Source organism: Salvelinus alpinus, chromosome 15 (assembly GCF_045679555.1).
Source record: "Salvelinus alpinus chromosome 15, SLU_Salpinus.1, whole genome shotgun sequence".
Lineage (NCBI taxonomy): Eukaryota > Metazoa > Chordata > Actinopteri > Salmoniformes > Salmonidae > Salvelinus > Salvelinus alpinus.
This window is the reverse complement of record NC_092100.1, coordinates 25,426,824-25,494,527: the sequence shown is the minus strand read 5'-3', so window position 1 is coordinate 25,494,527 and position 67,704 is coordinate 25,426,824. Positions and strand designations below refer to the sequence as shown.

General features: G+C 42.7%; 2 protein-coding genes and 1 pseudogene across 8 annotated transcripts; 1 reads left to right on the top strand and 2 right to left on the bottom strand.

The window, feature by feature from the left end:
• Nucleotides 1–20,486: 20,486 nt before the first annotated feature.
• LOC139539787 (noelin-like) lies at nt 20,487–21,414 on the bottom strand (annotated as a pseudogene).
• Nucleotides 21,415–27,314: 5,900 nt separating this feature from the next.
• LOC139539784 (olfactomedin-4-like) lies at nt 27,315–29,887 on the top strand. Its single transcript, XM_071343069.1, has 5 exons — nt 27,315–27,473; nt 27,622–27,741; nt 28,174–28,392; nt 28,626–28,779; nt 28,903–29,887. The coding sequence occupies exons 1-5, from the start codon at nt 27,414–27,416 to the stop codon at nt 29,733–29,735; spliced, it is 1,386 nt and encodes a 461-aa protein (XP_071199170.1). The 5' UTR covers nt 27,315–27,413; the 3' UTR covers nt 29,736–29,887.
• Nucleotides 29,876–60,864, bottom strand: LOC139539786 (protein NDRG4). Of its 7 annotated transcripts, XM_071343071.1 has the most exons (19): nt 60,727–60,864; nt 59,206–59,279; nt 52,787–52,877; nt 46,454–46,492; nt 41,280–41,385; nt 37,989–38,109; nt 37,676–37,738; nt 37,305–37,365; nt 37,106–37,192; nt 36,862–36,918; nt 36,593–36,696; nt 36,423–36,479; nt 36,205–36,256; nt 35,017–35,064; nt 34,804–34,839; nt 34,393–34,444; nt 34,017–34,055; nt 32,759–32,877; nt 29,876–31,026 (listed from the first exon to the last, which is right to left on the bottom strand). In XM_071343071.1, the coding sequence occupies exons 2-19, from the start codon at nt 59,277–59,279 to the stop codon at nt 31,021–31,023; spliced, it is 1,212 nt and encodes a 403-aa protein (XP_071199172.1). In that variant the 5' UTR covers nt 60,727–60,864; the 3' UTR covers nt 29,876–31,020. The 7 variants fall into 7 exon arrangements, with proteins under 7 accessions (XP_071199172.1, XP_071199174.1, XP_071199171.1 ...); XM_071343073.1 differs by lacking the exon at nt 34,017–34,055 and having other exon boundaries at nt 30,889–31,026; XM_071343070.1 differs by lacking the exon at nt 29,876–31,026 and having other exon boundaries at nt 32,527–32,877.
• Nucleotides 60,865–67,704: the final 6,840 nt, after the last annotated feature.

Here is a 67,704-nt window from a genome sequence, read left to right as displayed (position 1 = left end):
GTCAGGTATACTTGATTTTCTACAGAATGGTTATTATTCACATGGTTAAAGTGGCCTTCTTTGGATATAGACATCAGAATTCTCTGTTCTATTAATGTCCTGCTCCATTTCTCTGTCTCACCAACTCTCTCTCCCCCTGCTTCCCTCTCTCTCTCTTTCTACCCCTACTCCCCGTTCTCTCTCTCCCACTGCTTCCCTCGCTCTCTCTACCCCTGCTCCCCCCTCTCTCTCCCTGCTCCTCTCTCAATTTCAATTCAATTCAATTCACGGGACTTTATTGGCATGGGAAACATATATTAACATTGCCAAAGCAAGTGAAGAAGATAGTAAACCAAAGTGAAATAAACAATACAAATGAACAGTAAACATTACACTCACAGAAGTTCCAAAAGATAAAGACATTTCAAATGTCATATTACAGTTGAAGTCGGAAGTTTACATACACTTAGGTTGGAGTCATTAAAACTCGTTTTTCAACCACTCCACAATTTTCTTGTTAACAAACTATAGTTTTGGCAAGTCGGTTAGGACATCTACTTCGTGCATGACACATGTAATTTTTCCAACAATTGTTTACAGACAGATTATTTCACTTATAATTCACTGTATCACAATTCCAGTGGGTCAGAATGTCACGTTCCTGACCTTATTTCCTTTGTTCTGTATTGTTTAGTTGGTCAGGACGTGAGCTGGGTGGGCATTCTATGTTATGTGTTTCTATGTTGGGTTCATTGTCAACTAGCCTGATATGGTTCTCAATCAGGGGCAGGTGTTTTACGTTTCCTCTGATTGAGAACCATATTAAGGTAGGCTGTTCTCACTGTTTGTTTGTGGGTGATTGTTGCTGTGTCTGTGTTTGTTTGCCACACGGTACTGTTTCATTTCGTTCGTTCGTGTGTTCATGTTTTATGTTCTCAAGTTCAGGTCTGTTCACGTCGTTTTTTTGTTATTTTGTATTTTGTTTAAGTGTTCTTCATTACGTCACTTAAAGAAATAAAATATGGATACATACCACGCTGCATATTGGTCCGATCCTTGCTCCTCCTCAGACGAGGAGGAGGACGAACGTTACACAGAAGTTTACATACACTAAGTTGACTGTGCCTTTTAACAGCTTGGAAAATTCCCGAAAATGATGTCATGGCTTTAGAAGCTTCTGATAGGCTAATTGACATCATTTGAGTCAATTGGAGGTGTACCTGTGGATGTATTTCAAGGCCTACCTTCAAACTCAGTGCCTCTTAGCTTGACATCATGGGAAAATCAAAAGAAATCAGCCAAGACCTCCACAAGTCTTGTTCATCCTTGGGAGCAATTTCCAAATGCTTGAACGTACCACGTTCATCTGTACAAACATTAGTACGCAAGTATAAATACCATGGGACCATGCAGCCGTCATACCGACCAGGAAGGAGACGCGTTCTGTCTCCTAGAGATGAATGTACTTTGGTGCAAAAAGTGCAAATCAATCCCAGAACAACAGCAAAGGACCTTGTGAAGATGCTGGAGGAAACAGGTACAAAAGTATCTATATCCACAGTAAAACAAGTCCTATATCGACATAACCTGAAAGGCCGCTCAGCAAGGAAGAAGCCGCTACTCCAAAACCGCCATAAAAAAGCCAGACTACGGTTTGCAACTGCACAACTGAGAAATGTCCTCTGGTCTGATGTAACAAAAATAGAACTGTTTGGCCTTAATGACCATCGTTATGTTTGGAGGAAAAAGGGGGATGCTTGCAAGCCGAAGAACACCATCCCAACCGTGAAGCACAGGGGTGGCAGCATCATGTTGTGGGGGTGCTTTGCTGCAGGGGGGACGGTGCACTTCACAAAATAGATGGCATCATGAGGGAGGAAAATGATGTGGATATATTGAAGCAACATCTCAAGACATCAGTCAGGAAGTTAAAGCTTGGTCGCAAATGGGTCTTCCAAATGGACAATGACCTCAAGCATACTTCCAAAGTTGTGACAAAATGGCTGAAGGACAACAAAGTCAAGGTATTGGAGTGGCCATCACAAAGCCCTGACCTCAATCCCATAGAAAATTTGTGGGCAGAACTGAAAAAGCTTGTGGAAGGCTACCCGAAACGTTTGACCCAAGTTAAACAGTTTAAAGGCAATGCTACCAAATACTAATTGAGTGTATGTAAACTTCTGACCCACTGGGAATGTGATGAAAGAAATAAAAGCTGAAATAAATCATTCTCTCTACTATTATTCTGACATTTCACATTCTTAAAATAAAGTGGTGATCCTAACTGACCTAAGAGAGGGAATTCTTTAAAGTATTAAATGTCAGGAATTGTGAAAAACTGAGATGAAATGTATTTGGCTAAGGTGTATGTATACTTCCGACTTCAACTGTATATACAGTGTTATAACGATTTGCAAATGATTAAAGTACAAAAGGGAAAATAAATAACATAAATATGGGTTGTATTTACAATGGTGTTTGTTCTTCACTGGTTGCCCTTTTCTTGTGGCAACAGGTCACACATCTTGCTGCTGTGATGGCACACTGGTTTTTCACCCAGTAGATAAGGGGGTTATCAAAATTGGGTTTGTTTTCAAATTCTTTGTGGAGCTGTGTAATCTGAGGGAAATATGTATCTCTAATAGGGTCATACATTTGGCAGGAGGTTAGGAAAGATGTTCCAAGATGGCTTAGCAGTTCAGACGTCATTTTTGTCCTCGTACTGTCTTGTCCTGTATATATATATATTTACACCTTCTTCGCATATCTTTTATATATTTTATTATCCAAGAACTCAACTACAAAAGCTTTCCTGCAAAAGCTTTCCTGCAACCCGCCTCACCAATTACAAAAAAAAAATATATTATTTACCTCAAATCTGAAAATCCACAGTGGAAGCTAGCCAGGGGCTAATCATAAGCTAGCCAGAAAGCTAACCAGAAGCTAGCCGAAAGCTAATCTGAAGCTGCCCAGAAGTTAGCCGGTTTGCTGGCTAGCGTTGGTGTTTCAGCTGCCCACGTTTTGTGGTCATCAGCTATTCCTTTAGCTCGATAATCTACCGGCACTTTTGAGCAACGCGACTCGGACCGGAGCATACCGGGCCTTTTTTTTCTCTCAGTTTCCCCGGATTTCAGCCGCAGGCTCTGGACATTTGCACCTTGATTTCGCAGCTAGCTAGCTGCAAACCGTGTGACTATTGGCTTACGTCGATCCCGGAGCAAATTTAAATTATTCCGGAGCTAGCCAGCTGAGGAGTTCCATCAGCCATTCCTGGGCAAACAGTCACCTATCCGGACCCGTTTTTTTTTTTTTTTGCTGCAGATACGGAGCCCCACCGGGCCTTCACGACTGACTGCCGACGTTATCTGCCCGAGGGAGTTATCCAACTGGCACCTCCGTCGCGACGTTACCTGAACGCTCATCTGGGGCCCGCTAATCGTTAGCTGTCTTATCGGCTGCTATCTGAATAAGTATATCGGACACTTTTTTTTCTTGGGTCACTATATCTATTTTGCCAATTGGATTGATCCCCTCTACCACACGAAACCCCACTAATCTACCGACGGAAACGCACGAGGTGTCTAAAAATAGACCTCCATCCTATGCTATCTTGCTACCGATAGCCATCTACCCGGCCAGCTGTCTGGATCGCCGTGACCCCAACCAACCTCTACTCACTGGACCCTTATTGATCACTCGATTAAGCATGCCTCTCCTTAATGTAAATATGCCTTGTCCATTGCTGTTCTGGTTAGTGTTTATTGGCTTATTTCACTGTAGGGCCTCTAGCCCTGCTCACTATACCATATCCAACCTTTCAGTTCCACCACCCACATATGCGATGACATCACCTGGTTTCAATGATGTTTCTAGAGACAATATCTCTCTCATCATCACTCAATACCTAGGTTTACCTCCACTGTACTCACATCCTACCATACCTTTGTCTGTACATTATTCCTTGAAGCTATTTTATCGCCCCCAGAAACGTCCTTTTACTCTCTGTTCTAGACGTTCTAGACGACCAATTCTCATAGCTTTTAGCCGTACCCTTATCCTACTCCTCCTCTGTTCCTCTGGTGATGTAGAGGTGAATCCAGGCCCTGCAGTACCTAGCTCCACTCCTATTCCCCAGGCGCTCTCTTTTGATGACTTCTGTAACCGTAATAGCCTTGGTTTCATGCATGTTAACATTAGAAGCCTCCTCCCTAAGTTTGTTTTGTTCACTGCTTTAGCACACTCTGCCAACCCGGATGTTTTAGCCGTGTCTGAATCCTGGCTTAGAAAGACCACCAAAAATTCTGATATTTTCATCCCCAACTACAAGATTTTCAGACAAGATAGAACGGCCAAAGGGGGCGGTGTTGCAATCTACTGCAAAGATTGCCTGCAGAGTTCTGTTTTACTATCCAGGTCTGTTCCCAAACAATTTGAACTTCTACTTTTAAAAATCCACCTCTCTAAAAACAAGTCTCTCACCGTTGCCGCCTGCTATAGACCACCCTCTGCCCCCAGCTGTGCTCTGGACACCATATGTGAACTGATTGCCCCCCATCTATCTTCAGAGCTCGTGCTGCTAGGCGACCTAAATTGGAACATGCTTAACACCCCAGCCATCCTACAATCTAAGCTTGATGCCCTCAATCTCACACAAATTATCAATGAACCTACCAGGTACCACCCCAATTCCGTAAACACGGGTACCCTCATAGATATCATCCTAACCAACTTGCCCTCCAAATACACCTCTGCTGTTTTCAACCAAGATCTCAGCGATCACTGCCTCACTGCCTGCATCCGTAATGGGTCAGCGGTCAAACGACCTCCACTCATCACTATCAAACGCTCCCTGAAACACTTCAGCGAGCAGGCCTTTCTAATCGACCTGGCCGAGGTATCCTGGAAGGATATTGATCTCATCCCGTCAGTAGAGGATGCCTGGATATTTAAAAAAAATGCCTTCCTCACCATCTTGAATAAGCATGCCCCATTCAAGAAATTTAGAACCAGGAACAGATATAGCCCTTGGTTCTCTCTTGACCTGACTGCCCTTAACCAACAGAAAAACATCCTATGGCGTTCTGCATTAGCATCGAACAGCCCCCGTGATATGCAACTTTTCAGGGAAGCTAGAAACCAATATACACAGGCAGTTAGAAAAGCCAAGGCTAGCTTTTTCAAGCAGAAATTTGCTTCCTGCAACACAAATTCAAAAAAGTTCTGGGACACTGTAAAGTCCATGGAGAATAAGAACACCTCCTCCCAGCTTCCAACTGCACTGAAGATAGGAAACACTGTCACCACCGACAAATCCACTATAATTGAGAATTTCAATAAGCATTTTTCTACGGCTGGCCATGCTTACTACCTGGCTACCCCTACCCCGGTCAACAGCACTGCCCTCCCCTCTAGTACTCGCCCAAGCCTTCCCCATTTCTCTTTCTCCCAAATACAGTCAGCTGATGTTCTGAAAGAGCTGCAAAACCTGGACCCTTACAAATCAGCCGGGCTAGATAATCTGGACCCTTTCTTTCTAAAACTATCTGCTGAAATTGTTGCCACCCCTATTACTAGCCTTTTCAACCTCTCTTTCGTGTCGTCTGAGATTCCCAAAGATTGGAAAGCAGCTGCGGTTATCCCCCTCTTCAAAGTGGGGGACACTCTTGACCCTAACAGCTACAGACCTATATCTATCCTACCCTGCCTTTCTAAGGTCTTCGAAAGCCAAGTCAACAAACAGATTACCGACCATTTCGAATCCCACCATACCTTCTCCGCTATGCAATCTGGTTTCAGAGCTGGTCATGGGTGCACCTCAGCCACGCTCAAGGTCATAAACGATATCTTAACCGCCATCGATAGGAAACAATACTGTGCAGCCGTATTCATTGACCTGGCCAAGGCTTTTGACTCTGTCAATCACCACATCCTCATCGGCAGACTCGACAGCCTTGGTACACTCTCGTTGGCTGGCCCTCGCTTCATACTCGTCGCCAAACCCACTGGCTCCAGGTCATCTACAAGACCCTGCTAGGTAAAGTCCCCCCTTATCTCAGCTCGCTGGTCACCATAGCAGCACCTACCTGTAGCACGCGCTCCAGCAGGTATATCTCTCTGGTCACCCCCAAAACCAATTCTTCCTTTGGCCGCCTCTCCTTCCAGTTCTCTGCTGCCAATGACTGGAACGAACTACAAAAATCTCTGAAACTGGAAACACTTATCTCCCTCACTAGCTTTAAGCACCAGCTGTCAGAGCAGCTCATAGATTACTGCACCTGTACATAGCCCATCTATAATTTAGCCCAAACAACTACCTCTTTACCTACTGTATTTATTTATTTATTTTGCTCCTTTGCACCCCATTATTTCTATCTCTACTTTTTCTATCTCTACTATCTCTACTCTATTTTCTTTTTTAACTTGCTATATTGTATTTACTTCGCCACCATGGCCTTTTTATATTTTTATTTATTTATATATTTTGTTTGCCTTCACCTCCCTTATCTCACCTCACTTGCTCATATTGTATATAGACTTATTTTTCACTGTATTATTGACTGTATGTTTGTTTTACTCCATGTGTAACTATGTGTTGTTGTATGTGTCGAACTGCTTTGCTTTATCTTGGCCAGGTCGCAATTGTAAATGAGAACGTGTTCTCAATTTGCCTACCTGGTTAAATAAAGGTGAAATAAATAAATAAAAATAAATAAATAAAGGAAGTGCAGCTCAGTTTCCATCTCATTTTCTGGGCTGTGTGCACATAGCCTGTCTTCTCTTGAGATCCAGGTCTGCCTACGGCGGCCTTTATCAATAGCAAGGCTATGCTCACTGAGTCTGTACATAGTCAAAGCCTTCCTTAAGTTTTGATCAGTCAGAGTGGTCAGGTATTCTAACACGGTGTACTCTCTGTTTAGGCCAAATAGCATTCTAGTTTGCTCTGTTTTTTGGGGAATTCATTCCAATGTGTCAAGCAATTGTCTTTTTGTTTTCTCATGATTTGGTTGGGTCTAATTGTGTTGCTGTCCTGGGGCTCTGTGGGGTCTGTTTGTGTTTGTGAACAGAGCCCCAGGACCAGCTTGCTTAGGGGACTCTTCTCCAGGTTCATCTCTCTGTAGGTGATGGCTTTGTTATGGAAGGTTTGGGAATCGCTTCCTTTTAGGTGGTTGTAGAATTTAACGTCTCTTTTCTGGATTTTGATAATTAGTGGGAATCGGCCTAATTCTATTCTGCATGCATTATTTGGTGTTTTACGTTGTACACGGAGGATAGTTTTGCAGAATTCTGCATACAGAGTCTCAATTTGGGGTTTGTCCCATTTTGTAAATTCTTGGTTGGTGAGCGGACCCCAGACCTTACAACCATTAAGGGTAGTGGGTTCTATAACTGATTCAAGTATGTTTAGCCAGATCCTAATTGGTATGTTGAATTTTATGTTCCTTTTGATGGCATAGAAGTCCCTTCATGCCTTGTCTCTCAGATCGTTCACAGCTTTGTGGAAGTTACCTGTGGCGCTGATGTTTAGACAAATCTGCCCGATTCCAGCCTTGCTGAAGCACACCCAGATCATCACCGATCCTCCACCAAATTTCACAGTGGGTGCGAGACCTGGAGAGACCTACAAGCCTCAGTGTCTCGCACCCACTGTGACATTTGTTGGAGGATCGGTGATGATCTGGGGGTGCTTCAGCAAGGCTGGAATTGGGATGCATGAATCAAGCCACGTACAAGGTTGTCCTGGAAGAAAACTTGCTTCCTTCTGCTCTGACAATGTTCCCCAACTCTGAGGATTGTTTTTTCCAGCAGGACAATGCTCCATGCCACACAGCCAGGTCAATCAGGGTGTGGATGGAGGACCACCAGATCAAGACCCTGTCATGGCCAGCCCAATCTCAAGACCTGAACCCCATTGAAAACCTCTGGAATGTGATCAAGAGGAAGATGAATGGTCACAAGCCATCAAACAAAACCGAGCTGCTTGAATTTTTGCACCAGGGCATAAAGTCACCCAACATCAATGTGAAAGACTGGTGAATAGGATACCAAGACGCATGAAAGCTGTGATTGAAAATCAGGGTTATTCCACCAAATATTGATTTCTGAACTCTTCCTAAGTTAAAACATTAGTATTGTGTGAATATGAACTTATTTTCTTTGCATTATTCGAGGTCTGACAACACTGCATTTTTTTTGTTATTTTGACCAGTTATCATTTTCTGCAAATGAATGCTCTAAATGACAGTTTTTTTATTTGAAATTTTGGAGAAATGTTGTCAGTAGTTTATAGAACAAAACAAAAATGTTAATTTTACCCAAACACATACTATAAATAGTAAAACCAGAGAAACTGATAATTTTGCAGTTGTCTCTTAATTTTTTCCAGAGCTATATATGTTGAAGAGGGTGGGGCTTAAGCTGCATCCCTGTCTCACCCCACGGCCCTGTGGAAAGAAATGTGTGTGTTTTTTGCCATTTTTAACCGCAGACTTGTTGTTTGTGTACATGTATTTTATAATGTCGTATGTTTTTCCCCCAACACCACTTTCCATCAATTTGTATAGCAGACCCTCATGCCAAATTGAGTCGAAGGCTTTTTTGAAATCAACAAAGCTTAAGAAGACTTTGCCTTTGTTTTGGTTTGTTTGTTTGTCAATTAGGGTGTGTAGGGTGAATATGTGGTCTGTGATATGATAATTTGGTAAAAAGCCAATTTGCCATTTGCTGAGTACATTGTTTTCAGTGAGGAAATATACAAATCTGCTGTTAATAATAATACAGAGGATTATCCCAAGGTTGCTGTTGACGCATATCCCACGTTAGTTATTGGGGTCAAATTTATCTCCACTTTTGTGGATTGGGGTGATCAGTCATTGGTTCCAAATATTGGGGAAGATGCCAAAGCTAAGGATGCTGTTAAAGAGTATAGCCAATTGAAATTTGTTGTCTGTATATTTTATCATTTCATTGAGGATCCCATCAACACCACAGGCCTTTTTGGGTTGGAGGGATTTTATTTTGTCCTGTAGTTCATTCAAGGTAATTGGAGAATCTGGTAGTCTTTAATAGGTGATTCTAAGATTTGCATTTGATCATGTATATGTTTTGCTGTTTGTTCTTTGTTATAGAGCCAAACAGATTGGAGAAGTGGTTTACACATACATCTCCATTTTGGATAGATAACTCTTCGTGTTGTTGTTTGTTTAGTGTTTTCCAATTTTCCCAAAAGTGGTTAGAGTCTATGGATTCGTCAATTACATTGAGCTGATTTCTTACGTGCTGTTCCTTCTTTTTCCGTAGAGTATTTCTGTATTGTTTTTGTGATTCACCATAGTGAAGGCATAGACTCAGGTTTTCTGGGTCTCTATGTTTTTGGTTGGACAGGTTTCTCAATTTCTTTCTTAGGTTTTTGCATTCTTCATCAAACCATTTGTCATTGTTGTTAATTTTCTTCGGTTTTTTGTTTGAATTTTTTTGATTTGATAGGGAAGCCGAGAGGTCAAATATACTGTTGAGATTTTCTACTGCCAAGTTTACACCTTCACTATTACAGTGGAACGTTTTGTCCAGGCTGTTGTCTAAAAGGGATTGAATTTGTTGTTGCCTAATTGTTTTTTGGTACATTCCTTCCATCTATAGCTTTTCTTAATATTACTCAGTTCCTTTGGCTTTGATGCCTCATGGTTGAATATTGCTTTGTTCAAGTAGACTGTGATTTTGCTGTGATCTGATAGGGGTGTCAGTGGGCTGACTGTGAACGCTCTGGGAGACTCTGGGTTGAGGTCAGTGATAAAGTAGTCTACAGTACTACTGCCAAGAGATGAGCTATAGGTGTACCTAACATAGGAGTCCCCTCAAAGCCTACCATTGACTATGTACATACCCAGCGTGCGACAGAGATGCAGGAGTTGTGACCCGTTTTTGTTGATTATGTTGTCATAGTTGTGCCTAGGGGGGCAAATGGGGGAGGAAATGCTGTCACCTCCAGGCAGGTGTTTGTCCCCCTGTGTGCTGAGGGTGGCAGGTTCTTGTCTGATTCTGGCATTTAGGTCACCACAGACTAGTACTGGACATGTCCCTGGGCCTGGAAATGATTGATTTTCCCCTCCAGGATGGAGAAGCTGTCTTCATTAAAATATGGGGATTCTAGTTGGGGGATATAGGTAGCACACAGGAGGACATTTTTCTTGTTGAGATCATTTGCTTATTAATTTCTAGCCAGATGTAAAATGTTCCTGTTTTGATTAATTTAATAGAGTGAGTTAGGTCTGCTTTATACCAAATTAGAATACCCCCTAAGTCCCTTCCCTGTTTCAGACCTGGTTGTTTGGTGGATGGGACTACCAGCTCTCTGTAACCTAGAGGGCAACCAGTGGGTCCGTCTCCTCTATACCATGTTTCTTGTACGATGACAATGTCTGTATTTCCGATTTCTTTGGTGAAGTCCAGGTTCCTGCTCTTTAGGCCAAAGCCAGATGACCTCAGGCCTTGGATATTCCAGGATGAGATAGTGATAGCTTTGTGTTCTTTAAAGTGTCCAATGTTGTTGGTCGTGTGGTTTGGCCTCAGGCCAGTAAGTGTGAGCAGAGCCTGTTGAGCATCTGGTACATTAAATTGGCTTGGACTAGTGTAAGAGTGGGGGTTGGGCCTGTTTGCCTGCTCATGGCTTGGGCGTAAGTGTGACTTCCATGTTGAGGCCCTCTTTGCGGGGGTGGGGGGCATGGGGTGGGCAGGAGGGGCAAAGGTCTGATCTGAGGGAGCCTAAATGGGGTGTGGGCATGGTTGACTTGGGGGGGTGTTGATTGATTGTGGTTGGTGTGTGGATGTGGCTGTTGGTGTTGTGGTCTGGATGTAGGTCCAGGCCACAATTCTGCAATTCTGTCGCGGAGCTCACAATCCTGTCTTGGAGCTCTACTGACAATTCCTTCAACCTCATGGCTTATTTTTTGCACTGACATGCATTGTCAACTATGGGACCTTATATAGACAGGTACCTTTACAAATCATGTCCAATCAATTGAATTTACCACAGATGGACTATGTGGAAAAATAATTTCATCAATTTTAAAATAAGGCTGTAACGTAACAAAATTAGTCTGAATACTTTCCAAATGCACTGTACTTCGGTTTTCATTATGATATTACATATTTTCTCCTTGTCTTTTCCGCCGATTTTTTGCATATTTGTCATATCATCGTCAGTAATATTCCTCCTGCCTCTGGCCTTTACTTGTCTCTCATTCTTAATGGTCCTATATGTGTGCGTCCTCTATGTATAGGGAGAGACACTCTCTTGCTGGTCTGGGCGGGGTGTCTTTTGAGCTGTTGCTGCTGTGTGAAGTGTTGGGGTTGCGTTGGAGAGCGATGTCCTTTAGGGTCCGGGCGAAGGTGGGCACTGCTGCCTTGTATAGGTGGACCTGGTCATAAAGGCTGTTCAAGTCCAGGGTGGAGTGGTGGGCCAGGTAAACATTTGGTTTCGAGGCACAGTCATGGGAAATAGTTGCGTTTACTATTTACTATAATACTGTTTACTATAAGTATTTTTGTGGGAGCAGGGTGGAGATAACCACTTGTGCGTTGGGGAAAGTTGAATAGGTTTTTTCTATCATTTTTTTTCTATCACTGTGCTCTCAGATCGTTTGTGCCTGTGTGTATTATTATGTGGCTGGGTGACCCTAGTTGGTCCTCAGACAGAAGGTCTAGGATGCGCTGGGTGTTTGGAGACCAGAATTTAGACACTGTGTTCGGGAAAAAGTGTTTTTCTTGTATATATTTCCCATTTGAGTCCATAAGGAGTGTAATCTGTGTGTCTCTCTCTCCTCCTGCTCCCGTCTCTCTTGACACTGCTCCTCTCTCTCTCTCTCTCTCCCCCTGCTCCTCTCTCTCTCTCTCCCTCTGCTCCCCTCTCTCTTTACACTGCTCCTACACTCTTTCCACTGCTCCTCTCTCTCTTTCCCCCTGCTCCTCTCTCTCTCTCTATCCCTGTTCCTCTCTCGCTCCCCCTGCTCCTCTCTCTCTCCCCCTGCCCCCCTCTCTCTCCCCTTGCCCCTCTCTCTGTCTCCCCCTGCTCGTCTCTCTCCAGATGTTTTAGGAGAGTACAGAAGCAGAACACCGTCCAGTTTTCAAGCGGAACCTGTGAGCTCCCCTGTCCCTGCAGTGGTAAATGGGCATAGAGAATCAAAGGGGCGATACCTCCAAGTGTTCAGTGAATCAGAAGACAGTTCAGACAGCTCGGATGACCATGAAGAAGGCATGGAGGGCCCAGAGCCCAGGTACAATACTACAGTAGCTCATGCATCACATTGCACTGCTGCTGACCCACTGTTACATTGGCTTATAGTACTGTAGTACTGCTGAATTCTCAAAGCTCTTCTTGTTATTGGCAGATGTACTGCTTTTTCAAGGATGCTGATGCATGAGTTCACACTAATACATGATGGATCCATATAGCACTGACTTAGAATGCCAACGTCAGTCTCACTAATCCAGGGTGCACGTTTTGTTTTTTGCCGTAACACTACACAGCTGATTCAAATGATCAAAGCTTAATGATTAGTTGATTATTTGAATCAGCTGTGTAATGCTAGGGCCAAAATCAAAACGTGCCCCACTTGGAGTCACAAGGACCGAGTTTGGGAAACGTTGCACTAATCCTGTCACGGCCGTCGTCTAGGTGGAAATGACCGGACCAAGGTGCAGCGTGGTGAGCGTACATTTTCCTTTATTTATGTAAATGTCGCCAACAAAACAAGAAACAAAGAAACGACGTGAAGCTTACCAGGGCTATAGTGTCACTAACAAAGATAACTACCCACACCATACAAAGGAAAAGGGCTGCCTAAGTATGATTCCCAATCAGAGACAACGATAGACAGCTGTCCCTGATTGAGAACCATACCCAGTCAAAAACAAAGAAATATAACACATAGAATGCCCACCCTAATCCCACCCTGGCCTACCCAAAATAGAGACTAAAACCCTCTCTATGGGCAGGGCGTGACAAATCCATTAACAATTTTAGCATTTAAGACAAACGAATGAATGAATTAACAAAAGGGTAAATTAACAAATTAATTAATTAATTAAGTAAAGGATTTACTCAAAATGCAGTCATTTACAAATGCATTTCTGCAGTGAGTACCATAGCAATTATATTTATTGGTCTCAATACAGGGTTGAAGTGACCACCAAGTCTATTAATAAATAATGCTCTGTGGCATCCATTTCCAAACAACTCAATTAGTTGATCAGTCCCACAGATAGATGAATACTGTATAAAGGTGGATCCTCAGGGGAACCCTACAGCTAAGAGAATGGGATGGTGCCTTGATGGGGATGGTCTGAAAGACACTTACAAACAGAAGGGGACCCCTGCTCTGGAATAGCAGGGCATGGCAGACATACCCTTTTTGCTTAAAGATAGTAATTTAAATGTGTTTAGATGTTACCCACTGAGCACAAACTGGTTGAATTAACATTGTTTCCACGTCAATGAAACAAAAAATCTATATTATATGGTTGAATCAACGTGAAAAACGAGTTGGATTTGCAAAAAGTCATCAACCTAAAGGAATTTCTGGAATTTGTATAATTTTTGGGGTTGATTTCACTTTGAATTCACATTAGTTGACAACTCAATCAAATGTAAATCAAAATTAGACATTGAACTGATGTCTGTGCCCGGTGGGTAGCATCGTACTGTTAGAGTATATTACGTAAGTTGTAGAATGGTCTCAGTGTGTTCTTAGGACTGTGAGTTGTCAGCTCGCGTGTCAATATGCTGTGCATGTATGTGTCCCTGTGCGCATATACACTACCGTTCAAAAGTTTGGGGTCGCTTAGAAATGTCCTTGTTTTTGAAAGAAAAGCTATTTTTTTCCATTAAAATAACATTAAATTGATCAGAAATACAGTGTAGACATTGTTAATGTAGTAAATGACTATTGTAGCTGGAAACGGCTTATTTTTTTAATGGAATATCTACATAGGCGTACAGAGGCCCATTACCAGCAAACATCGCTCCTGTGTTCCAATGGCACGTTGTGTATGCTAATCCAAGTTTATCATTTTAAAAGGCAAATTGATCATTAGAAAACCCTTTTGCAATTATGTTAGCACAGCTGAAAACTGTTGTCCTGATTGAAGAAGCAATAGAACTGGCCTTCTTTAGACTAGTTGTGTATCTTGAGCATCAGCATTTGTGGGTTCGATTACAGGCTCAAAAAAGATCTCATACAACGCTGTGTACTACTCCCTTCACAGAACAGCGCAAACTGTCTCTAACGAGAATAGAAAGAGGAGATGGAGGCCCCGGTGCACAACTGAGCAAGAGGACAAGTACATTAGTGTCTAGTTTGAGAAACAGATGCCTCACAAGTCCTCAACTGGCAGCGTCATTAAATAGTACCCGCAAAACACCAGACTCAACGTCAACAGTGAAGAGGTGACTCCGGGATGCTGGCCTTCTAGGACACTTTGTCCAGTGTCTGTTCTTTGGCCCATCTTAATCTTTTCTTTTTATGGGCCAGTCTGAGATATGGCTTTTTCTTTGCAACTCTGCCTAAGAAAGAAAGTGCTTTGTTTCTGGCCATTTTGAGCCTGTAATCGAACCCACAAATGCTGATGCTCCAGATACTCAACTAGTCTAAAGAAGGCCAGTTTTATTGCTTCTTAAATCAGGGACAAAAGTTTTCAGCTGTGCTAACATAATTGCAAAAGGGTTTTCTAATGATCAATTAGTATTTTAAAATTATAAACTTGAATTAGCTAACACAACGTGCCATTGGAATACATTAGCGATGGTTGCTGATAATGGGCCTCTGTACGCCTATGTAGATATTCCATAAAAAATCTGCCGTTTCCAGCTACAATAGTCATTTACAACATTAACATTGTCTACATTGTATTTCGGATCAATTTTATGTTATTTTAATGGACAAAAAATTTGCTTTTCTTTCAAAAACAAGGACATTTCTAAGTGACTCCAAACATTTGAACGCTAGTGTATGTATGTGTGTGTGAGAGTGCATGTGTGAGTGTGTTGGTAGCTGTAAGGTTGTGTCACTGCCTTTTGATGTGATTCTAATTGACATGAATGACAAATTAGGTCAAAGTAAACCCAAGGCTAGACCTGGCTAACAAGAGCTACTCTATTAAAGATAATGAGATTACAGGGCTGTGAGGACACTGCTGTCAGCCAAGTGCTCTCACTTGTCCGCCTAGAACTTAGCCCACCCCTGCAGTAGAGCAGACCAGACCCTACTACCAAAGACAGTATAGTATGAAGATTGGCTAAAACTGCTTCTCCAATAGAAATCCCCGATCACACTTGTAGGCGATGTCATGGCGACGTTGGCTAGCTAAGCTCCTGCATAGAAACACGTCATCGGGTCTAATGGTCATCTCGCACCAAACTGCGCATTTGCAGGCTGTCAAATCAAAGGAACTCCTTCAATATAAAGTTGTTTTTGACGAAAATGAAAATGTGTCAGTTTGTCACTTTCACGAGGTAGGAGTAATAACATGTTCAACTACTTAAGACATTGGCTCAGATCTAGGTTGTGCCTTTAGATTTCAAGAAAATTAACAACTAATGAATTCTCTCATTGACTTCTCAAACTCCAAACCCCGGCTTGGTCTGTATGGTCTGTTTCCGCAAGCTTTCCCGGAAGTCTTGCGATGTTGCGCCTCTGGGTTTAGAAACTCTGTGCCACTACCATCAGCACTGATGATTTGGAGATGACATTTCCTGGAAGGGAGAGCCCATATAAAAACACCCACTGCCCAGTTCTTGCCTGCAGTACGGCATTATCATAGGCAGAAACAAACCCATACCGATCATTATGAAGTTACTCTATTTCTGAGCACTGAAATACCATTGAGTAAAAGGTGATGTCCCAGAGAGCTGAAGTACTACTGCTCAGAGCTCCCAGAGCATGAAAGCATTATAGTATAGAACCCTGACATTCAATGCAGTGTGTGTAGACACTATTTTGCTGATTAATTATCAGTCCGCAGACATGTAAGAGACATGGCTTCACATCGGGTTGTGTTTTGTAGTGAAAAGCCTTATAGTTTTGTTTACTCTCTTGTGTGCCTCGGTGTGTCTCATTAGCGTGTATAATAGTTTCATAGTGTCAGTTGTCTTCATTGTGTCAGTTCTCTTAGGCCTAGCTTCTAAGAGTGTCTTATAAGCATCTCATTACCTAGCTATACCATTATTCCTCTTATGGTAGAAGGATTATTTGGCAGAGTCAGCCCATCTCTGTGAGTCTAAACTGTGCAGTGTTCCATCCCTGCAGGTCTGCGTCTGCGTGGGAGACCTTCTGTACGGGGCTGGAGGAGTTCCTTGCCAGGGCACGGGAGAGGAGGGCACAGAGAAAGGCTCCAGGAGACGACCAACAGATCTTGCCCACAGCCGTGGGAGCTGAGTCACTCATTGTAGGGGCTGTAGCGTACAAATGAAAGACATTGTGAGTAGCAGTATGAAATGAAGGCAGGTGCAATATATCAGATACAAAGGGACATACAGTACTGGGCTAAAATGAAAATGATTACAGTCAAAATGTAATGGAGGAAAATGATCAACTATGAAGTGATAGGGTTTTTGGACAGGTTACACCTCAAACTTAGAGATACTAAACTTTTTGCTGAGGTTTTGTCAAAGAAACATAATTTCCTTGTGTGTCTTCATCTACATTTCTCTCCCCAATTCTGTTATTTCTCCTTTTTCAGTCTTATGTCAACATCGTAGCAATTCCAGAGAACCTGTCTCTGTTTTTACATATTAAAAAAAGGCATTTACATCAGGGTACTATATAAACAATTTTTTTAACATTCTATTTGAACCCACATTTTTATGACTCAGGCAGGACATAATAAACTGAATGTTTTAGCCTCAAGGCCATACGGGAAATGGCCTTAAACACAATTACCCAGTTAGGATAGGGAACAGACTGGGTACAGTGTCTAGCTAGCAGGCATTCACATTTCCATCCATCCTCTCCTCTTGGACTGAGTGGATTCCCTCCAGGTTTTTTAAATCGTTTTTTTATTTATATCTTCAAAATGAAAGAGGCCTTGTTATTATAAGTCCCCTTCTGTAAATCAGGTCTGGGTCCCACCCTTTGTGGCCTGCATCCCTCCCACACCCTCTCTCAGCTCGCCTGTGTCTATTTTCAGAGGATGTCTGAACTGAATGCTGCGCTGTGAGGGAGGTAGTGTGTAATTACCTCCCAATGAAAGAGCAGCAGCAGTGGCATACTGCTTCCCTTTCCACTGCTGCCCCCCACCCTCCCATCTTATCTCCGTGCCAATGGCTTCAACATGGCAGCCAGGCTCACCCCACCTCCCCCCTCTGCCATTCTGATCCCAGCCTCCACACGTTCACAGTTTGTCCAGTAAAGTGAATGCTGAGGACAGAGAGAAAAAGAGAGTTTGCAGCTTAGGAGTGGTTCAGCTCTGCTGCTTTAGCTCCTCACCAGTCCATTGCGTGTGCTCCTAAAATAGAAACAGGAATATTAATCCAATGTGGACGTATTAAGCTTTTAACCTGGTATTACCCCAGTGGTTACTTATGGACATAACAATCAGTATTAACCGAGACATTAATGGCCATAAAGAGAGTGATCAACTCAGGCATAGATGCTAGCTAGCTAATGACCATAACTGGTGGGGGTCATCACTAATGCATACGATACAGAGAATAAGACCATTACTGGTAATGGGGATGATAGTAGTGGTCATCATGTGCATTACTGCTATAGTAATGGCTATTGGCAGAAATAGGGACATGAGTCAGGAAGACAACATTGAGTGAAAGCAACAAATAACACGAACTGAAAAACTAAAAACGACTGACCTCCTTTACCTTTCAGGTCAACAGGAGAGAAGGGGCTACAGTTATCTCTAATGGCTACCAGGAAGCGCTATCGGAACTGTGGAGTGGGTCGCCACATCATAGAGGTAGGGTGGGGCTGGGGCATGTGTTTCTCAGCTCAGTGGGATATATCATTTCCCAGTAGCTATGTAAACCCTGCTTTAGTGAGAACCTGAAATTAGAATAAATTATCTCTGTAATGTTGGGCTATGGTTTGAAAAATAGGAAGGAGCAAGATGAAAGAATAGTAGGCAAATCCAGTTAAAAATAATATTACTAACTAAAAGTGATACATAATGAAAGGTCAGTTTACTGTAACCATAGAGAGTTAACTATACAGAATGCACATTTTCTTTAACTATGGACCAGCAGTCTGTTATTATGTCAGGAGCTAGGGTGTGTCAGCCAAATCAGGGCAGCGCACTGGCTGCTGCCACAGTCCCTCAGCATCTTTGATCTGCTCTGTCTCTGTGTGTGGTTAGAGCTCCCCTGCTGGCCATGAGAGGGCTTACAGCTTTTCACACTGCAATATTTCACATGGTTGTAAATGTCAATCCCAGTTCTACCATCAGCATCTGTTTGCGATGATGGTGCAGTATTTCAAAAGCTTACCTCTGTTCTCTGTGTCCCTCTGTGGTGGTCAGCTACTAAAGACCCAGTCTGTGTGTGGGGCCTACGATGCGTTCCTCGCTCACGCTGACACAGACGCGGTGGACTTCTTCTCATGCTGTGGACTCACTGACGATGCCCTGCTCAACGACAAGTTCCGGTACTGAAACACATCACCACCACCAGTCCATGGTGTTGCAGGTGTTGTTTACATCTACCTCTTTCTGTCTTTCATCAGAGAAGTGAGGGATGAATGGACCAACACCACGCTAATGAGTTACCTACCTCCCTCCACCACCGGTGAGTTACCTCCCTCCCTCCATCACCGGTGAGCCACCTCACATGAACCACACAGGGAGCTCAGTACAGGCCATATCAATGAAGCCGTAACATGTCCTCTCTCCTCTTGTTCTTCAGAGTCAGAGAGCCGTAGCCCAGGGTTTTCCTTGATGCTGCTGGAGCTGGAGGTGGAGATGGCGTGAGTTGAGCACACAGCATGGTGCTCTCCCGCTGTGCTCATACAGACCACCCCTGGTTAACATTGTTTATTAGAGCAGAGAGTATGTAAAGTAACACATAGGTTACACAGAAATGTCTCAGTATTATTACTGGCTTTTTTTTGCCTCGTGCCAGGCCGTACTTTGTTCTTAATTGACCTGCCTCGTAAAATAAAAGTAAAATAAAAAAGAAAAATGTTTCTCTACGTACACTGAGAAAGTGGCATCATAACATAAGACCACACATTACGATGTGCCATGCTTGTCAGGGTTGTGCCCAGTCAGATGCTAATTGTTGTGTCTTTATCTCTGTCAGGAGCACCAAGGCCCTGGCAGCCTACCAGCAGCAGGCAGTGTGTGTGACAAGGCTGGTCAGAGAGGTCAAGACCCTTAGAGAACAGGTGAGACTAACCAGCCATAAGAGGATATTTTATGGAATATAAAGCCCTGCTAGATAACTGTACATTCAATACATTTGTGTTAACACATTCAGTTGGAGCTACAGAGGAGAGAAGTGGAAACCCTAAACAATGAGTTGGACAAGGATAGAGAGTGACGGCACAGAGTAGGTCTGTTTCACATTGGTTTCTTGGCCACAGTAGTGTGTGTCTGTCAATGTCAGGCCCTATTTACGGTAGTTGTGATCAGACTTATCCACAATACTGTATAGAATTCTAAGGTATTCATTCATGTGTTCTGTTTATGTGTATAGAACAGCAGTTCTTGGAGTATAAACTAAGGAAGACACGACAGCTCCTAGAGAGGCAGGTGATTTGCGACTCAGGTCAGTGTTTATAGCTTTGAATACATGTTCTAATGTGTGTTCTTTTGTTCCCTGTTATTAGTTCTCCCAGCACCCTCTGCTGACCATACTAGCTTACTGATATCGGTTACTGAGAAGCAGTTTTTATACATTACTGTATAACTATGTTTGAATGTGACATTAAACAGTATTACTTTGCTATAAGGGTGTTCTGTTTTTCGATGATTCCGACCAGAATGACCCAGAATCTCCCTGTGAACCTATCAGCTCACCTCCCAGTCCTTTAGACCTGTCATTGGATGCAGAGACGTATGAGATGGAAGATGAAAATGGAGTCAAGCCTAAGAAGATTCTGGTACAATATTTACAGAACAAGAGTATTGAAATATTACTTTCTATTTTGGACAAAGGGCTCATATCTAGTGGCTTTTAAAAATTATTTGTTTAAATATTTTTTTGCAGGAAACAAGAGTGCTATTATGGATACTTCAAGGCTACACAGGGCGCTTGTGTGTACGTATGTGTGTGTGTGTGTGTGTGCGCGCCTGTGTGTAATTTAACCATATTTCATTCAGACTATTGTGCTGCACTGTATGTCTACCTCAGTAGCTTTGAGGAAATAAAAGTGAATGCCTGACTGAATGAAATAATTTAGAGCCCATTTCAGTGTGTTTATCATGTTTATAGCACTTCAAGACATTTCAAATCTAATTCTAGCCAACCCTTATTTAACATCGCTGTGATTTAATTTCTTTAGGAAGAAGTCAACATTATAAAGATAAGCAGAAAAACAGCAAAATTAGGAATTCTCACACAGTACACACTGTTTCTACACTGAGTGTACAATATATTAGGAACTGTCTAGCGGGCTCAGCACCATGGTTACCCCGGTGCTGTAGATAACCCAGTCTCATCAGCAGCAAAGTCGATGTCGGTCCAGTCTTTACAGTTGTAGTAGCAGTAGGGGAACTAGTTGTTGTAGCCGACGTCAGGTATCTTCAGACGACTTGTGACCTTGGTCTGTAGGTCATAGCGGGCCAGCTCAGCGGAGTCGCAGCAGTTATAGAACACTGCCTCACCATACCACGGTGCCGGAGCCCTAGATGGCATTAGCAAGGCTGTGGGACGGTGCCACGGACACATCCTCGTGGTTCTTGGAGGTCATGAAGTTGTCATAGGGGCTGTAACGGCGAACGATGTTCCCCAGTCTGTGGCCGTTCACAAGGGGCTGAATACAGTAGAAGTCCTCACTGCCCTCCTGGTCTTCGGGGTGTGGACCGAGTTTGAGAAATGCTGGCCTAAGGTATCTGAGCTGTCTCTCAAAAACACACATTTACACTCATTTATGAACTGATCTGGGATTGTCCTACAGGACTCCATGCCATTCTTCAGAAAGCTGCACTTTTCTTTCACCATCTTCATGTTAAAGGTGTTTGACAAATGCATCCTACAGTATCTACCTCCTTACGCACCGTATCGATCTGGGAGACACACAGTGAAGAGACATTATTAGCACATGACACATTAGAGTACCCAGAGAAAGGCCTTTGCAAGCTCTCATTTCTTACCCATCTGAGATGCATTGATAACCGCTTCGGCTAGATTGTATTACATGTTGTAATTATGTTGTTATGTGTTAGATTGGGCCAAGATCTTTAAAAAATGTATACTTAAAAAACTGGAAAACAACCAATCCTCCGTTGTTAATGCAATAGAAAGGTCAAATGCTTTATTGTGTAAAAATGTAAAGTGCTGGGCGACGGAGAGAAAAACAAAATGGTGCAGTTTGAGGCTATGTGGCGGAGAGTGATGCGGAGAGTGATGCGGGAGCTGGAGATGGGGGTGTGGTCTAGTGGGCCTGGGCAGGTGTGATGTAGTTGATGTTTGTATGATGTGAATGTTTTGTATTGTTTATAAAAGATCAAATAAAATCGTACAAAAAAAGATCGGCCAAGATGACATGTAATAAAGTGAACTATACTGTATGTACCTCTTTGGTCCATTTTTGAGTCTGATCACTTGGCATGTCTTGGTGTATGAAGCCTCCAGCTCCCTCAGTTCATTGGCTAGCTGACGCAGGTGCAGGGAGGTGTACAGACCCTGGTCGTTAAGGTACTGGTACGGCTCCTGGCTAGCAGTCATGTTCTCAGTAGTGGCCTGGATCTGAGGAAGCCTCTCGCTGGAAAGCATCACCTAACAATCAGTTGAGAAATAAAAATATCAATCAACTTAAAATGCACACTGATTACCGCAAAACATCGTTTTGATTTTGATCATATGTCCATGGTTATGTTGTTTATGGAACAGGAAACCATGTCAGAACATAATCATAGCCCACTTGTAACGATCGTCGTAATGTGGAAGAGAGGAGGACCAAAGCGCAGCGTGGTAAGTGTTCATGTCTTTAATATAAATCCAAAAAACTGAACACAGGAACAAAAACAATAAACGATGATCAAACGAAACAGTACCGTGTGGCGACAAACACTGACACGGAAACAAACACCCACAAACCAAAAGTGAAACCCAGGCTACCTAAGTATGATTCTCAATCAGGGACAACGATTGACAGCTGCCTCTGATTGAGAATCATACCAGGCCGAACACAAAACCCCAACATAGAAAAACACACATAGACTGCCCACCCCAACTCACGCCCTGACCATACTAAATAAAGACAAAACAAAGGAAATAAAGGTCAGAACGTGACACCACTGTAAAACACCTAGCCCACTGTGACACACCTAACCCACCGTTACATGTTTTTGCAGGAATACTCCACAGTCCTGCACCAACTGCATAACCCCCTCGAACTTCAGGCCAGGGAACGCCTAGACCAGGGGACCTTTTCTAGCATGAGAGCTACTTAAAAAAAAAAAAGAAATACACGTCGCAAGCTACTTAAAAAAAATATTTCAAATATGCACATTCTTCGACCCAGCAACTCTTCCCCGGGTCCTTGGTGTACAAGATATGTGTTTTCTGTTAATATGCATATCAAAACAATGGTTCATGAACAACTATAAGGGGCCCCATAAAATTATAATTTGTATTTTCTAGAATTCTGTTTTCTGTGTTTTATTTTTCCTGTCCTATTTCTTTTTTAAATTGAGTTTTTTACTCTCAATATTACGATTATTAATAGATAAATAGTCCATGTCAATGCTTAAATCACATCAGAATACCAATTTTGAGGTAAGAAATAATAATAATGTTTTAGATTTTTTTTGTGTAATTCCCCTTTAGTTTAACATTTAGAAAGAGAGGAATTGGTCTAGCAATGTATCTGTTAGGCCTACTGCTGCAGAGTGGGATCAGTGGCTTTGATTGGATAGTATCAATCAATCAAATTTATTTATAAAGCCTTCTTACATTAGCTGATGTCACAACGTGACAGCCTAAAACCCCAAAACAGCAAGCAATGCAGGTGTAGAAGCACGGTGGCTAGGAAAAACTCCCCAGAAAGGCCAGAACCTAGGAAGAAACCTAGAGAGGAACCAGGCTATGAGGGGTGGCCAGTCCTCTTCTGGCTGTGCCAGGTGGAGATTATAACAGAACATGGCCAAGATGTTCAAATGTTCATAGATGACCAGCAGGGTCAAATAATAATAATCACAGTGGTTGTCGAGGGTGCAACAGGTCAGCACCTCAGAAGTAAATGTCAGTTGGCTTTTCATAGCCGATCATTCAGAGTATCTCTACCACTCCTGCTATCTCTAGAGAGTTGAAAACAGCAGGTCTGGGACAGGTAGCACGTCTGATGAACAGGTCAGTGTTCCATAGCCGCAGGCAGAACAGTTAAACTGGAGCAGCAACATGGCCAGGTAGTCCTGAGGCATGGTTCTAGGGCTCAGGTCCTCCGAGAGAGAGAAAGAAAGAAAGAGAGAAAGAGAAACAAGAGAGCGAGAGTTAGAGAGAGCATACTTAAATTCACACAGGACACCGGATAAGACAGGAGAAATACTCCAGATATAACAGACTGACCCTAGCCCCCCGACACATAAACTATTGCAGCATAAATACTGGAGGCTGAGACAGGAGGGGTCGGGAGACACTGTGGCCCTGTCCGACGATACCCCCGGACAGGGCCAAACAGGCAGGATATAACCCCACCCACTTTGCCAAAGCACAGCCCCCACACCACTACAGGGATATCTTCAACCACCAACTTACCATCCTGAGACAAGGCCGAGTATAGCCCACGAAGATCTTCCCCACGGCACAACCCAAGGGGGGTTGACTCAACCCACTCAAGTGACGCACCCCTCCTAGGGACGGCATGGAAGAGCACCAGTAAGCCAGTGACTCAGCCCCTGTAATAGGGTTAGAGGCAGAGAATCCCAGTGGAGAGAGGGGAATCGGCCAGGCAGAGACAGCAAGGACGGTTCGTTGCTCCAGTGCCTTTCCTTTCACCTTCACACTCCTGGGCAAGACTACACTCAATCACAGGACCTACTGAAGAGATGAGTCTTCAATAAAGACTTAAAGGTTGAGACCGAGTCTGCGTCTCTCACATGGATTGGCAGACCATTCCATAAAAATGGGGCTCTATAGGAGAAAGCCCTGCCTCCAGCTGTTTGCTAAGAAATTCTAGGGACAGTAAGGATTCCTGCGTCTTGTGACCGTAGCGTACGTGTAGGTATATACGGCAGGACGAAATCGGAAAAATAGGTAGGAGCAAGCCCATGTAATGCTTTGTAGGTTAGCAGTAAAACCTTGAAATAAGCCCTTGCCTTCACAGGAAGCCAGTGTAGAGAGGCTTGCACTAGTAGCCGAGAGCTTTATGTTTATGACAGTTTGCAATGGAACACATGCAAAAATTGCATGTACTTTCAGAATTGCTTGGGTCCTGTTGGAGATCCTGGGCCTAGATACTGTTCACCTGGCATGAATACAAGTCATCCTGTTTGAGGCCAGGGATGTGCTGGTCATCACCATTACCCTTTGTGTACACATGCACAGTATGCAGAGAAAAGCATGCTATTCTATCTACATACACCCAAATAAAAACATCTACATCAACAAAAAACACTTTCAATCCTTTAGAAATAAGTAATACATGGCACGTAACAATAAGAACATTTGAGGTTTGCTTTAGTAACAATGAGCATAAACCTGTGGAAGTTTAAAAAATGTATTAGATGAGATAGGAAACATAAAACAGTAGACAGGCAGTGTGGACAAAGAGTAGAACTGCAGCATTAGAGTACCCATGGCAGACTGAAATTAAAAGGAACAACATTGTATTTTAAGCACACACACATTCACAGATGCACAAAAGCCACAGATGTTAATACTTTTGCTGTAGAAGGCAGTTCCGTCTATGTAAATTCAGAGGTTATGAAACCATCAAACCAAAATATGGACATGTGCTGGGTTTGTGGTGGAATCAGTGACGGGAACAATGTTCCATATTTTTACCTCTGTGCAACTCACATTTCCCTTACTGCACAACCCACTTTGCTGAGGTCCACATTTCACCAAAATTATGGTATGAAACATCTTGTGCATTGTGGATACATTTACACACCAGCATATCTACACTGATTCTGAGCTGGAGGCAGAGTTTGATGAAACATTCTCAAATAATGCAACCACCCAAGCATTATGTGTCTTGTGTAGTGGGAAATGCCTTAGCCCCAGATGGTCTCCAGATAAGCTAACCCCACTACTACCTCATATTTTAAAAGTGATACTCCTTTAAAAACTTCTTGAGGCTAGCGGAACCCCTCGACAACATCCGCTGAAAAGGCAGAGCGCAAAATTCAAAAATATATTTTTTAAATATTTAACTTTCATACATTCACAAGTGCAATACACCAGATTAAAGCTTAACTTCTTGTTAATCTACCCATCGTGTCCGATTTCAAAAAGGCTTTACAGCGAAAGCACACCATATGATTATGTTAGGTCAGAGCCTAGTCACAAAAAACATACAGCCATTTTCCAGCCAAAGAGGGGAGTCACAAAAAGCAGAAATAGAGATAAAATTAATCACTAACCTTTGATGATCTTCATCAGATGGCACTCATAGGACTTCATGTTACACAATACATGTATGTTTTGTTCGATAAAGTTCATATTTATATCCAAAAATCTCAGTTTACATTGGCGCGTTATGTTCAGTAATGATAAAAGATACAAGTGTTATGCACAGAATTGAAGATATACTTCTCCTTAATGCAACCGCGGTGTCATATTTCAAAAAAGCTTTACGAAAAAAGCACACCATGCAATAATCTGAGTACGGCGCTCAGACACAAAAACAAGCCATACAGATACCCGCCATGTTGTGGAGTCAACAGAAGTCAGAAATAACATTATAAATATTCACTTACCTTTGATGATCTTCATCAGAATGCACTCCCAGGAATCCCAGTTCCACAATACATTTTGGTTTTGTTCGCTAAAGTCCATCATTTATGTCCAAATACCTCCTTTTTGTTAGCGCGTTTAGTTCACAAATCCAAACTTACGAGGCGCGGGCAAGTCCAGGCGAAAGTTCAGACGAAAAGTACAAAAAGTTATATGATAGTTCGTAGAAACATGTCAAACGATGTATAGAATCAATCTTTAGGATGTTATTAACATAAATCTTCAATAATGTTTCAACCGGACAGTTCCTTTGTCTTTAGAAATGCAATGGAACACAGGTCGCTCTCACGGCTACGCGCGTGACCAGCTCATGGCATTCTGCCAGACACCTGGTTGAAACAGCTCTCATTCTCTCCCCCTTCACAGTAGAAGCCTCAAACAAGGTTCTAAAGACTGTTGACATCTAGTGGAAGCCTTAGGAAGTGCAATATGACCCCATTTACACTGTATATTAGAAAGGCAATGAGTTGAAAAACTACAAACCTCAGATTTCCCACTTCCTGGTTGGATTTTTCTCAGGTTTTCGCCTGCCATATAAGTTCTGTTATATTCACAGACATCATTCAAACAGTTTTAGAAACTTCAGATTGTTTTTTATCCAAATCTACTAATAATATGCATATATTAGCTTCTGGGCCTGAGTAGCAGGAAGTTTACTCTGGGCACGCTTTTCATCCGAACGTGAAAATGCTGCCAAACTCTTATGGCCTCACATCTCTACTGAACATAGACATAAAGCTACTCACTAAAGTGTATAGCGAGAATCTGTCATCTTCAAAGATCAGATGGGATTGATAAAGAACAGGTATTCTTTATTTTATGGAAGGCAAAGTATGTGGACACCCCGTTGCTGACAGGTGCTGACAGGTGCATACAATCGAGCACACAGCCATCCAATCTCCGTAGACGAACACTGGCAGTAGAACGGCCCGCACTGAAGAGCCCATAATTTAATTGCACAAACCAAGTGTGGCAAACAGTGGAACTGAGAGTAAGTTATGTTAAGCTCTTGAGTAATCAGGTTTATGTTATCATCTCTCCTGTTGTCTTCTTGAACAGAAGTAGCTGTCATGTCACACAAACATGTTTAGTTTCCGTTCCTGATTTCTTCCTTACCACACGCAAGACATACTCCAAAAATGAAATTCTCATCATTTTTTCTTCCCTATTTTTCTTCTCTTACCGCTATTCTCCTCAGCACCACCCACCACATGCCTAGTGGCGAATTGCACAAGAGAGAGTCACAGATCCCCTTGCATATTTACATGGTTCTTAGAGCAACTGGTCTCACATCCACACTGTCCTCTGGCCAAACATGAAGTCCTCTCTGGTGTTCGCATTGATGTTCACTGGGCTTGTCTCCATCCTCCCTCAGGTAAGGACACTGTCCTGCTCAGCCCAGAATACATGTTTTCTATATGACATGTAGGAACAATAAGCAACAGCAAAATCTTTACAAAAATAAATGTCAATAATGTTCTGCAGATGTGTACTATAATATTGTTAGCTCTCATTTCTCCCAGTCTTCGCCCAGTGACTGTGTGTGTGACCTGAAGAACTCTGAGCACCCCTTCCCTCATGACAAGCTGCAGACTGTAGAGAACAGTGCCTCAAAGTGCACTAAAAACATCACTCCACAGCAGGTAAGAGACATGCTTCGAAAATCCTGTTTCTAAATTCCCACTTTCTCTAAAACAATTACTACAAATAGTGAGAAACAGATCTCTGATATTTCACATTTCATTGTGTATAAAAGTAAATAAAGTAATAGTGGATGTTCCCTATAAAAGGGTCATTCTGCTGTCCCCAACTGAGAAGCCTTTTTGGTTCCAGGTAAAACCGTTTTTGGTTCCAGGTAGAACTATTTTTGGTTCCAGGTAGAACCATTGTGGGTTCCATGCTGTGGAAAGGGTTCTACATGGAACCCCAAACAGTTCTACTTGGAACCAAAAGGGTTCTATCTGGAACTAACAAGGGTTCTTCAAAGGGTTCTCCTGTGGGGACAGCCAAAGAACCCTTTTAGATTCTACATAGTACCTTTTTTTCCAAAGAGTGTATCTCCTGTTCACCTGTAGACTATGGAGGTGGAGGGTCTGTTGCTGGGTCTGAAGAGGCGTCTACCCCAGCTGGAGGCTGATGTGTCAGTGCTGGAGCAGGATGACGATGGGGATCTGTATGGGACGGTGTCTCTTCAGGTCATAGAGAACGAACTGTCTGAGATCCAGAACCTCATCGCCAAACTCAACAGTACCACTCACAGCCACCAACGCCTCAACACAGATACTGCTGAACAGGTAAGGAGCCTTACTGGAGATCAAACAAAATTTTACTCAAGAAGTTGCCTAAAATACTTTACCTTAGCAATGGTCATGCCACATCTGATTAAAAATGCATTATAGTTACATTATATACTGTATGAACATGTATGACGACCATATACAGTATGAGTTTAGAGGTGTTGTAGAGAAGCGTCGATGCTCAGTTTGATTATATGTGTTGAGGAATGATCAGGTGCTCTTCTTCCCAGCTGCAGGAGCTCAAAGAAGAGATGGGGAAGCTGGAGACATTTGACAACATGCAGGTGGTCAGGGGAAAGGAGGTTAACAAACGTCTGAGGAGGGACTTGGACCAGTGCCAGAACGGCCACCATCCTACTGCCCCACCCCCTGAACCTGCACCTGGTTCGTCTTCTCATGCCTTCTCCCACAGCAACGCCTGTATTGAAATCTAAAACTTTCTGCATTTGAAGAGTTTTTTGATATTCTGGTGTCACTGTCATCATGTTCATTCTGTGTCTCATGTAGGAAACTGTCCCCTGGGACACCTCCGGAGCGTGACTGGTCCCAACACATATTCAGTCACTGAGTATGGTGCCTCATATACTTATGGCTCCTGGGGTCGCGACCCCAAACCTGCTGCAGGGAAGGAGAGCTGGTTTTGGATAGTGCCTTTGACTTCAAGCAATGTCTTCTCTAACTTTGTGAGACTTTATAGCAGTCTGAGCTCTCTGGTTGTGGGGGTCAGTGTTCCAGGCAGTGTGGCGATTCACTCCTCCAACCCCACCACCAACACCATCCAGGGGCCTAACGTTGTAATGTATGGGGACGCCCTCTACTACAACTGCTACAACAAGGACGCTGTCTGCCGCTTCAACATCACAGCAAAAACAGTCACCACCATGGGCCTGCCCAAAGGTACTGGGTTCAACAGCAAGTTCAACTTCTGCCATCTGGATGCTTGTTATGGTTACACTGACATGGACCTGGCTACTGATGAGTCTGGTGTCTGGGTGATCTACAGCACCCCTGATAACTTTGGTAACCTGATCCTCGCTGAGGTGATCCCTGACAGTCCTCCCACCCTGGGCCGGACCTGGACCACTTCAGCTCACAAGCGGGCTGTGACCAACACATTTATGGCGTGCGGTGTGCTCTACGCCACGCGGTACCTGAGTAAGGAAGCAGAGGAGATCTTCTACTCCTTTGATACTGTGAGCGGCCGGGAGCGTTATGACATCGGTATGGAGATCAAGAAAATGTCCACCAACATCCAGTCCCTCAACTACAGCCCTGTTGACCAAATGCTGTATGCCTACAGTGATTCGATGGTTGTTTCCTACAAGGTTCATTTTGGGTAAACGTTATACAACTTGACAGTGTGTATTTTGTTGTGTGCAGATCTTTACCACCTCCAGCATCAGTGGAAGCAAGAGAAAAACACATTGTCAATCATTTTTTATAAAACCAGTGTTGCAAAGAAATGCATTGATTAAACATGTGACTATATTGACATTTTTTATTTGTTTTCATTACATGTTCAATACATGGACAAAGACCACTTACAGTACATATATTTCAACTTTACATTTCACATTTTATGACGAAGCAGGTAAGATTCAACCCTACTATCTCTGTGAACAGAAACAATGCTGGGAGATTCCTGTGAAACCAAACAGTCAGAAAACAACTTTTTCCTCAATATAAATCAATCAATAATACTGTAGTAATGATAATACACGAGGACCAATAATACCACAGATAACTCCATTCTATTGTTATATAAAAAGAGGAACTCAAGTAAAGAGGAACCAAAATGCGGAATGTGTCACAATACAATAGTGTTGGAGTGCTCTTTCAGTTAACCTGCTCTAAAAACAGTGAGTATGTACAGCGCAAGGAAGACGTGGAAGGATTTGGGGTGTAGGGTGGTCAGGATAGCAGGTACAAGCCCTCGGGGGTAATGGCGGTGGGTGGATGGAAGGGGGCACTTTGACTATACTGTACAGCATTTCAAAGGGACAAATTACACTCAGGGCCCCCTAGGCAGTATGTTTGAGACTGAGGAAGGGGGCAAAATCAGGTCCGCACAGAGCTGACAGCAACAGTAGTCTTACAGAGAGAAAATTCATGGCAACAACGTTGAATATCACACTCCGGTGCATGCAAACAGATTGGAGGAGTAGAAAGGAGTGTTTGTTGTTCTGACTAGTCCCAATATCCTCTCACCGAAGCCCATTTGACATGTTTTATCACCCCTCTATTATCCCCCTTTCAGAACATTTTGTAGACCCATCGCTCTCACACTCTGCATCTTCACAAATGAAAATACCTCATTCATCCAGATAGAATCTCTCCTCATCCCTCGCTCTTTCCTACAATCTTCGCTGCAGCCCCCCTGGGGTCCCTTGCACATTGGTACACTGTTGCTAGGCAGCACTATGAACAGAAAAGTGACCTCAGCTGATAGCCCTTTTGGGGCGACTGGATGTGTCTGTGAGGGGCGGGGAAGCTTGTGGTTTTGGTTGGAGGTGGTTGGGGGTGGGTGTTGCCCTACATTCCGAGCTTGGAGCAATGGGCTCCAAAAAAGCCCTGCCCCTTACAGACAGTCCCAGGAAGCACCCCTGCGGTAGTAGTTATCCCACTTCACCCCTGTTGGGGGAAACAGAGAGATTGACATTCAAATAGATGACAGGGAGCAGTTGTTACTGAAAATAACGAATGCAAATAAAATGTAGAAAATTATTACTATGCAAATTGTCAGGGACCCCAGTTACTCAAAGGACTAGCCTGAGTCAATGGGTAGTCCATCTCAGCAGCTAGCAGCACACACCTAGCCTCTCCAGTCACAACGGCCAGTATTCCAGCTCAATATCATTGGGGAAAAAGAGGTCTGTGGGATGTTAGGATATTGATTCTCTATGTAAGTTATGTATGGGTATGGATGTAAATACAATAACATTTGTTTTGTGATGACACATTGACAGTGTGTTTGCGTGTATGCGTACGTTTGTGTGGGCACGCGTGTGTTTTGTGCTACTGTGTCAAGAAGTGCCGATATACTTTGGCTCGGTTCCCTTACAGAGCCCAGCCCTCATAGGTAAGTGTGTGTGTGTAGCTTTGGTATATTCTTTGTGTAGGGCTGAGTGCTGTAGAAGGAGAGGCCAGCTGTAGTCCCGTCCTGTGGTGCTGACATGAGAGAAGAACATCTCAGATGTAACGGGTTCTGCCTTGGCTCCGAGGTCTGGTTTGGTTTGGGTCAAAATGTGATTGTCATTTGGGAGACCACCTAGAACCGATCCTCAGCAGAACCACTTCCATGTTGGGGAGGTGGAGATGACCGTGGCCACACTAACTATATAGGAATGGATGCTCCTACTAGTGGCTATATGGGTATATAGAATCACACCACGTTAATTTATGCTTCTGTATGACAATCCATGGGGAAACCACATGGCATGGGATGTGGAGTGGGAATACTAGTGCCTGTGACACAGATGCATCCTTCAGGTAGAGAGGCATATCCACTGTGTGATGTAAAACTCTCTAAAATATAATAGGTTGTGTGCTGCTTTCTGTCAAATCTGGGACCTCCCAGACAAAGGCCCATAATCTCTGCTGTCTTATTGTTCAAGACAAATAGCATGAATAGTACCAACTACAACAAAATGTCCTCTTGCTAGCATGTCTTTTCTCCAATGACCAACTACCTTCACTGACTACATACAACCCACTTAACTACCATCATTGATCACGTCACAGAGATTGTCAGCAGACAAGCGGAGTGTGGGAGGGACCTGAGTGGAGGGGTGCCAGGGGGCAGATGGGGCTCATGGTCTGAGTGGAGGGAGGAGGGGGTAGGTTTAGGGCAAGAGGAGCAGGGAAAAGGCAAAGGCAAAGGGGGGAGAAGACACTGAGCAAAACACAAATGACACACAAAAGCAAAACTGCTTACGAAGTTTAAGGGAAATAGTAATACGTTGGTGTCAGTTTTTACAATGAGGGGAGGAGGTGACAGAAGTTGTCAAATACTGAGGGATTTGGGGTAATACTACAACAAAGACATAGAGAGATAGATAGAGAAGACATTCTCCACCAACCATTTAAAAGTAGATACTCCTATCTTTCTCTCTCTCTCTCTCTCTCTCTCTCTCTCTCTCTCTCTCTCTCTCTCTCTCTCTCTCTCTCTCTCTCTCTCTCTCTCTCTCTCTCTCTCTCTCTCTCTCTCTCTCTCTCTCTCTCTCTCTCTCTCTCACTCTCTCCCACTCTCTCCCACTCTCTCCCACTCTCTCCCACTCTCTCTCTCTATCCGTCCCTATCTCCAACCCACGTCTGTATGTGTGTGTGTGGGGGTTCAGCAAGACACCTCCATGGTATGGCTGACCTGGCCCTCGTTGCTGTCAGAGTGTGTAAAACCCCGAATACGAGAGCTCTCAATGGAGCTGCCACTGGTCAGGGAGGCCGTCCGGGAGCGGGCCAGACGGGTCATACTGGCAGAGGGCACTGAGAGAAAGAGAGAGAGAGAGAGAGAGAGAGAGAGAGAGAGAGAGAGAGAGAGAGAGAGAGAGAGAGAGAGAGAGAGAGAGAGAGAGAGAGAGAGAGAGAGAGAGGGATGGATGGATGATGTAGGGAGAGAAAGAAAGAAAGAACAAAAGAGGGGAAGACAATATTTGCATTTAAACAATGGCAAAGCTAAGTCAATATGAGCTAACCACTGGGAGAAATGGAACAACATGCCAATGTGTAAACTGAAAAGTAACACCCAAGCCGCTAGTGCGGCAAGGCAGCTAGCTGTAACAAACATTCCTGCTAGCTATGGTTGCTTGAGAGTTTCTGTAAAGCCATCAACATGTGCCTGCAACTCTGCATGCAGACACATTCCCCCTGCTACAGTACAGCAGGACCATGCAGTGGGACTGTGAGGAAAGTCTGAACGCTGCAGAGGAGTTGATCTCCGTCAGCTCCCCCTCCTGCAAGCGTTATCCTGCTCCTGAACTTATCTGTGAAGATTTTGCAATTGTCTTAGAGTAGAGCTATGACCATTTTATTGTATGGAAAACATGAACCTTGCGTAACAATTACCAAAAATCTTCAACTTGGGAAGTAGCAGTTCTAACACTTTGGGAGCTCTGTCTGAAGGTATGTTTTCCATTGAGGCACATCATCACAGTGCACATGCTCATCCATTTAGCTGCAGTAAAGGCAGGTACTTCAAAACATGCCTATTGGCTATAATTTTCCATTTAAAATATGACAAGTTCTATCCTAGTCGTTTCCATGCAAATATTTCTCAAAAAGTTGCTTCACTTGGACACTACAATGTGTCAATGAGTGTTCAACATTGGATCATAATTAACTGTATGCCATGCAAAGAGCAAGATAGGGAATGCAATGGCAGGGATGGGAAAAAAGTAGCAATAGCATATTTTTCCTTAGGCTGAGGAAAAACGCATTTAGAAAATAAATACAAAATGTAATAAAATCTTTAATAAGATTGCCAAAGACCAGAAATCAAGCGCTAAAACAAAGAACATTTTATAATAATTCAAAAGGCAGATATGTGATCAGAGCATCATCACTGCACATGTAGGGGAAAAAGAGAGGAGATCAGAGGTCAGAGGTGAACAGCAAACAGGAAGTACCTGGCCCTCCACTCAACCTCCGATCCTTCACATACGCAACTGAGAGAAGGCAGGAAAACAGAGGGCAAGATTAACACAACAGGTCCCTGCAATAGACATCACACCAAACCAAAGAACATACTGTATTCACAACATATTCACAACACAGTCAGAACACAATCTCATATTCAGAACAACGCAACATAAAGACAGTGTCTAAACAGAGGATTAAAACACACAAGGGGGAATAACAATGTATTTCTAAGGTACAGTATGGAGAGATAAACTCAATCAAGGTAGTGATGCATTGTTTCTGAGAGACCACAAACCCCCACACACAGTCTCATACACTCACTCATATGTGACAAATGATTGTAATCTGGTTCTAGATACTTACTGTAGCCCATCCCCTGGAGGAAGTACTTGAATGCTTCGGACAGTTTTCCAGGCTATAAAACAACAAGGAGAATATGGTAAGAAACTTGACCTGCTTAGACTCTGTGTAACCCTGACCCCAGATGAGGTCAATGACCTCTGAGGAGTGCTGTGGTGAGTCCTATATAGAAAACCATCTCATGGTGGCAGGACGTTTTATAAGAAAGGAACTTGAGGGTCGGTAGAGGGTTATAGGGAGGCACCATGTAGAGGTTGAGGGGCATTTTAAAGAGGAAGTTAGGGGTCATCTGAGAGTTGTGTCAGAAGAGAAACTAGAGAAAGTAAAGGGGAAATGGAGGTGGGGCAGAGAGGAAGAAGTATTTTAATGTTAAATGAGAAGATGCAAAGAGCCATCTGAAGGCAGTGTTCTGACCTGTGTGAGCTGAGGGAGTCCACCAGAGTCAGCCATCTGAAGAGGAGAACAGGAACAAAACCATAGTTAGTAATATACAATATCTTTATTTCAAATGGTTTAACAAACTACAGCATGTACAATCTAATTAATTAACTAATTAATGAATTATTTGAATCAATAAAGACAATCCAATAAAGATGAATAATCTTCAACATTACTTTGCACTCATACCTTTAAGAAGGTGGTGTTGGTTGGGTCAAGTTTGGAATTGCATTCGACCTTGAGAAAAACAACACCATATTAAACGATGAGGTCCAAGGTGCTTGGATATTAATATTCTCAGATTTAAAAAAAAACATGAAATCAATAGGATTTCAGGGATGTAGATATTGTGAATGGAAGAGACGCTTGGAGGGAGGCGGGGGAGTGGGGAGGGAGGGATGACCCAGATAATGCAGTCTGCTGCATTGATGAGTCATTTCAACACACATTTGAGGCTGCGAAGTCACAGCCAGGGGTGTGTACAGATGTGTGCTGGCACACACCCATCTCTCAGAACAATAACAAAGAAATGGAGAGATGGCTTTCTAGGTCAAAACAGGTCCCTGACCCTCTATCCTCTTTCTCCCTCTCTCTCTCTCAAGATGAAATGAGCAGTAGGGTTCTTCACATCAAATAGCATGAAATATTAAAGTGACCTCCATCTGTTTTTAATCTCATTCTCTGTGTCGCTCTCTCTCTGTGTGTGTGTGTCTCTCTCTCTGTGTCGCTCTCTCTCTGTGTGTGTGTGTCTCTCTCTCTGTGTCTCTCTCTCTCTCTCTCTCTCTCTCTCTCTCTCTCTCTCTCTCTCTCTCTCTCTCTCTCTCTCTCTCTCTCTCTCTCTCTCTCTCTCTCTCTCTCTCTCTCTCTCTGTGTCTCTGTGTCTCTCTCTCTCTCTCTCTCTCTCTCTCTCTCTCTCTCTCTCTCTCTCTCTCTCTCTCTCTCTCTCTCTCTCTCTCTCTCTCTCTCTGTTTTTCATCTCTGTCTTCATATCTCACTCTCCCTCTCCCTCACCCCAACTCCTCCGTCTGTTTTTGATATCCCTCCCGCTCTTTCGCTCTCCCTCCCTAACTAGGTTGTATAACCTCTCATTCTACTCTCCCCTTCCCATCCCCTCCCCCCATCATTAAATATTTCCTCAATTTACTGACCTACTTCTGTTTCTCTCAGTGAGGGCAAACATCAGTGAGGGCAAACATCAGTGAGGGCAAACATCAGTGAGGGCAAAAACAGCAGGGGTGGGGGGGGGTGCAGGAGGGCAGGTAGGCAGGGAGGGAGGTGAGACAGGGAGTGAGGGAGATAAGACAGGGAGTGAGGGAGTAGGTGGTAGAGAAGGAAGAGATAGAAATGGAGAGAAGGTGTAGAAGGAAGAGGACTCACCACTCCCTCCTCAGCTGGAGCATTGTCACCAACAACCAGCATCACGGGGCACCTAGAAACACAGAGCACAGATCAGCAAACAACACCAACACACATACACAAACAGTAAACATGGCAAATCCCAAGTAACCTGTTATGAATGATAAGGGTAGTTAAACACTATTCGCCAATGACATGAAGGACCATGGAGAATTGTCTAGTGTAGTAGAGAGACTCACTTCAGGGTCTTGGCATTGATGATGGTCCCGGTGCGGTTCATCTCCAGATCCCTACGGCTGAGAAGGAGAAGAAAACTGTGAGACACACTGCTTACATTCTCTCACAGAATATAGAACTCTTCCCATCTGCCACACACAGTCTGAAGTTTGTGTTTGTGTGTGTGTGTTACCTGTTGTACATGTTCCAGAAGAGCTGCAGGTTGACCTGGTTGACAGTGTTGTTGATCTGTTGACGGTAACTCTGGACCAGCTCTGTGTTGTTCATCAGCTCCTCCTGTACACCAATCAACTATTAGCACAGGTAGACTGAGAGACTGGTGTCTCTGAAAGGTTTATGAGCATAAAAACCCCGTAGGCTAGTGTTGTTGTTGTATGTAGTACCATGTGTTGCCACAAAATGTTGTAGGTGGGTAATGATTTATCTGGACTGAGAGCTCACCTGGCTAAAGAGGTGGGGCAGGACAGTGTCTGGAAGAGCACTGGTGAGACCAGACAGCTGGAGAGGGAGAGGGAGAGGGAGAGGGAGAGGGAGAGGGAGAGGGAGAGGGAGAGGGAGGATGAAAGAGATATTATTTCCTTGCACCCATTGCAACAAGAGCAGCCATTTTGATAGTTGGGATAAAATGGCTGTTTTAAAGGTAACTATGTTCACGTGTTTGCCACATAGGTGCAGTGTCTGCTACCTTGCCGGTGGCCCAGTCGATCCAGCCCTTCCCGTTGGGGTCGATGTTGAGCAGCACCAGGCCCTCCACCAGGTCAGGGAAGATCAGCTGAGGACAGAGCAGAACAGGGGTCTGTTATGTTAGATACACCTGGGTTCATCAGGCAACACAAATATGAAATATATGGACAAGCAAAGAACAATAACAGGGAATAACTTACAGCAAATTTGGCCAGGATGTAGGCGCCTGCTCCAACTCCAATGCCCAAAATGCTCTTGAATCTGGAATATTAGAATGGTTTGAATTACTTTAAAGGTTTATCAGTAGTATTAATTCATTCAAAGTTCAACTATACACTCTTAGAAAAAAAAGGTGCAATCTAGAACCTAAAAGGGTTCTTCGGCTGTCCCCATAGGAGAACCCTCTGAATAACACTTTTTGGTTCCAGGTGGAACCCTTTTGGTTCCAGGTAGAACCCTTTTGAGTTCCAAACCAAAAAGGGTTCTCCTATGGGGACAGCAGAATAACCCTTTTGGATGGATGATGAATGTACTGTTTACTAGGAGAGAAAGGAAGGGGAGGCCCACTCACCCAAAGTGCTGCACTACGCTGGGCAGCATGCCTGCCAGCTGGTCCATGGTGGGGTACTGGTACCTGTGGAGAGGTGAGGTGAAGACCTTTAGTTAAACAGTGACATGGCAGAGAGAGACATCACTGTAGAAATTACTGTCTATGTGCATATTCCAGTCAATGCAATACAACAACAGAGGTGTAAGGAAACATGCATACTTGCGTATACGTGTGTGTGTGCAAGGATTCTCATGTGTGTGTGTACACGCTTGTGTGTGTGTGTGTCTGTGTGTCTAACGTGTGTGCATGTGAAGGTGGAGGTACTATATATTACCCCTGTGGCATCTGAGAGGCTCCAATCTGCTGTCCAGGAGCATCCACATGACACACCACAAAGTGCTTGGTGATCTCCTGCATGTCCTCATTGTGGAAGAAGCTGTTGAAGCACAGCTTGTCTGTGGAGGGCAGAGACAGAGGGAGAGACAGAGAGGCGAAACACATGAAATATGCATTAAAGAGAGAGAACCTTGAAGGTGGCCATCTGTGCCATTGCTACCCTGTCAGCAGGGAGAATAGATGTGACAGGTATGAAAGAATGGGCAATCAGGTTTCACTGGGACTCATTCCATCAGCATCATCTGGATGCTTGAGCGGTCTTCCAGTAAGTCAGAGTAAATATAAACCAATCTATTTTGATATACTGCACTTAAACTGAGACATTTAACATTTATATAGTACCTCTCAAAATCTGCAACCGTATCAACAACTCTGATATCAACAACTCTGATATCAACAACTCTGATATCAACAACTCTGATATCAACAACTCTTATATCAACAACTCTTATATCAACAACTCTTATATCAACAACTCTTATATCAACAACTCTTATATCAACAACTCTTATATCAACAACTCTGATATCAACAACTCTAATATCAACAACTCTTATATCAACAACTCTGATATCAACAACTCTGATATCAACAACTCTGATATCAACAACTCTTATATCAACAACTCTGATATCAACAACTCTGATATCAACAACTCTGATATCAACAACTCTGATATCAACAACTCTGATATCAACAACTCTGATATCAACAACTCTGATATCAACAACTCTGATATCAACAACTCTTATATCAACAACTCTTATATCAACAACTCTGATATCAACAACTCTAATATCAACAACTCTTATATCAACAACTCTGATATCAACAACTCTGATATCAACAACTCTGATATCAACAAATCTGATATCAACAACTCTTATATCAACAACTCTGATATCAACAACTCTTATATCAACAACTCTGATATCAACAATTCTTATATCAACAACTCTGATATCAACAACTCTGATATCAACAACTCTTATATCAACAACTCTTATATCAACAACTCCGATATCAACAACTCTTATATCAACAACTCTGATATCAACAAATCTGATATCAACAACTCTTATATCAACAACTCTGATATCAACAACTCTTATATCAACGACTCTGATATCAACAATTCTTATATCAACAACTCTGATATCAACAACTCTGATATCAACAACTCTTATATCAACAACTCTTATATCAACAACTCTTATATCAACAACTCTGATATCAACAACTCTGTTTCCCCCCTCCCACCACCACTGATGTCCTTCTTGTCTTCTGTTTGTGGTGAGTCAGTCAAAAACACCACTGTTCTACTCCATTGAGCTAAGAAGGTGATAAAAACACTGAGACATTAATGCCATCTCATCAAAAACCAACAAACATCATTACACAGGCTAATTAACCAATAACCGGACAGAAATTAAAAAGCTTAAATGTGATGAAGCTGGTGTGTTCTGTGCTATTGAATTTATCTGGCAGCAATGGCAGTGAGGTGATTCTGATTCGCCCACACACAGTCAGCAATAGGGCAATAGAAGACCATTAATTTTCATCCTCCACAGGCGTATTGTCTCCCTGTGGAAACTTGACCCATCTCCTCCCCAGCACAGCAGAAGGACACAGTACAGGAGTAACAGAGCCATATATAGGCCAGGGTCTCCTCTATTCTATCTCCTTCTCTCCTCTGTTCTCTCCCCTGTTCTCTCCCCTCTCCTCTCCCCTCACCCTTCCTCCTATGTCTGTGTAGACTGAGTCAGGCTGCAGAGCTGTGGTTCCTGGCAGTGCATACTAATAGCCCCAGCTGCAGCTGCAGAGGGAAGGAGGGAGGCAGGCAGAAGAGCAGCTGATCTACAGCGCCGCAATGCTGACCATCCCCCAACAACAACCCCACCCTGCCTGCCTTCCTGCCCTCCCTCCATCCCCTCGCTTTAACACTGCATGATAGGGATGTTTTTCTGACCTACATTTCTCCCTCTCCCTCCCTTTCTGTTGCTCTTTCTCTTTTTCTCTCTCCATCATCATTAAATGATCCACTCCTTTATTGAATTATTGACCACTCTGACCGACAGTGTTATCTTGTGGAATGCAGGTTATGTTGGCAATTTCAATAGACACACTGGATCTTTTGTGGGAACGTATTTCAAATTGCAGTTAACTGGTAATGTAAATTTGTTGTAATGCAGAAGAAATATTGTGTTTTGTATCTATGAGTCATTCTGACCCCTGACAAGACACCCTGCAAACTGCAGCAACATTGAAAAGTCGTCCCCATCCACCAATTAGAGGAGCTAACGAGCAGGCTCTGTGGGGTGGTAGTAACAGACATTCTGGGTAAAGCGTCTGGCGTCCGATTGTAACATACTGTAGCTACATGCTCTGAGACCACCATCTGCGGGAGACGTACAGCACGAACATGCACCTCCCTACAATTCCAAACCAACGCGTCTCTGATACGTGTCCTCTATTCATTTGAATGTGTTGATTGTTGGAGAAATTGCTTGAGCTTTTCACTTTGAAAAGTAAGAATGCCAATGGTCCAATATTCTAGAACACTGCTGTGCGTACGCATACTTGTTTGGTACAGTACTCTAATAGACCCTTAAAGGTAGAGAGAGATTCATACTGTCTGTCTGCACTCTGCAGTGGGATGGCTGTCAGGGAATGATATAGCTCCCAGAATGGAGTCCCATTATCACCTCAGATAACAGGCTGACAGCTCCACAGATATCTCTGCCAGGTCACACCATGAACAACACTCTGAGGAAGTGTGGAGAGATGCTTCCTGGAACCAGCTGCAGGTCACTGTTGTGTGACTGATGATGGTGCAACACAGATATGATCACGCACACATGGAGCACACCCACAAAACACGCATGCACACACACACACACACACACACACACACACACACACACACACACACACACACACACACACACACACACACACACACACACACACACACACACACACACACACACACACACACACACACACACAAACACACAAACACACACACACACACACACACACACACACACACACACACACACACACACACACACACACACACACACACACACACACACACACACACACACACACACACACACACACACACACACACACACACACACACACACTCACACACACACACACACACACACACACACACACACACACACACACACACACAGGTAGAGGGACAATGTGTACTCACGGTTAAGCCCAACATCGTGGTAGGTGAGGATGGCAGGCTTGTTTCCTTTGGGTGCACCACGGATCACCACATGAAGCATCCCATAAGGAGTCTCAATGTCATGTTCCTGAAACATACAAATGCTTATTTCTAATGGGAATGCATAGATTTACACTCACAGAGACATACTGTACCTTCAGACAGACAATCTTGGGTTCACTGATGACCATAGAGAGTTACTATCACCCAATAACTATGACTGATATAATAGGCTGCATACTCAACTGTCTGCCTCTGATCAACATAAAAGCTTTAAGGATTCACATGGGAATGCTGATAGAGATGACTGACAACACGGTGTATATAGAGTACTGCAAAGACATGTCTGGCCCACACTATGTGTATAATATTCTTCTCTGGTGATGGGGAAAAAAACATTCTGTGCAGCATACACCCACACACACACACACACACACACTCACTCACACAAAACACACACACAAGCTCACACGCCTCATACACACGCAGACTCCTGTACTCACATATACAGTCAGACACCCATATGCCCATACTCACAAACACACACGCATACTGTACAAACAAACTCCCACAGCCAATGCTCCTGTCCCATGTATATAGAGACATTAAACACTGGACACTTCCTGTTTCTTTTATACTGTTTTTCACACTGGATTTATATACTGGATTCTCCACATAGCTCATTCTAATATGTCTGTACATTGCATTTTGTTCCACTGTTTATACACACCGTGTATTTATATACTGGATTCTTGACATAGTGAATATATCTACTGCTGTACATATCATTCTTAGTATATATTTTCGGTGTATATACTCATACACTGCGTGTGGATGACTGATACAGTGTTATTCAGGGTGTTAACTGCATTTGTTCTGACATTTCTTGAGAGCAGTGCAGTGCAGTGAAACGTCCAAAATGGCATCCTATTCCCTATATACTTTTGACAAGAGCTCTATGGGCCCTGGTCAGAAGTAGTGCACTAAATAAGGAATAGGGTGCCATTAAGGATGCAGCCATAGTCTGTCACGGAAAGTGCACCCTAACCACGCAACATTCTGGCACCAAATATATCTGACAGTATTCTGCAGTGAAGCTATACATTTGCAGGTACTGCAGTACAGTTAATCACCTGTAATATCTGTTGTCTCTTTTGTCTTTGTGTAACATGAATTGCTTGCGTGAACGATTGACAGATACAATGTAGGTCAACAAGGTCATATCGGGCGCTAAAGATTAGGCGATACACGATTGCAGTATGATAGGGGTTGATAGTAAAATACTAAAAATGATTTAGTATTTTCTGTATGGCTGCCTGTCTGAAATATCATAGACAAAGACAAAGACCACCTCGGTGGAGCACAATAGACTGCAGGTAAAAACAGCGCCTGTATCACATACTGCAAACACTCCCTCTATCCCTTCCTCTCTCAGTCCCTTCCATGCTCCCTTTCTCTCTCACTCATCTTCCTCTCTCGCTCACTTCTTCTCTCAGTCCCTCCCTCTCATCTTCCTCTCTCACTCCCTTCCTTCTGGCTCCCAAGGTCAGAGAGACGTTTGTTCTAGTACGGAATAATTAGGCAACTTACAAGACTCACATACACACTCACTCTCAGGTCTATTTCCCTGTTTAGACATGCATGTGTGGCAGAATGCATTATTGTTTGTCGCAGCATTAGTGTGTCAGCTTGTCTCCACGAAGACTCATACATTAAATGACTGATCATTAGAGGAACACAATAACAGTACAACAACCATTTCAGTATGCATGATTAACCCATACATTCAATTAGTTAATAAAACATTCAATATAAACATAACTAGAGAATCTTTTACAGATGATCTTATCCAATGCACATTTATTCCAGAGTATTACAACAGCACGGTACATCATAGATAGCTAGTTATTTTGATAAGGTATAAACATGATATGAGAACATGAATAAGGTAAGAGGTGGGTGTGTATGTGCATGACATACATATCCATGAACAAAGGTGTTTATTAATGAAGACATACTATAGTAGTGGATTCACTTCCCCTTCATCAAAATATCCTCACTCTATCAACCAAAATATGCAGAGTCATCCACGCACCAGCAGAAACACTGTACACACTCAAGCAGTCACTCATTATAAAGCTGTAGATACATTATACTGTCACTCACCCCATCCCAGCATTCAGGCATGGTGCCTCAGTAAGCGTGCTCAGCGGTGGAGGAGAAAGAGGAGGAAGAATGGCAGGAGGAAGAGGAGGAGGAGCAGCCAGTGGAGACGAGACAGACAGACAAACAGACAGACAGAGCCAGTCCTCTCCTGTAGTGGGACTAGGTCCTGGCTTTAGAGCAGAGCCTGCTGGGGGATTCTGCTGGTGGTCTCTTTGTCTCGTCTTGTCTTGTCTCGCCTAGCCTCGTCCTGCTCTGGGGCTGAGCGCTGCAGTGCTGTGCCCCCTCTCTTCCCCCGACACCTTATAAACCCCACCATAAGGGCGTGCCGAACTCAAGCCTATTCGCTGCCAGTGCTGCCTCTCTGCACATGATTGGTTGGCTGCTCTGTCAGTCACAGCAGGTTCTCTGCTGTGCTCTTGTTTTGCTCCCTCATCAGCACCAGTGCTCTGTTTCAGGAGAAGATGGCTTATCTCCCTCTCTCTTTCGCTCCCTCTCTCTCTCATTGACCCTGTCCTACCTGTCTCCTCTCCTTTCCCATCCCTCTTATTGCTCCTTAACAGTCATGGACGGTGATGCATAAACAAATGCTTAGCATGCAGTGAGATGTATTTTTACAAATAAAAATTAAACAGAGAACAGTGACGTCTCTTTCTGTCTCTGTGCAGCAGCAGCAGCAGCCAGTAGGCTCCTCCATGCCTCTGTGTAATGGGACATTGATGGGACAGTAACTGGCCATAGGTCACCAGTAGAGCGGAGCAGAGTACTGTATGTGCGTACGTCTACTCAGAGAGCAGGAGATGATGGAACAGTGCTGACTACAGATCAATATGGCAGTAGTGGCTCTCTCTGCTGTAGGTTACATTTATTCACACCAGCAGCCATTGTCCATATTCTCCACAACATCATTTTTTTATTTCTCTCGTCGGTATCCGCCTTTCCTGTGTACAGAGAACTTAGCAAGCTGACTCAACTGTAAACTCTCCATGTCTCTTTCTCTCTAGCTCGGTCTCCCTTTTCTGCGGAAGAGAGGGATTAACCCACTCCCCGGCTGACTCAACATTTCCAGTCTTCATTAAATACACAACCTCGTTCTCTCACCCATAATCATATGCACTGTCATCACACACACACACGCAAGGACACCCTCAGAAAAACACACATACAAACATTTACATTTTTAGCTTTTATACATTTTCGTAATGGTCCCCAGTGGGAATCGTATCCACAACCCTTGCGTTACAAGAGCAACACTCTACCAACTGAGCTACATGGCACCATACAATCAACCACTTTGTGATACAACTTGAGGCCTGCTGATTTGTGCAAAGCATTTAACAGATAGAGAGAGAAGGGGTGGGGGGGGCCTACAACAGCACCTAGATCTTCTGCACAGATTATGTCAGACTTGGGCCCTGACAGGAAATGGTGTTCCAAAAAAAGTCCAGTTGCCAGGAACACAAATAAAATTTCCATCTAGACAACCGTTGCCCAAGAGCACACAAAAAACTATACCTCCCTTGGCCTGAACATCAGCACCACAGCTAACTTCACCAAACTGGTCCTGGGGCTCTGTTCACAAACACACCCCACAGAGCCCCAGGACAGCAACACAACTACACCCGACCAAATCACGAGAAAACTAAAAGATAATTACTTGACACATTGGAAAGAATTAACCAAAAAAACAGAACAAACTGGAATGCTGTTTGGCCCTAAACAGAGAGTACACGGTGGCAGAATAACTGACCACTGTGACTGACCCAAAATTAAAGAAAGCTTTGACTATTTACAGACTCAGTGAGCATAGCCAGACTCAGTGAGCATAGCCTTGCCGTAGGCAGACCTGGCTCTCAAGAGAAGACAGAGCTGCACTTCCTAACCTTCTGCCAAATGTATGACCATATTAGAGACATATTTCCTTCAGATTACACAGACCCACAAAGAATTTGAAAAAAACATCTAAATTTGACAAACTCCCATATCTATTAGGTGAAATACCATAGTGTGCCATCACAGCAGCAATATTTGTGACCTGTTGCCACACGGAAACGGCAATCGGTGAAGAACAAACCACAAGAAAAGGGCGCCCATTGAAGAACAAACTCATATTCATGTTTATTTATTTTCCCTTTTGTACTTTAACTATATCCACATAGTTACAACACTGTACATAGCCATAATATGACATTTGAAATGTCTTTATTCCTTTGAAACTTTTGTGAGTGTAATGTTTACTGTTCATTTTCAATTGTATATTTCACTTTTGTTTATTATCGATTTCACTTGCTTTCTCAATGTAACATATGTTTCCCATGCCAATAAAGCCCTTTGAAATGAGTTGAGTTGAGAGGGTGATAGAGGGGGGAAGAGGGAGGCAGAGGGGGGCGGAGGGGGAGGTGAGAGAGGGGGGAGGTGACACTGGAGGTGTCAGACAGAGGGGAGAAAGGAGGTGTCTAGACGATTAGTCATATCTCTGATCTCATCGCTACGTGGATTCATGTTAAAATAGACTCTGAACATCACGGTACAGAAATCAACTTCTAAGGACTTCAAAACTACTGTGGTTCTGCACTGTGTGAGAGCTGCTGTGTGATAGTGAATGATTCCATCAGTATGTAGTGGTCCCAACTCATATTAGGCTGTGCCATGACCAAACAGTCACTTCTCCTTCTCCCCATCTTCTTCCCTCTTCTCCTCCCAACGAGTCACCATGGTTACGTGGGTGAGTGTACAGCACAGGAGGTTGGTGGCACCTTAATTGGGGAGGACGGGCTAGTGGTAAGGAGCGGAAGATGTGCAATGGTATCAAATAGGTCAAACACATGGTTTCCAGGTGTTTGATGCCATTTTATTTGCTCAATTCTGGTCATTATTATGAGCCGTTTCCCCTCAGCAGCCTCCTGGGATGTACAGTAATAACAACAACCAGAGAAGGATAGAGAGAGAAAGAGAGTACGGTACATTGAAAATATAGAAAACAGTTTCAGTACCTTCCAGTCTCCAATGGGCATCAGGGTCTCACAGTTCTCCTAGAGAGAGAGAGAGAGCGAGAGAGAGAGAGCAAGAGAGCGAGAGAGAGAGAGAGAGAGAGAGAGAGAGAGAGAGAGAGAGAGAGAGAGAGAGAGAGAGAGAGAGAGAGAGAGAGAGAGAGAGAACAGAAACACAATGTCAATTGACGCTCATTATGACACAGTCACTCTGGTTAAACCTATGAGACGCCACAGGGCTGAGAAGGCTGTTCGAGATGAAGGGATGGATCCAGAGAGTAACATAGATAGATGCTGTGTGGGTCCAAACAAACAGACCGTAGGAGAGAGGAGAAAGGAGAGACAGAAAGATGCCTTTCCCTGCCCGAAGAGTCAAACCAGAACCCAAGCATTCCCCTAGACGTCAGTGCAACAAGGAGGACATGCTCTATAGAGGTTAAATACTGTATATAGAGGTTATATGAAGAGGTTATATCTATAGAGGTTAAATACTGTATATAGAGGTTATATTAAGAGGTTATATATAGAGAGGTTATATCTACAAGGTTATATCTCTAGAGGTTATATATATAGAGAGGTTATATCTATTGAGATAATATATAGAGGTTATGTATATATAGAGGTTATATTTATAGAGGTTATATACAGAGATTCTGTATATAGAGGTTATATATAGAGGTTTTGTATATAGAGGTTATATCTATAGAGGTTGTATATAGAGAGGTTATCTATAGAGGTTATGTATATAGAGATTATACATATCGTTTATATCTTTGAGGGTATATATAGAGGGTATATCTATAGAGGTTATATCTATAGAGGTTATATATATAGAGGTTATATATAGAGAGGTTATATCTATAGAGGTTATATCTATAGAGGTTATGTATATAGAGGTTATGTATATAAAGGTTATGTATATAGAGGTTATATCTATAGAGGTTATTTATATATAGAGGTTATATCTATGGAGGTTAAATACTGTATATAGAGGTTATATGAAGAGGTTATATCTATAGAGGTTAAATACTGTATATAGAGGTTATATGAAGAGGTTATATCTATAGAGGTTAAATACTGTATATAGAGGTTATATGAAGAGATTATATCTATAGAGGTTAAATACTGTATATAGAGGTTATATGAAGAGGTTATATATAGAGAGATTATATCTACAAGGTTATATCTCTAGAGGTTATATATATAGAGAGTTTATATCTATTGAGGTTATATATAGAGAGATTATAGAGAGGTTATATATAGAGAGATTATATCTATGGAGGTTATATCTACAGGGGTATATCCATATATAGAGAGGTTATATCTATAGAGGTTATATATATAGGTTAAATCTGTAGAGATTATATCTATAAAGGATATATCTATATATTTACCTTTTTTTAACTAGGCAAGTGAGTTAAGAACAAATTCTTATTTTCAATGACGGCCTAGGAACAGTGCCTGTTCAGGGGCAGCACGACAGATTTGTACCTTGTCAGCTCAGGGATTTGAACTTGCAACCTTTCGGTTACTAGTCGCTCTAACCACTAGGCTACCCTGCCGCCCCATATAGAGAGATTGTATCTATAGAGGTTATATCTACAGAGGTTATATCTATATATATAGAGGTTATATCAATAGAGGTTATAAATAGAGGTTATATCTATAGCGGTTATATCTATAGAGGCTATATATATATATAGGTTATATCTATAGAGATTATATATAGAGGTTATATCTATAGAGGTTATATATAGAGGTTATAAATAGAGGTTATATCTATAGCGGTTATATCTATAGAGGCTATATATATATAGGTTATATCTACAGAGGTTATATCTATATATAGAGAGGTTATATCAATAGAGGTTATAAATAGAGGTTATATCTATAGAGGCTATATATATATAGGTTATATCTACAGAGGTTATATCTATATATATAGAGGTTATATCAATAGAGGTTATAAATAGAGGTTATATCTATAGCGGTTATATCTATAGAGGCTATATATATATAGGTTATATCTACAGAGGTTATATCTATATATATAGAGGTTATATCAATAGAGGTTATAAATAGAGGTTATATCTATAGCGGTTATATCTATAGAGGCTATATATATATATATAGGTTATATCTATAGAGATTATATATAGAGGTTATATCTATAGAGGATAAAATATATAGAGGTTATAAATAAAGGTTATATCGATAGAGGTTATATATAGAGGTTATATATATAGGTTATATCTATAGAGATTAAATCTCTATATACATATAGGTTATATATAGAGGTTATATATATAGGTTATATATAAAAAAAAAGTATATATAGAGGTTATATCAATAGAGGTTATAAATAGAGGTTATATCTATAGAGGTTATATATAGAGGTTATATATATAGGTTATATCTATAGAGATTAAATCTCTATATACATATAGGTTATATATAGAGGTTATATATATAGGTTATATTAAAAAAAAAGTATATATAGAGGTTATATATAGAGAGAGATTATATCTATAGAGGTTATATGTAGAGATGATATATATATAGAGGTTATATATAGAGGTTATGTATATATAGAGGTTATATCTATAGAGGTTATATACAGAGATTCTGTACATAGAGGTTATATATAGAGGTTTTGTATATAGAGGTTATATATAGAGAGGTTATCTATAGAGGTTATGTATATAGAGATTATACATATAGTTTATATCTTTGAGGGTATATATAGAGGGTATATCTATATAGGTTATATATATAGAGGTTATATATAGAGAGGTTATATATAGAGAGGTTATATATAGAGAGGTTATATCTATAGAGATTATATCTATAGAGGTTATGTATATAGAGGTTATGTATATAAAGGTTATGTATATAGAGGTTATATCTATAGAGGTTATTTATATATAGAGGTTATATCTATGGAGGTTATTTATATATAGAGGTATATTGAGGATATATCTATAGAGGTTATTTATATATAGAGGTTATATCTATGGAGGTTATTTATATATAGAGGTTATGTATATAGATGTTATGTATATAGAGGTTATATCTAAAGAGGTTATTTATATATAGAGGTTATATCTATGGAGGTTATTTATATATAGAGTTTATGTATATTGAGGATATATCTATAGAGGTTATTTATATATAGAGGTTATATCTATGGAGGTTATTTATATATAGAGGTTATGTATATTGAGGATATATCTATAGAGGTTATTTATATATAGAGGTTATGAGGTTATCGATAGAGGTTATTTATATATAGAGGTTATATCTATGGAGGTTATTTATATATAGAGGTTATGTATATTGAGGATATATCTATAGAGGTTATTTATATATAGAGGTTATATCTATGGAGGTTATTTATATATAGAGGTTATGTATATTGAGGATATATCTATAGAGATAATTTATATATAGAGGTTATATCTATGGAGGTTATTTATATATAGAGGTTATGTATATAGAGGTTATGTATATTGAGGATATATCTATAGAGGTTATTTATATATAGAGGTTATATCTGTGGAGGTTATATCTATAGAGGTTATTTATATAGAGAGGTTATATCTATAGAGGTTATTTATATATAGAGGTTATGTATATAGAGGTTATGTATATTGAGGATATATCTATAGAGGTTATTTATATATAGAGGTTATGTATATAGAGGTTATGTATATTGAGGATATATATGTAGAGGTTATTTATATATAGAGGTTATATCTGTGGAGGTTATATCTATAGAGGTTATTTATATAGAGAGGTTATATCTATAGAGGTTATTTATATATAGAGGTTATGTATATAGAGGTTATGTATATTGAGGATATATCTATAGAGGTTATTTATATATGGAGGTTATATCTGTGGAGGTTATATCTATAGAGGTTATTTATATAGAGAGGTTATATCTATAGAGGTTATAAATAGAGATATGTTATATCTATAGAGGTTATGTATATAGAGTTTATATATATTGAGGTTATATATAAGTGTTATATATAAAGGTTATACGGTTATATGTAGAGGTTATATATAGAGAGGATATATATAGAGATGTTATATATAGAGAGAGAGATTATATATAGAGAGGTTATATCTGTGGAGGGTATACTGTTGTTGAATCAGACCAAGCATCATTAGAGTGGTTTAAGAAAAATAGTCCCCTAACCCGTAGAGATCCTGAAGGTGGAATCCTAGTGCATTCATATACAGTGGTTTCAGGAAACACAAAAGGATTATACATAAAAACACAGATGAGGTGAAGAAAAGAAGAAAGTTGTCAAATGGTTGCATTATTATCAGAACACATCAGCAGTCCATTGATAGAGGGTGATGCCATTAAGATCAGAGACACGACTAGAGAGGGGTATGTCATGCTCTTGTTCTTAGAGGAGAGACAGCAGGTTAGTTGCTTCAGTGGGGCGGTCGGACCAGCAGGTGTCACTCTTGTCCTCTGGAGCCCAGATGTGACTGCAGTAGCACAGCATGGTGGGGGAGGGAGCTGTGGCACTGTGCTGCTGGTGGCTGGATGCATGTTGTTCTTCAGGAAGTTGAACATTTCTCTATATGAAATGATCCTGTGTGATTATCTGGAAGTATGACACCCTGCTGATTCTATTACTATAGGCTGTGCATCAATGGTTTCTTCCCCCTGTTGTTTGTGGCCTCCATATTTATGTGACTCAGCACGTGTTGCAGGTGAGGATAAGCTATGTAAAGGAGCAACCAATAACACAGCTGAAGGAATCCGAGATTTGGTGCCCCCACTGGGCGAGGGGACTAGTCCCCCTGCAGGGCGTGTTCTGGGTTTGTAATTACCGGGATGCACCCACTGGACTGATTGCGGGTCTGGCGGAGCCAGTGCCGCGCGATCACATGACATTGTTGTTGGGGGTGACTTGAGTTAGAGGGGGTTAGTGAGGGGCGCAGGGTTTGCACAGGGGAGTGCGTTCATACACCACCCTTGGTCTTTCTGTGTCATAAACACAAACAGAGGTGTGTTACAATGGCTGATCAGTCCACCTCAGAGGTCCAGGCCGGGAGAGACCTGGAGGGGTGAAGACTACAGATGTAGGATCTTAATTTGAGCCAGTTTGCTACAGCAGGAAAATAATCATGCAGCAGTAAAATAAACCTGCAGCAAAAGGAAATGTGATTTATTTTGTGGATTATAATTAATGAACATTTTTTGTAGGGTTTGATACATTTTAAGTTAGGGCAAATCAAGTATGACATTTTAAAGTGGAAAACCTTAAATACACTACACGTTTGCATTTCCTGTTGTGTAGGAACATTCTCATCAACAAAAGAGTGATCAAATTAAGATCCTACATCTGTATCTAACAGACCTGGGAGGTCATGACCCACGTAGAGGAGGACAAGAGAGGCAAGGCTGTCTGGATAAGCTGCTGTCATGATGTCATCCTGATCAAATCAAAACACAGTCTTTTAAAGGAAACAAATAAATCTGGGTCACACATCCACTCCACATAGCTCTTTACTTCAATTTGCGCTGTAAGTCCTCATGGTTAATTACCACTATGTAATAATCAGCAATAATCAACATTGCTTTGATTAATACATTTTTACTTGGCCTCTGTGTTTTAACGGCCACTGTCTTGATATTGTCTGAGTAACCAGTTTCTCCACTCTCTCAATCATTATCAAGAATGTCAGTGAAGTGTATAAATGACTGTGACATATCCTCTCAGACAGTTGGCATTTTAATCAATGTGATTAGCACTTCTTTTCTCTACTGATGCCACCTCTCTTCTGCTCCTCATTTTCAGTCACAGCATTCAAGAGTTTACTGAGTTACTTATTATGCTAAGAGAAGTATACTGTTGCAGTCACTGGTTTCTGTAAGACCTTGCAGTCTCTCAACTCCCCCATCATTTCACACTCCTAAATGTGAATATTAATGCACTGTATGATGAATCCCTCCTACACAATTAAACACATTTTCTGTTTCCCAACCAGGACACACACAAATACACTATTATATCAACTACACACACTTGCACAAATGCACAAAAATAAATGAGTATTCCAATGCACGCACGCACAGAATAACTAACAAACAGACACACAGACACACACACGCACACACGCACACACACACACACACACACACACACACACACACACACACACACACACACACACACACACACACACACACACACACACACACACACACACACACACACACACACACACACACACACACACACACACACACACACACACACACACACACACACACACACACACACACAGGTACATAAAGAAAATGCTCACCATTTCAGTGTCTTGTCCTCTCTGTTCTTGCAGTAGGGGTTTCTCCTCAGTAAATTGCTGCTCCTTCATCCCAGCCATCCTGGAGAGCAACCTGCAATTACCATAGCAATGCACACCTGAGATTACATAGCCCACTTTGTTACTTTAGTAAAACCTCTTAAATCCATCCACCAACTCAAATCTCTGCAGCAAACCCCTATCATAAGGTTTCTTCCCCCAATAATGATCTACAATATATCAACCATGGTTTCTGTGGCTGGGCCTGGGCGAGTCCATTTTCTACTTTTTCCAATATAATTGATTCACCAGCCTCCCAATGTTTTCATAGTCCCCTTATGTTGGACATGTAAAGGGAGGTCCAGTGATGCACAGTATCTGAATAGAGAATACATTCTGGTGTTAGTCTGTTGGAAAACAGATTTAACAGTAGTAGTCTGTTCTCTTTGGGTCTCCAGTGGTTTCAGCTCATGGATTGGGTCATAGACTGTTGAATAAAGCAGGTCTGAGGACCCAGCCAGACAGTCAGACAATGAGCTTCCCCATTAGGATATAATTAAACTCCAGCAGTGTGGCTGATGACAGTGGACACAGAGGGACTCTATCAATTCTGAGTGATATGTTGATACAAGGGCACCGCTAAACCCATAGAGAGCAGAGCAGAATGTAACCTCTATTTAACTAGGCAAGCCAGTTAAGAACAAATTCTTATTTACAATGATGGCCTACACCGGCCAAACCCGGACGACGCAGTGGCAATTGTGCGCCGCCCTATGGGACTCCCAATCACGGCCAGGTGTGATACAGCCTGAAATACAGCCAATGCACACATGGACTCACACACTCAAGGACACATATGCGAGTGCACACACACACTCACAGTTGCAGTTAGACATTGCATATACACATTGTGCATGCACACACAGACACATTAACTTGTTCATTGTCAAGAAAAACAAATGCAACAAGATAAAAGAAAGCTTATTGAATAAAACATTTACAGATGAGCAAGACATAAAGAAGCAGTAATGAGTGACTGCCAGCACAATAAGCATGTACAGTATGGGAAATATGGAAACCTATGAGACTAACAACTAGTCCTTCCTGGATTAAGTACCTTACTGGCAGAAATATAGACTCAGTTATCACCAAAAGATTTTCTGTTTGAGTCTCCCTACCAAATTGAGTCAGGCACGGAGGAGCTGTGGCCCCATAAATATTTAGAAACGGTAAGTTCACACCGTGACAGGTTGTTTAATGACTGGGATGCAGTAAAATCATCAGCTGGACAGCTCTCTCTCTCTCTCTCTCTCTCTCTCTCTCTCTCTCTCTCTCTCTCTCTCTCTCTCTCTCTCTCTCTCTCTCTCTCTCTCTCTCTCTCTCTCTCTCTCTCTCTCTCTCTCTCTCTCTCTCTCTCTCTCTCTCAGCAGCAGTTTCCAAACCTGTCTTTGTGTACCATGAACACCCTTAAACAGACAAAACCCAGATGCAGACAATCCAAAATAAAAGTAATTTGCAGATACTTGAAAACAAAACCATACTCCTCTCTTTGTTGACAACACTGTTGCTGTTCTCTGTTTGAAAGTGACCTTTGCATAAGCATGACAATGGGCCCATGACCAGTTTTAATTAGGAACTAACCAGACACCAGCCTCATCAATCTGCCTGCTTAACTCTCAGTGTCTCTCTCTCTCTCTCTCTCTCTCTCTCTCTCTCTCTCTCTCTCTCTCTCTCTCTCTCTCTCTCTCTCTCTCTCTCTCTCTCTCTCTCTCTCTCTCTCTCTCTCTCTCTCTCTCCCTCCCTCTCTCTCTCTCTCCCTCTCTCTCTCTCCCTCCCTCCCTCCCTCCCTCCCTCCTTATATAAGATGGCTCACTGTGAAATCAATTATCATTACACAGTCTATATTTGTCCCTGTTGATGCTGTTTCAAACCCACTGATTTGGGTTTAGATGACTCATTACTTTTATTTGCTAGCTGCTGCTTTATTTCATATTCCCTAAATCCACAAATATGATTTTAGTTTTTTTTCTGAGGAACTATTCATCGTACTAATGGAATTAAATGAGTGGGACTTCATTTACCTAAAATGAGTCTGATCGGAAACATCAACTTGACTTTTCAGTGGTGCAGGTGGTGTGTGTGTGTGCATCCATGGTCTATGGAGTCAAAAGGGTCAAGTGCTACTTCTAAGTCTCTTTTCATCCAATGTGGGCCTGGGGTCTGCTCTCTGAATCTGCTCTCTGAATCTGCTCTCTGCATCTGCTCTCTGAATCTGCTCTCTGAATCTGCTCTCTGAATCTGCTCTCTGAATCTGCTCTCTGAATCTGCTCTCTGAATCTGCTCTCTGAATCTGCTCTCTGAATCTGCTCTCTGAATCTGCTCTCTGAATCTGCTCTCTGAATCTGCTCTCTGGATCTGCTCTCTGAATCTGCTCTCTGAATCTGCTCTCTGAATCTGCTCTCTGAATCTGCTCTCTGGATCTGCTCTCTGGATCTGCTCTCTGAATCTGCTCTCTGAATCTGCTCTCTGAATCTGCTCTCTGAATCTGCTCTCTGAATCTGCTCTCTGGATCTGCTCTCTGGATCTGCTCTCTGGATCTGCTCTCTGGATCTGCTCCCTGGATCTGCTCTCTGAATCTGCTCTCTGAATCTGCTCTCTGAATCTGCTCTCTGAATCTGCTCTCTGAATCTGCTCTCTGGATCTGCTCTCTGAATCTGCTCTCTGAATCTGCTCTCTGAATCTGCTCTCTGAATCTGCTCTCTGAATCTGCTCTCTGAATCTGCTCTCTGGATCTGCTCTCTGAATCTGCTCTCTGAATCTGCTCTCTGAATCTGCTCTCTGAATCTGCTCTCTGGATCTGCTCTCTGGATCTGCTCTCTGAATCTGCTCTCTGAATCTGCTCTCTGGATCTGCTCTCTGAATCTGCTCTCTGAATCTGCTCTCTGAATCTGCTCTCTGAATCTGCTCTCTGAATCTGCTCTCTGAATCTGCTCTCTGAATCTGCTCTCTGGATCTGCTCTCTGGATCTGCTCTCTGAATCTGCTCTCTGAATCTGCTCTCTGGATCTGCTCTCTGAATCTGCTCTCTGAATCTGCTCTCTGAATCTGCTCTCTGAATCTGCTCTCTGGATCTGCTCTCTGAATCTGCTCTCTGGATCTGCTCTCTGGATCTGCTCTCTGAATCTGCTCTCTGGATCTGCTCTCTGAATCTGCTCTCTGAATCTGCTCTCTGAATCTGCTCTCTGAATCTGCTCTCTGATTCTGCTCTCTGGATCTGCTCTCTGGATCTGCTCTCTGGATCTGCTCTCTGAATCTGCTCTCTGAATCTGCTCTCTGAATCTGCTCTCTGAATCTGCTCTCTGCCAGTAAAAAGATGAGGTGAGGTGAAGTTTATTTTTCTCCGTGAGGTTGAAGATCTTCCTTTTACAGTATTTGGTCAAGGAGGGTAAAATAAATCTGTCCTCCTTTCTCATCCCCCTCTCTCTCTCTCCTCTGTTCTTTAATCGGGCCTCGGTTCTACCCAGACGTTGTTGCCATGACAACCACCAGCAGCGCTGTCGGCCCAGCCCGGCTGGGTTCTAACAGGACCTGGTTTAGCTTCTCTTTTCCTTTTAACATCATCTCATTTCCACCAGCTGCTCCCCTCTCCCATCTACCCCCCCCCCCTATCTCAGTCTGGCTGGCCATGCTCCATTCCCACCCCATCATGTATATCTACTGTAACAGCACTCTCCCACTCTCATGGAGTTCATAGGGTGCAGAGCTGGAGGGTTACTGAGAATCTCTCTCACAGGGGGATAAGGTCCATTCTGTGTGACTCATATCTGTGATAGAGAGTGAGTGAGGCTGAGTGTGAGGGAGGGAGATAGACACAGCCAGTGTCTGAAAGAGGCTATGGGGAGATGGGGACGACAAGGCTGTGGGAAAAGCATTCTGCTGGACAGGAAATCAATGGGATGTGTATGTGGGGGGAAGCATCAGACCAAATGCACAAATTCAGAATCAATACCTGGAAACTGGGCCAGGTTCAGCTCTGTGTTATGTGTGTGTACAGTGTGTGTGTACAGTGTGTGTGTACAGTGTGTGTGTACAGTGTGTGTGTGTGTGTGTGTGTGTTTGAACAGTTTGTTTTTCCCATAAATTGAATAAAACTGACCCAGCAGTGATCCCTAAAAAACATCCAGAAAGGCACTGTGACTTGATTCATGATTTTTCAAGCCTTCTCGCTGTCAGTAACATAATTAACTCTGGTCCGACTGATTAATTAGCCATATGGACGATAACATTAGAGAGGATTAAAGGCCAACTCATCCAAAGGAGAAAATGGCCCTTTTCCACTCTGCAGCAGAGAGCACAGACCACACCTTCACGCTTGTGGAATCTAACAACCCAAGAAACAAAATCAATTAAACACACTAACAAATTAATATCGGAGAAAGAGAGGAAGGGAGCACAAACAAGAACATTGGCCATACCTGAGGCTTTGCGCTTACTGATAGATCCTGCATTAAAACATCCCAAATGGGACCCTATTCCCTATATAGTGCATGACTTATGACCAGAGCTCTGGTCAAAAGTAATGTACAATATGTGACCGACCGGCTCAAATCGGTCTTATGTCGCAAAATATGAAATTGTGTTTTTTTTTACATTGGATAAACTTAGAGACTACAAAATGGTAACGACAGCCCTGTGGATTCCTCAGGGGCCACTGTTCTATCAGGCTGTCTCTGATGCCAGCTCTGAGAGCAGCACAAACATGGAGATAGAGATAGGCTGCCTCCCAGTACTTTTGACCAGAGCCCTATTGGACATATTCCTACAGGACTGGCCGAAAGTGGTGCACTATAAAGGGAATAGGGTTCCATTTGGGAGGCAACCCTATCTCTATCTCCATGTTTGTGCTGCTCTCAGAGCTGGCATCAGAGACAGCCTGATAGAACAGTGGCCCCTGAGGAATCCACAGGGCTGTCGCTACAGCCTGCCTGACCTGGCTTGGCCCTGCCTCCTGTCACTAGGTACCCTGTGCTATGGGACAGAGCAAGCTGGACAGAAGGGCACGGCATATGACTCTCAATGGGACCCGTGCAAAACAGAGAAGGAAGAGGCAGGGGAGCTCTTAAAACCTTCCCGACTGACCACTACTGTTTCAGAATACTTTTTATCGCTGCATTCGTACTTGTATATCAAAAGATGGATCTCTTAATGATTTTAATATTAAATGCGATAGGCCTACTGTAAACGAGCCAATAGAAAGTACTATAAGTATTGTAGGTAGATGTGGAAGTATCTGCCCTACATTGACTGCCCTGATCTTGGAAGCTTCTTGGAATCTCTTAGAAATCCAGCCCTCTTCTTCCACCTGACTCAGTTTTGTTAAAGGTTACATAGTGGTGGATACCTACACTTGCCAGAAAATCCTGTTTTATCTCATGGTACAGTATGCTGCCAGGCCCTACATTGGATGTCAGATGTCAGCCGTTAGTGACAACAGCCTCGCCCAGTGAAGGCACACTCAATGACCAATATGTCAACTAGCTACATCATCCCCTTCAATGAAATCACCCATTCTCTGGCTATTCTAAGCTAAACATCCACAACATTTCAGCCTATAGCACGCAATGTTTCTTTATTGTCCCCCAAACTCAGGTTGTTTGATTGAGCCGGACAATTTGTATTTGAGATATTGAAAACTAAAAGTAGTAAGTAAGGTGGTTAGTCTCAGGAAACAAATCCAAAAGCCTAAACAGAGAAAATATGCAACAGGTTTCAACCACTTGACAACTAGCTATACCTTATGCCAAAAGACTATCAAGGAGATGATAATACTGAGTTTTTAGACTATACCCACAAACCCTAAAGCAAGGACATGATTAGCATGCAAGATGTGTGGAACATGCAGTTCCGTCCAGACTGATACAACACAGTACAGAAACAGCCATGGTTGGGGTTCGAAGTTGATGGCTGGTAATATAACACACACATAGAGAATGTGTGCTGTGATGCTTGGCTACAGCTCTTCTGACCATCATTAATAGGGCCTTAATGGGGTGATCGTGAGATACGATTCATCAAATGATGTGTTGGTCCAGTGCTCTGCTGTGATTGGTCCATGGCTCATGAGTCTCTTTCAACTTTGCCAAAAAGTGTTTAATGACTCAAAAGACATGTTCCAACACCGAGCAGCAATCAGATTCATGAGTTGTGGTCCAAGGCTCTGCAGTGATTGGCCATTGGCTTGTACTCCAGCACAATAAGTTACGGTCCACAAGCTAGGCCTTGGTGTGGAACACTGCAGTCATCAGCCCATGACTTTAAGAAGGATGGACAGTGAATGGAAGGAGTGATGTACTAGATGGCAAAAACATAAGTTATGGAAGCTATATACAGTATATGAAGTCCATTCCAGAAGGCACTACGTACATGGTCTGCAGCAGGCTCTGCGGCACCGAGCAGTTAGCCTTTGAAGAGAAGTTCCAAAACAATCCGGGCCCCATCTATCAGTACAAAATAAAATCATCCATTGGTGATTGAAAGAAAGAGGGGAAAAAAGTGAACAGCAAAGTTTAAGCCATATCATCATGACTCATAGGTGGATTTTTACAGTGATAGGAACAGAGCAGCTTTACATGAGGGAACAAACACACCGGGTATATTGCTCTTTGAAGTTTTATCAATACCCAGAAGCAGCAGAGAAACAGACCTGGTCCCATACAGTGGGCTTTGTTGAGCTTGCATATGCTAAAGGACAAAAAGTGAACCTCATAACTGTTATTTTTACACTGTACAGGGTGAGAATACAACCTAATAAACAGTGTGAATTAAATAACAGGAACATTGTGTCTAATGTCCAATTGTTAAAGCGTTTGATCCTATAATCAAATGTACAGTATTAGGGTTCTCCACCAGTCTAATATAATACAATGAATTGGGGCTGCACCAATATGATTTCATATTATCTTGTCGACAGAAACTGTACAAATGAACAGAACATATTTCTCACAGGGTGAAAATCATACATATCAGCATTTACCTTCATCCCAGACCAGGAGCATGTCATCATTTTTCTGACAGATGGTGATCACTCACAACATGTCAGGCCTGACATTCAGCCTCAGATCTCTACATTTTTCCTACAGGTCCCAGTGTGCAACTACCATTCAACAAGGCAGGCGGCCGTGCACACACAGCATGTAAATGAACATCTACAGACACACACAGGTATCAAAGGAGAGGTAACAGATATCCGATTTAAATGTCCTCTGATGAACTCTTTATTGAAACTGTAAAACTTGTAACAGTCTATTTGGACCAGAATATCAACTGTCCTGCCTCTATCTCTAACTCTGCCACATGCAATGGCCTCAGATATGAAGTTTGGTTCTTTTGTGATTAGTGTGCCTGCTGTTTATTGAAGGGTAGGGTAGAACGTAAACCGTGTTCTACGGCTGACACACAACTGAACACAACAACTCAAAGCAGTTCGCTGTTCGCTAGTCTCTTTAACTGGAAAGCAGAAGGCCTGCACCTGGTAAGAAAGTTGGCTGTATATTCTCTACATGACGTATTAATACGCAGGCTGCCAGGGACGTCTAAAGGCAGGACTGATCTATATGACGCACTCCTGTTTCTAGGGTTAATAAATTCAACCTGACGACCTCATACTCGCGCCAATGCAGAGGCTGGCACACTGTCCTACAGCACTGGGACACAGTCAGAGTCTCACTTATACAGCTAGGAGGAGACAGTAGAGGATCTGGGGGGCTAATGTCTCTATACTGTCAATTCCCTCTCCCATCATCTATGTAATATAACGTCCTTATGCACTACAAAAGAGTTAAGTCAAGCTTTGCAAAAATGTGTTCTGTCATTCTATCTCATGTAGGTATTTTGTTATCTGATCCAAACTGAGCACAGTGAACATACAGACAGATAAGAACTTACCTGCTGTGGTGGTTTGAGCTGCTAGGGTGGCTGTTGATGCGTCTGGATTTTGCAGTGCCTCTGTTTCCCTCTCTCTTTCCCCCAGTCTGTTCTGGTCTGTGTGTCTGTGTGTGCTACAGAGAAAGGCTGTCTACTCTATGGGTTCTCTGCTACCCTTTCATCCTCCCTCCTTCTTTCTCTCCAACTCCCTCCCTCCCTGATAATAAACAGAGAGCACGTGTTATCCCCGATGATGCAGCATGAGAGCGCCACCACACTAAAAGATCAGAGGCGAGGGAGGAAAGAGGAGGGGAGAGGGGAGAGAGGAGGGGAGAGGGGAGAGGGGAGAGAGGAGGGGAGAGGGGAGAGGGTGATGAAATTAAACAGGGAAGAGTGAAAGTGATGGAAGGTAAATTAAATAGAGGATAGAGATAAGGAGAGATGCTGAGAGCCTGCTTGAGAGAAGGATATGGTCATAAAAGTGAGATTTAGAGTGATAGAAGATAAAGGATAGATCCTTTTGGGGTAACAATTATTGCTCTTGAAAACAGAAGAGTGAAGCTTCCACTGCACCAATAAGTTCACAATTATGAGTTTCAGAATACTATTTTTAACAACACCCACAAAATGACACAAAAAATATAGTACATAATGGATTTATCATTCCCTTTGACACATTTCAACTCACATTCAGCCTCTCTCAGGCTCCCTCACACCCACACAGGCATAAACCAATACAATGGGCTACCGGGGATCAGACGGTTTACTTTTGAACATAATGTTTTTTCTCCTTTGATATCAAAACACAGTGGACATCATGCAGACAACATTGGATCTGTGTTTATTTGCTGAATCCAGAGAGCATGCCCCATCACATCTCTCCCCTCTCTCTTCGCACTCTGTTGTCCCTTACGTCTAGATTAACGTCTGTTTTCTTCATTTCACAGTGACAAAGTGACCTACTTTAGAACATCATTGTGTGACTGACTAGACACAGAGTGTTATCAGACTGACTAGACACAGAGTGTTATCAGACTGACTAGACACAGAGTGTTATCAGACTGACTAGACACAGAGTGTTATCAGACTGACTAGACACAGAGTGTTATCAGACTGACTAGACACAGAGTGTTATCAGACTGACTAGACACAGAGTGTTATCAGACTGACTAGACACAGAGTGTTATCAGACTGACTAGACACAGAGTGTTATCAGACTGACTAGACACAGTGTTATCAGACTGACTAGACACAGAGTGTTATCAGACTGACTAGACACAGAGTGTTATCAGACTGACTAGACACAGAGTGTTATCAGACGGACTAGACACAGTGGTATCAGACAAGATGGAGCGATTGCCAAAATCTCTTTCATACCTTATTTATCTCAGCTAAGAGGAGACTGTTTGTATGCAATAATTAAAAAAGGTTTCAAACAGGGGTGCAACTTTGGTTTTAGAAGTGGGGGGGACATAACTTTTTATTTAATTAATAAATCGGTCGGAGGCTTTCGCATGGTCCAAAAGCACACCGTTACCTCGTTTTGTATCACATTCCAGTGATAAAACTGTGGGGGGAATGCAATTTCAGAATGTGGGGGGACATGTCCCCCTTGTCCCCAGTGAAAGTTGCGCCCCTGGTTTCAAATATGCTTATGTCTAACGTATGTGAATTTACGTTCATGAAATGTAATCATTACTGTAAATTATATTCTACGTGTTTTTCTCCTTGTAAGTGGAGGTAAACTGGTACATTAATTGAGATAAATCACACATGTTTTTTGTTATTGTATGGTATCTCTCTTAAGATATATATCACTCATAAGCTATCTAGAGATAGGTCGACACAGCTGGAATGGATGTCTGAGGGGCATTTGTTATAATCTTCCCTGGTTAGAGGGAAAAGGAAGAGTTGATAAGATCCCCCCCCTCCCCCATCGTCTTAACCTGGGCGATCAATTAGACTGTGGCACGATGACCAGCCTATTGAATCAATGTGTCCTGGTTATTGAGTCATCCCTCTGTGTGCCTGGCAGACATCTCAGCTTGGATGTCGGCTCACCACTTCAAGCTCAACCTCTTCCTCCTAGGAAGGCCTGCGAGCTCCAAGACATCTTCATCACGGTTAACAACTTCACGGTGTCCCCCTCCCAGAGTGCATAGAGCCTTGGCGTGACCCTGGACGACACTCTGTCATTCTCTGCTAACATCAAAGCAGTGACACACTCCTGCAGGTTCATGCTCTACAACATCTGTAGAGTACAACCTTTCCTCACACAGGAAGCGGCGCAGGTCCTAATCCAGGCTCTTGTCATCTCCCATCTACTGTAGACTACTGAAACTCTCTGTTGTCTGGGCTCCCCGCTTGTGCTGTCAAACCCCTGCAACTTATCCAGAATGCTGCAGCCCACCTCGTATTCAACCTTCCCAAGTTCTCCCATGGCACCATGCTCCTCCACAAACTTCACTGGCTCTACCACAAGACCATTGTGCTTACCGACGGAGTAGCAAGTGGAACTGCCCCTCCCTAACTTCAGGCTATGCTCAAACCCTACACCCCAACCCGAGCACTGTTCTGCCACCTCTGGTCTCTTGGCCGCCCCACCCCTATGGGTGGTCAGCTCCCGCTCAGCCCAGTCAAAGCTCTTCAACCCAATTGAACAGCTCTCCTGGCACCCCAATGGTGGAATCTGCTTCCCCTGAAGCTAGGACAGCAGACTCACTGCCCATCTTCCCGAAAACGTCTGAAACCCTACCCTTTCAAAGAGTATTTTCCTACTAGCACTGGCTTTCCTGATAACTACTTTATTAAGGGAAAATGTACTTGCTACCACTGTGATATGTGGTTGTCTCACCCAGCTACAGTATCTTGACTCTTGAGATGAATGCACTAATTGTAAGTCACTCTGGATACGAGCATTTGCTTAATTACTAAAATGTAAATGTAAAATGTCTGAGAACGGTATTGCGTTGCTATGGCTCTACGGTCTATTGTCTGTTTTGACTGAGGCAGACACCTCAGAAATGTCTCATGCAGCTCCTGACAGGCTGTCAGACTCAATCGGTTGCTCACAGATGAGGATGTGCACTTTAAAGAGGTATGTAGAACAGGTCTGTACAATTGTATGCATTTGTGAGAAAGATGGTAGTAGTATAGTGGGTGTGATGTGACTTGAGTAAATGAGGGATACAAAGTATATTGAAAGCATAATTAAGCAATTAACATCCCATCATGCTTATGGTCATGTATAAAAAAGCTGGGCTGGCCATTATTTTGTCAACTATGGCTATGCCCCCATAGGATGACAATGCCCCCATCCAAAGGGCACGAGTGGAGTGGTCACTGAATGGTTTGTTGAGTGTGAAAATGATTTAAACCATGTGCCATGGCCGTCTCTGTCACCAGCTCTCAACCCTATTGAACACTTATGGAAGATTCTGGAGCCTGAGACAGTGTTTTCCACCACCATCAACAAAACACCAAATTTCTCGTGGAAGAATGGTGTCACATCCCTCCAATAGAGTTCCAGACACTAGAATCTATGCCAAGGCGCATTGAAGGTGTTTTGGCTCGTGGTGGCCCAAAGCCCTATTAAGACACAATGTTGGTGTTTCCTTTGTTTTGGCCGTTACCTGTATATCTACACTAGCTACACACAGTACCAGGGTTCCAATTTATTTTAGGTTCAGTGAGGTTACTGTTGAACATGGAGTGCATACAGTTGTACAGATTGGCAGAGCGTACCACCACAGCCTGGTTGTTGACCACCACCATGAGTGAGGAGTGTCATCTTTTATTATTATACACGTATGGAGTGACATGTGTCACAAGCTGTAATATCAAAGTCTCATAAATAATCTATCTAGCATCCTGAGGCTGCCAGTGCGGTCATCTTGGACACAGCCTTTCGTCAGAGCCCGCTTTACTAGAAAAAGATCTCCTTTGGGCCAGTGCTTCGATCAGTTTCATTAACAGCAAGACCAAACATAAGTACATTTGACAGGAGCAGAAATACAAATAGAGGACCATGCTCTTAAGAAAGAGAACTGACAATCCACTGCTGGGACCAGTGCCATGTATGTTTTGGGGCCAGAGAGAGAATGTCCAAGAAAAGCTAATTTAGCAGAGTGAGTCACAGTTCTACGCTGACCTGTTCGGTCTGGACAAAATGCTCAGTCTTCACCAGACAGATTAGTATACACAGTGTTCACAAACAGGGAGCAATTGGCCTTAATTTGTCTCTGTGCAGGGATACTGGTGATGATGGTCCGGTACAGTAAACAGGTCAGAGACTTTATTAGGTTGTAGACAGGAGAGTAGACTTGAGTAGAGAACAGCCGTTAGCTGAAGGGGCGTGGCCAGCTGAGAGGCTGAGGGGAGACCTGGCACACTGAGGGACTGTGTCCCAAATGGCAACCTATTCCCTTTATAGTGCCCAGGGCTCTGGTCAAAAGTAGTTCACCAATAAGGAATACGGTTCCATTTGAGACACACTGTGAAGTGGTGAACAGCCTTTGTGGGTTAGTTGTGGTTTAGTTCTGCGTGCTTATTGAAATCACTTTGATTCCATTTGTTTGCCCATTCGCTAACACTTCCAATTTCACAATCAATCACACCCAACATCTCCCTAGTGGGTAGCCCTCTCATTGTGCTGCACGTTGACAACAACATGCCTTAAACAGTAAATAAACTCCAACACTCCTATCTGCTGTCCATCTGTTCATCCATGGCCCACAGTAAGAGACCCTAATTGTCACCACTAATGCTACTGTGCCAGTCGAGGGGCTGTGGTGGTGACAGGCACCCAGAGTGCCAGTGAGCTGAGTAATGACTCATCTGTGTGTTATGCTGAGATTGGGCAGCTCTCAGGCAGCGAGGGTGACTCTCCTCTGATGTATTTATGGAAACCTCTTCTCTTGAGACGCTCCCTTGTCCATTGACAGAACACCCAGTGCTACATTCAATCCACCAACAGAGAGGTATAGAACACAGAGAGAACCAGGGATCAAGGCAGAGAGAGTCAATCAAGACAGAAAGAGAGATAGATGAGTGGTAACACTTTACATGTACAGTGCCAGTCAAAAGTTTGGACACACCTACTTATTCAAGGGATTTTCTTTATTTTTACATTGTAGAATAATAGTGAAGACATCAAAACTATGAAAAAAACATATTAAATCATGTAGTAACCAAAAAAGTGTTAAACAAATCAAAATATATTTGAAATTTGAAATTCTTCAAAGTAGCCACCCTTTGCCTTGATGACAGCTTTGCACAATCTTGGCAATCTCTCATCCAGCTTCATGAGGTAGTCACCTGGAAAGCATTTAAATTAACAGGTGTGCCTTGTTAAAAGTTCATTTAAATTTCTGCCCTTCTTAATGCGTTTGAGACAATCAGTTGTGTTGTGACAAGGTAAGGGTGGTATACAGAAGACAGCCCTATTTGGTCAAATACCAAGTCCATATTATGGCAAGAACAGCTCAAATAAGCAAAGAGAAACGAAACGACAGACATTACTTTAAGTCAATGCGGGACATTTCTAGAACTTAAAGTTTCTTCAAGTGCAGTCACAAAAACCATCAAGCGCTATTATAATACTGTCTCTCATGTGGTCCGCCACAGAAAAGGAAGACCCAGAGTTACCTCTGCTGCATAGGATAAGTTTATTAGAGTTACCAGCCTCAGAAATTGCAGCCCAAATAAATGCTTCACGGAGTTCAAGTAACAGACACATCTCAACATCAACTGTTCAGAGGAGACTGCGTGAATCAGGCCTTCATGGTCGAATTTCTGCAAAGAAACCACTACTAAAGGACACCAATAAGAAGAAGAGACTTGTTTGGCCCAAGGTTTATATATATTGTTATTTAACTAGGCAAGTCAATTAAGAACAAATTCTTACAATGAAGGCCTACCCCAGCCAAACCTAGGCGATGTTGGGCCAATTGTGCGCCGCCCTATGGGACTCCCAATCACGGGCGGATGTGATTTTAATATTTGTGTTGTGGAGAAATTACCAGGCAGGAGACGGGAGTACAGTTAGATTTTGTTTAGTCAAAACCTCTCGTGCTCTACAGTTCCCGGGCACAATAGTGCGCATGTGCATTTCCTATTAGGTGTAGTAACGTAACACTGTCGTAATACATCACCGCTTAGTAACAGCATAGTAACTAATATAAACAGATGTAGATCCCAGATACTACAGTGATACAGTCTGGATTCGAACCAGGGACTGCAGTGACGCCTCTTACACTGAGATGCAGTGCCTTAGACCGCTGCGCCACTCGGGAGCAAAGGGTGGGCTACTGTGAAGAATCTCAAGTATAAAATATATTTTGATTTAACACTTTTTTGGTTTTTGGTTACTAAATGATTCCATATGTGTTATTTCATAGTCTTGATGTCTTCACTATTATTCTACAATGTAGAAAATAGTAAAAATAAAGAAAAACCCTTGAATGAGTAGGTGTGTTCAAACTTTTGACCGGTACTGTACATTAAGGTATACTTTATAGAGCGTGTATAGGTAGTTTAGCCATGCTGTGTGTCATCACCTACTATAGGCAAACAATGGTTCTGTATCACAGTTTTTACATTACCACTACCTAGCTGTTTACAACCTATTACAAAACCAGTCTTTGCCACATAATTTTGGGAAGAATATGTTCCTCTCTCTCTATCCTCCCACCTCCAGCCCATGGCGTTGTTGGGCTGTTGCGTCGGTGCCAATGAGTGCAAAGTGGGGGGGAGATTATAACCATTTGAAGAGCATTGTGGGGGTGTTCGCTCAGATATGGCTAATCCTGACACCTCATCAATGTGGTTGCAATGTTCGCTTCAGCTCCTCTCCCTCACTATGCCTTCAGGCAGGGGGCCTCTGTTAGCCTCAGCTTCTTGCAGAGCACTCACACAGACATGGAGTCTGAGGAGACAGAGAGGAAGAGGAGAAAGCAGACAGATGCAGCGATAGTTCTATTGATGTAGCTAGGCTACATG

Coding starts and splice junctions, on each gene's coding strand:
- LOC139539784 (XM_071343069.1), top strand. CDS start 27,414: ATGAAGTCCTCTCTGGTGTTCGCATTGATGTTCACTGGGCTTGTCTCC. Junction 27,742..28,173: donor AAAACATCACTCCACAGCAG/GTAAGAGACATG, acceptor GTTCACCTGTAG/ACTATGGAGGTGGAGGGTCT. Junction 28,780..28,902: donor ACCCCCTGAACCTGCACCTG/GTTCGTCTTCTC, acceptor TGTCTCATGTAG/GAAACTGTCCCCTGGGACAC.
- LOC139539786 (XM_071343070.1), bottom strand. CDS start 59,279: ATGGGGCCCGGATTGTTTTGGAACTTCTCTTCAAAGGCTAACTGCTCG. Junction 34,840..35,016: donor CCAACACCACCTTCTTAAAG/GTATGAGTGCAA, acceptor TCTCCTCTTCAG/ATGGCTGACTCTGGTGGACT. Junction 34,445..34,803: donor GACTCCCTCAGCTCACACAG/GTCAGAACACTG, acceptor GTTGTTTTATAG/CCTGGAAAACTGTCCGAAGC.